Here is a 72089-nt window from a genome sequence, read left to right on the forward strand (position 1 = left end):
ATGACGAGCAGGTGGGTGCAATGGCTGGTTGGTGCCAGGTGAGGGCGCTAGAGCAGATCTGTGGTCCGTCTGTCCACACCGGTGACTGATTGCTGTGAGGATTCCCCTGGGCCAGGACTGGAGTGTGGTTTGGGCGTGAAAAGATGACGCTGCAGAGAGGGAGGGATGCGTGGGGGGGGGGCTTGTGGGAGGAGAAAGAGGGAGCAGAGAGAGTAGGAGGACATAAAGTGGGGGATTGGAGGAGAGAGAGAAAGACACCTAATTGAGATGCTGCATGCAAAATTCTGAAAAAAACAATGCATGCAGAGCAGAACTAGGACTATACTCGCTAGCTATCAAAATCCAGAAAAGAGCTGTTCAATTCTACCACCACAGAAAAAAGGAAGCAATGTCCACACATACCACCACAAAGTCCTCACCTACAGAGAGATGAACCTACAGAAGTGGGTTCGAGCAACGAAGTTCAATTCGAGCAACGACCTGGGAAATAGTCAAAGGGGAGAGAGGAGGAGGAGTGAATGAGCCATTTGGAAGCTGGGGATGATTAGGTGGCCATGATGGTATGAGGGACAAAGTGGGAATTGAGCCAGGAGACCGGGGCTAACACCCATATGATAAGTGCCATGGAATCTTTGGTGACCACAGAGAGTCAGGACACCCGTTTATTGACCCATCCAAAATGACGGCACCTTACACAGGGCAGTTTCTTTTTTACCAAAGGAAAGAGTTCCTTCTCCTGAGTCCAATGTGTTCTGGTCATTTCTATGAGTTTTTTTTTATGTTGTTCAATGAATTTCTTCTCACTTTTGTTTATTGTTTATTTCACTTGCTTTGGCAATGTAAACATATGCCAATAAAGCTTATTTGAATTGAATTGAGAGAGTGTGTGAGTCAGTCCACTCTAACCAGTCAGTCCACTCTATGTCACTGTTGCCACTCATCAAGTGCGATTCATGAGGTTCTCTCTCCCTCTTCAAGAAGAGAACACCTCTAGGTTCAGTAATGGGTTGAGAAGACAATATCAGACCAAACACTAAGCTACAGAGAGTGATGCTTTTGCGAAAAGATATACATCACGGTCCATGATGCGTAAGTCGATACATTGCATTCAATGCAGACCAGACCAAACTGCCCTCTTAGTCCTGAGCTCTCTCTATCTCTCCATAAGGACACTGACAAGTACTGTAAACTGTGCGGATCACTAAGCACTTCGCAGAGCTACACCAACGATTTCAACAGCATTGATTCCACTGGGGCCCAACGCTTTAGGCTCCATACACAGAGATTCAGGAGACAATCCAGATCCTTTTCCTACCAAAAACAATTATAGGGGAAATCCAACTGTATTTAATAATGTTGGAGTCCTCCACCTCGCTGAAGTAAGATAAGTCAACTTAAATGTCAAACAGAGGGGAGAAGAGCAAGAGAAGTGAGACGCAGGCTGCGTTTGGACAGGGGCCATTTCAATATGTCACTCTGAGTATTGCACAATGTAACATGCTGCTGACTCCTGGGAGCTTGCTAACAGCACAGACAGACAGACAGACAGACAGACAGACAGACAGACAGACAGACAGACAGACAGACAGACAGACAGACAGACAGACAGACAGACAGACAGACAGACAGACAGACAGACAGACAGACAGACAGACAGACAGACAGACAGACAGACAGACAGACAGACAGACAGACAGACAGACAGACAGACAGACAGACACCTCGGAACGACCTTAACCACTCAATTGGAATGATCATTAAAAAACGCTAAGCATACAGTATATTGCATATGCCCCAAGGACAGCAGAATCCTTCCAAATATCACATTATGATCTTACATGCAATACTATCAAAATCAACAGCCATATTGTAGGTCAAGCTTTGCTACACAACAAGCCGTTTCAGGCAACATTGTTTTGGCTGGTTAGTTTATCAGAGGTGATTTCGTCCTAGAATGTCAAGTGGATGTCTGAAATGCGTAATATGTTTGTAGCAGTAGATTACATTGATTTCCACATTAGACTGTCCTGTTGATTTAATGCCAAACTTACAGAGGCACTGGACTAGACTGTAAATGGACTGTAACTGTTTTGCTTTAGAAGAATAATAGACTATTAATAGACTATTAGCTTAGTCGGGAGGAGGAAGAAGCTGATTTTGAAAAACTAAATGAATTGTTGATGACCCTCTTGAGTCAATCATCTGTCGTTACCCCCACCCCCACCCCCACACACACACACAAACCAACAAACATCTCCTTTTCAGCCTACCCACCCTCCCCACCACCCCTCTACCAAGATAAAAGCACACCCTGTTGCCATAGCGACGCTCGCTGCCAGACAACTTGGGTCAGTTAAACAAGGTACTTACAGGTCTAACAGGGGAGGGGGAAATTGAGGGCTCCGCTCACACAGGAAGTGGTGAGAACAATAATAATAATGGGGCTAGTCAGAAGCATTCTCTGGCCTCCGCAGGGAGAGAGAGAAGAAGAAGAACAGGAAACCAACCACTGTTAACATTCAGGTAAGCAGATAGAGGGCTGCACTTGGTTTAGCAAATGTTTTAAATGACCACCGTTCAAATCAACTGTGCAGATGAATCATTGAACAGAAACTCGGGCGGTCCATGTAAGAGCCATTATTACGTGGCTGTATGGAGAAAAAGACACCTGAGAAACTACATTAAATCCCTTCACAAAGACCAAGGGAGGAGAGAGAACTTTACACTTATTATTCACAATGAATCATGTGACAGAGGAAAAAATAATCCACTCGGCTCTCTGACTAAAGCTCCAGTTCGCACTTGATAAACTTCCTCATCACCAATGCAAATTGCGAGGGCTGGGATTGGTCACGGGCTGCTCCGTAGTGTATCGGTGCGACGACGTTCAGATTGATAAAGAGTGTTTTTCAAAAGGCTTTAGGAGTTCAAAGATCCGTGCTGCTGTCACCTTCCTATCAGCCCTTTTCATTTCTTTGTCTGTCGCTCGCTCCCCCTCTTTCTCTTTCTTTGTCTGTCTCTCTCTCCCTCGCTCTGTCTCTCTCTCTCTCCCTTTCTCTGTCTCTCTCTCTCTCTCTCCCTCGCTCTGTCTCTCTCTCTCTCCCTCTCTCTGTCTCTCTCTCTCTCTCCCTCGCTCTGTCTCTCTCTCTCTCTCTCTCTCTCTCTGTCTCTCTTTATCCATCCCTCTCTCTCTCTCTCTCCCTCGCTCTGTCTCTCGCTCTGTCTCTCTTTATCTATCCCTCTCTCTCTCTCTCTCTCTCTCTCTCTGCTCCGGTGGAGCTCTCAGATAATACTTTCTCCTTCTCTTGATGACACTGTACTTTAATGGTGTGAAAGTTATAAAGACTATAATTTACAGTCCCACCGACTACGGATTGTGACCTTATAGCAGCACCACTCCATCTCCCCCCTAACACACTGACAGTTGCTGGCCTGCCCTAAGGAGCAGCAAACAGTCCCCTACTGGGATTCAACTTCACTAGAAGGGAAACGGCCACTTCATGCATTATGATACATTACCACATTGACAGGCGTGCACATGCACATATGCCTTCACAGACAGACAGAGAGAGACAGACTTCGACTCTCAAAGGCTCACTCACACTTGAGGATTCTTAAACTATTATCCATTTCAAAAGCAGTTCAAAGACTTCCAGTCCTCCTTGAAGAATTTGGGCATAGTTCTTCCAGTACCAATCCCCAGGAGTCAGTGAGTAGTGTCCTGCTCGAGCAAACCCACAGCCTGTAACTGTGTATCTGTGATGGCACTGAACTGTAGCCCCTGAATGCAGCCCCAAGTGGCCGTTTGTCTAAAGCCCTTCGCCTCTCAACCTGGCAACGCACCTTCCCTTTCTACTTCTAATCCATTGTCATTCATTAGTGTGGGGCTCTGGTGGCACTTGGATCTGGTGTCATGTTTTGTCATTGATTATCATGTCTTGTCCCTGTGCTTCCCCTTCTATTCGTTTCCCTCTGCTGGTCTTATTAGGTTCTTTCCCTCTTTCTATCCCTCTCTCTCCCCCTCCCTCTCTCCCTCTCTCTCTCTCTCTATCGTTCCGTTCCTGCTCCCAGCTGTTCCTCATTCTCCTAACTACCTCATTTACTCTTTCACACCTGTCCCCTATTTTGCCCTCTGATTAGAGTCCCTATTTCTCCCTCTGTTTTCCGCTTCTGTCCTTGTCGGATCCTTGTTTGATGTTTGCTGTTCTGTGTCCTTGTTCCGCCCTGTCGTGTTTTTGCCTTCTTCAGATGCTACGTGTGAGCAGGTATCTATATCAGCTACGGCCTGCGCCTTCTCGAAGCGACCTGCAGTCTGTGGTCGCGTCTCCAGTCGTTCCTCTCTACTGACGAGAGGATTTCAGTTTTCCTGTTTTGACTTTACCTGAGATAATATCCAGGAGTATCGTTTTTGTTAAAGACTGGAATAAAGACTATGTTTCTGTTAAGTCGCTTTTGGGTCCTCATTCACCAGCATAACAGAAGGATCCGACCAAGAATGGACCCAGCGACTACGGATTCTCTCTACTCTGCTGTCGAGTTCCAGGGAGCGATGCTAGGAAGACACGAACAGGAATTGTCTGCTGCTCGACATGCCGTTGAGACCCTGGCCGCCCAAGTCTCCGGCCTCTCGGAGGAGATTCACAATCTCCGCCTCCATCCACCGGTTACCTCCTGGGCTTCCGGGTCTCCGGAGCCCAGAATTAATAACCCACCGTGCTACTCTGGGGAGCCTACTGAATGTCGCTCGTTCCTTACCCAGTGTGATATAGTGTTCTCTCTCCAGCCCCACACGTACTCCAGGGGTATTGCTCGGATCGCCTACGTCATATCACTCCTTACTGGACGGGCTCGGGAGTGGGGCACAGCTATCTGGGAGGCAAGGGCTGAGTGTACTAACGAGTATCAGAACTTTAAAGAGGAGATGATACGGGTTTTTGATCGTTCTGTTTTTGGGAAAGAAGCTTCCTGGTCCATGTCTTCCCTATGTCAAGGTAATCGATCCATAACGGATTATTCTATATTGTTTCGCACTCTTACTGCCTCCAGTAACTGGAACGAGCAGGCGTTGCTCGCTCGTTTTCTGGAGGGACTCCACGCTAAAGTTAAGAATGAGATTCTCTCCCGGGAGGTTCCATCCAGCGTGGATTCTTTGATTGAACTCGCTATTCGCATTGAACGACGGGTAGATCTTCGTCACCGAGCTCATGGAAGAGAGCTCGCGTTAACTGTGTCCCCCCTCTCCCCGACACTACCATCTTTCCCCACTGACTCAGGTGTTGAGCCCATGCAGCTGGGGGGTATTCACATCTCGACTAAGGAGAGGGAACGGAGAATCACCAACCGCCTCTGTCTCTATTGCGGTTCCGCTGGTCATTTTGTCATTTCATGTCCAGTAAAAGGCCAGAGCTCATCAGTAAGCGGAGGGCGACTGATAAGCGCTACTACTCTGTCCTCTCCGTCAAGTACCTGTACTACCTTGCCGGTCCATCTACGCTGGACCGGATCGGCAGCTTCCTGCAGTGCATTAATAGACTCTGGGGCGGAGGGCTGTTTTATGGACGAAGCCTGGGCTCGGGAACATGACATTCCTCTCAGACAGTTAGGGGAGCCCACGGTCATGTTCGCCTTGGATGGTACTCCTCTCCCCAGTATATTATGTGAAACACTACCTTTAACCCTCACAGTATCTGTTAACCATAGTGAGACCATTTCTTTTTAGATTTTTTGTTCACCTTTTACACCTGTTGTTTTGGGTCATCCCTGGCTAGTGTGTCATAATCCTTCTTTTGATTGGTCTAGTAATTCTATCCTTTCCTGGAACGTTTCTTGTCATGTGAAATGTTTAATGTCTGCTATTCCTCCTGTTTCTTCTGCTCCCTCTTCACAGGAGGAACCTGGTGATTTGACAGGAGGGCCGGAGGAATATCATGATCTGCGCACGGTCTTCAGTCGGTCTAGAGCCACCTCCCTTCCTCCTCACCGGTCGTATGATTGTTGTACTGATCTCCTCAAGAAGCTTTTTGCATCCGCTCCTATCCTTGTTGCACCTGACGTCACTAAACAGTTCATTGTCGAGGTAGACGCGTCGGGGGTGGGCGTGGGAGCCATTCTGTCCCAGCGCTCCCATACTGACGATGGGGTCCACCCTTGCGCGTATTTTTCTCATCACCTGTCGCCGTCGGAACGTAACTATGATGTGGCTAACCGCGAACTGCTCGCCATCCGTTTAGCCCTAGGCGAATGGCGACAGTGGTTGGAGGGGGCGACCGTTCCTTTTGTCGTTTGGACTGACCAAAAGAACCTTGAGTACATCCGTTCTGCCAAACGACTCAATGCGCGTCAAGCTCGTTGGGCGTTGTTTTTCGCTCATTTCGAGTTCGTGATTTCTTATCGCCCGGGTACTAAGAACACCAAGCCTGATGCTTTATCCCGTCTCTTCAGTTCTTCTGTAGCGTCTACCGACCCCGAGGGGATTCTCCCTGAGGGGCGTGTTGTCGGGTTGAATGTCTGGGGAATTGAGAGACAGGTCAAGCAAGCACTCACTCACACTCCGTCGCCGTGCGCTTGTCCTAGTAACCTTCTTTTCGTTCCTGTCTCTACTCGTCTGGCTGTTCTTCAGTGGGCTCACTCTGCCAAGTTAGCTGGCCACCCCGGCGTTCGGGGTACGCTTGCTTCTATTCGCCAGCGGTTTTGGTGGCCTACTCAGGAGCGTGACACGCGCCGTTTCGTGGCTGCTTGTTCGGACTGCGCGCAGAATAAGTCCGGTAACTTTTTTTCTGCTTCTGCTCCTGGCCTTGCTGTGTCTCAGTCTGTCCCCTGCCACCGCATCTCTCCTGGTCCTGCTCCTGCACTTGCTGTGTCTCAGTCTGTCCACAGCCACCGCCTCTCTCCTGTTCCTGGTCTTAGCCTTGCTGTGTCTCAGTCTGTCCCTAGTTGTTACTCTCCTGGCCTGTTTGGTCCTGATTGCTCTAACGCTTACAGTTCTCTACCCGTGTCTCATTTTTATAAGCGTAATAGCCTTAGATTCCCTCTTCATCGTCTCCCGTTACGGTCCTGAGGAGAGGAGTTGGGTTCTTTCTCGGGACGTGCTGGACCGTTCGTTGATTGATGATTTCCTCCGTTGCCGCCAGGGTTCCTCCTCGAGTGCGCCAGGAGGCGCTCGGTGAGTGGGGGGGTACTGTCATGTTTTGTCATTGATTATCATGTCTTGTCCCTGTGCTTCCCCTTCTATTCGTTTCCCTCTGCTGGTCTTATTAGGTTCTTTCCCTCTTTCTATCCCTCTCTCTCCCCCTCCCGCTCTCCCTCTCTCGCTCTCTCTATCGTTCCGTTCCTGCTCCCAGCTGTTCCTCATTCTCCTAACTACCTCATTTACTCTTTCACACATGTCCCCTATTTTGCCCTCTGATTAGAGTCCCTATTTCTCCCTCTGTTTTCCGCTTCTGTCCTTGTCGGATCCTTGTTTGATGTTTGCTGTTCTGTGTCCTTGTTCCGCCCTGTCGTGTTTTTGCCTTCTTCAGATGCTGCGTGTGAGCAGGTATCTATATCAGCTACGGCCTGCGCCTTCCCGAAGCGACCTGCAGTCTGTGGTCGCGTCTCCAGTCGTTCCTCTCTACTGACGAGAGGATTTCAGTTTTCCTGTTTTGACTTTACCTGAGATAATATCCAGGAGTATCGTTTTTGTTAAAGACTGGAATAAAGACTCTGTTTCTGTTAAGTCACTTTTGGGTCCTCATTCACCAGCATAACATCTGGCTTAACCCTGGGTGCACACACACACGTACACACACACATGCAGAGAGAAAGACAAACACACATACTGGCCTACTCTCACACACCGTGGCCATTGAGTCGCGACACTCAAACAGCTCCCCCTGACCACTCCAGTCCAATGTACAGGATGTTGCCCCCTTCCCTGATAAGGACGTGTCCTATTGATCACTGTGAACCCCCCCCCCCCCCCTCCAGAGACAAATTGTCTCTCCTGCTTCACTGTCCACACGCCACCACATACACACACGGACGGCAGGCTCACACACACACACCTTTGCAAGCACACACACACACAGCATGGGCATATGCCCACACACACACATATTGCACACACATATGCATGTTCGCACTGAAGCGCAAACCACATCAGTCTGAGACCTAAGACACTGGATCCATGCAGAACAGGGGAAGCAGCGAGCTGTTGGAAGAGGGAGGATTCCACTGTAGACCTGTATTTGACATTGAGACCCAGAACATTCAGGGCAGGTTTGATGTGTCCCTAGGGCCAAGCCTCATCCAATAATTTATACTGGACTCAATTTCCCTGACTGTGATCTCTGAACCTGGATCAGGAGGATCACACCCTCACACACAGACACACAAGCATGGACACACTCAAACGCACAGATACACATACTCAGCCGTGGACGCACACGCACGCACGCGCACGCACACACACACACAGACGCATGCACAAATATAAGGTAAGCACAGCCACACCCTGTTCCCCAAAACTCTCGGAAGGTGAAAGGCAGTTATATCAACAGCTTTCAGGCCTGCAGTCCCAGAGAGCAGAACAGAACTGAGACAGCATGGCTCGGCGACCGACAGTTTAAGTCTTTGTACTTTCCTCTGGTGGCATCACCCCATAATGAAAGGATCTGCCTGCCAGGCCGCATTATCCCTCTCAGCTTGCTGGGTTCTTGCATCATCACTCTCAGGGTCAGCCTGCCCTGTGCCTTCCTGGGAGTTCTGCTCTCATACACACACAAACCTTCGTGCATACACACACATGCATAAATAAATGCATATACACATTACACACTTGCACAGGCACACAGACACTCACACACACCCTCTGGCTTGCCACTGTAGCCACTCAGAAAGCATGGCCTGAAATGCACCGTCTAGCACTTCTCTGCATGTCAATCACAGCAGGCCCATCTTAAAAACAAACACACATCTTGCCTTAAGATACTAGCTGCCAAGTTCACACTAGGATTGTGATGGAATGGTTGAGAAGCTATATGAAATATTATGCTAATTTGAGCATATTCTAAATTATCTTTCAAGTGTGTTGAAGACAAAATTGCCTTGTCTATTTACTAGATGGTTGTGTCAACTACGACATGGCTCAAGTGAAGTGTTACAACATTCATCAGTGCAGATTATATGCAACATTAAATGTATAGTACTCTGCCCACCTATGTGTGAGTCCCAAATGGCACCACATTCTCTATGGGCCCTGGTCAATAGTAGTGCACTATGTAGGCAATTTAGCTTCATTTCCTCAAAGTCTTCCTCCCCTTTACTCCCTCCTGTTCTAGGCCACAGCCCCCTTCTGTCTCTATGGGTACTACAGATGGTGAAGAGATAGACAGTTGCTTGTGAAAGTAAACAAAGATCCTATTTGAAAGTGAAATTTGTCACTTGGCCTGGATGAATAGGCCTCTCTCTAGTTGAAAAGGACCTCTGCACACCTACTCATCTCACGTGATCTCTGTCTCTTTCTCTCTCTCTCTCTCTCTCTCTCTCTCTCTCTCTCTCTCTCTCTCTCTCTCTCTCTCTCTCTCTCTCTCTCTCTCTCTCTCTCTCTCTCTCTCTCTCTCTCTCTCTCTCTGTCTCCCTCTCTCTAAAATATAATACTGATGTAATAATATAATATATGCCATTTAGCATACGCTTTTATCCAAAGCGACTTACAGTCATGTGTTCTCTCTCTGTCTCTCTCTACTCATAGAAGCTAGAGGAGGAAGACATTTGGTAAGACAGATGGGATCTCCTGCCCTGTAGCCTGTACCCATGCAGATAAACTTTAATTCACCATCACACACACAATGGTAACACAATCACACACACACACACACACACACACACACACACACACACACACACACACACACACACACACACACACACACACACACACACACACACACACACACACACACACACACACACACACACACACACACACACACACACACACACACACACACACACACACCTGGACTTGGCTGATAGCACCCACGTTGGCCTTCATGGCCCATTGGGCTGTCCATCGCTACAATAAGGTCATGTGTTCAGTCTCAGAGCAACTTGGGCTATACTAATCCCCCCTAAAAACTAGACCTGGGCAGAAAATGTTGTAGTTTGTAGTTTATGCGCAAGGTTGTTGAATATAGTTTATAAATCAAGTCCTATACATGTGTTGTAACGTTCTGATTATTACAACAGCAAACTATCTAGTGTTGAAGGTCGTGAACATTCAAAATCATGTTTTTCATGCAATTGGATGATACTTGAAGGAAAGCACATCAAAGTATGAAAAATGACTGTTGCTTGGTATATATAGCGTGGCGTGGTATATATATCTAGATGGCTACTCTACCGGTGGCACAGTTTGACTGCAGGGTGTCAGCAAATATAATTCAAAGTTTACCCTATTAATTTATGGCAAAGATACTTTCATCTGTGTCATCTGTGTCCTTCATCTGTGTCCTGTGACCGTATTACTGCCACACCGGCGGTCACAAGTCATGAAGGCAGTCGAATTCCACGTTGTAATGAATACGATGGGAGACCGAGTGCTGGCTTCAAGCGCAGAGTGCAGCAGGTGTTTATTAGCAAAGGACCACAGGAGGAGGCAGGTAGCTGGGTCCAGGGGCAGGCAGCAGGTCATAAACAGGCGCTCCAAATAGGTCACAGGACAGGCAGGGAAAAGGCTAATAACGTAGTCCGGGAGAGCAGGCAAGAGGTTGATGACAGGAAATCTGATAGGAAAAAGTACAGGCAGGGATTAGGCAAAATGGCGTCGTTAATGAGGATGGCCAAAAACTAAGCTACACGGGAGGACTAATAAACAGAGCTCTGAAAAGAATGTATAACAAAACAAACAATGCCTCACAATGATGAGGTGCAAAGAACTGAACTAAATAGTGTGTGTGAATGACATATAGGTGTGTGAACAGGTGATCAGAATTCTGGTGATTGGGATCTGGAGAGGGAGCTGCGTTCAGGGGGTCTAGGTGTTTGAGAGTGTGATTTGGAAGCAGACATTACACACGCTACCTCTTAGTCAGAGTAATTAGGCTACTCCAATCTCTGATGCTGCTGATGGTCATTAGTAGCCTACCAAATGTGCTAACTGCCTGGTACTCAGTACTCTATTGTCCCTCTAATCACTCTGACATCAATGCAATTGTTTTAGAAAATCTAATCAGACACTTAATTAGAGCCCATGAGCTTATGGTGCACAACATTTCTATAGGCTAACTATAGGAAAAGTGCAAATTAACAACTGCAAAGGACCTCATGAAGATGCTGGAGGAAACAGGTACAAAAGTATCTATATCCACAGTGAAATCAGTCCTATATTGACATATCCTGAAAGGTCGCTCAGACTACGGTTTGCAACTATATGTGGGGACAAAGATTGTACTCTGGTCTGATGAAAAAAAAATCGACCTGTTTAGCCATAATGACCATCGTTATATTTGGAGGAAAAAGGGGAGGCTTGCAAGCCGAAGAACCCCATCCCACATGTGAAGTACGGGGGCAGCAGCATCATTTTGTGAGGGTGCTTTGCTGCAGGAGGGACTGGTGCACTTCACAAAATAGATGGCATCATGAGGTTGGAAATTATGTGGATATATTGAAGCAGCATCTCAAGACATCAGTCAGGAAGTTAAAGCTTGGTTGCAAATGGGTCTTCCAAATAGACAATGACCCCAAGCATACTTCCAAAGTAGTGGCAGAATGGCTTAAGGACAACAAAGTCAAGGTATTGGATTGGCCCCGACCTAAATCCTATAGAAAATTTATGGGTGTCACACCTGACCTTAAAGATCCTTTTAATTCTCTATTTGGTTAGGTCAGGGTGTGACTAGGTTGGGCAATCTATGTTTTCTATTTCTTTGTTGGCCTGGTATGGTTCCCAATCAGAGGCAGCTGTCTGTCGTTGTCTCTGATTGGGGATCATATTTAGGCAGCCTTTTCCCACCTGTTGTTTGTGGGATCTTGTTTTTGTGTAGCAAACTGTGAGCAGCCCTGGACATCACATTTTGTGTTGTTTTGTATTGTTTTTGGTGAGTTGCATATTTATTAAACATGTGGAACTCTACGTACGCTGCGCCTTGGTCCATTCATTCAGATGATCGTGACAGTGGGCAGAACTGAAAAAGCATGTGCAAGCCAGTAAGCCTACAAACCTGACTCAGTTACACCAGCTCTGTCAGGAGGAATTGGCCAAAATTCACTCAACTTATTGTGGGAAGCTTGTTGAAGCCTACCCTCCCTTTTGACCCACGTTGAACAATTTAAAGGCAATGCTACCAAATATTAATTGAGTGTATGTAAACTTCTGACCCACTGGGAACGTGATGAAAGAAATAAAAGCTGAAATAAATCACTCTCTACTATTATTCTGACATTTCACATTCTTAAAATAAAGTGATGATCCTTACTGACCTAAGACAAGGAATTTTAAATAGGATTAAATGTCAGGACTTGTGAAAAACTGAGTTTAATTGTTGTTGGCTAAGATATATGTAAACTTCCAAACTTTAACTGTGTTATGTAGTATATGTAAAGACAAGATTAAATCAAGAATAGTCTGATGGGTAACAATATTTTCCCATCACTAGTAAATTATATTTGATCAGATGGGAATGATGCCCAGCATAAGAAAACACATTTGAAAACACAGGGCTACCACTGTTGTTTCATCTGCAAACTTAATGATGGTGTTGGATGCCCGTCCAGGATCCAGTTGCAGAGGGAGGCGTTTAGTCCTAGTGTCATTAGCTTAGTGAGGTGCTTTGAGGGCACTATGGTGTTGAACCTGAGCTGTAGTCAATGAATAGCATTATATGTAGGTGTTCCTTTTGGCCAGGTGGGAAAGGGCAGTGTGGAGTGCAAAGAGATTGCATCATCTGTGGATCTGTTTCAGTGTTATACAAATTGGAGTGGGTATAAGGTTGATGTGAGCCATGTCCAGCCTTTCAAAGCACTCCATGGCTACCGACTTGAGTGCTATAGATAGGTAGTCATTTTGGCAGGTTACCTTAGTGCTCTTGGGTACAGGGACTATGGTTGTCTGCTTGAAACATGTTGGTATTACAGACTCTGTCAGGGACAGGTTGAACATTTCAGTGAAGGCATGCTCGGAATACACGTCCTGATAATCCACCTGGCCCTGCGGTCTTGTGAATGTTGACCTGTTGAAAGATATTAATCACATCGGCTACGGAGAGTGTGATCATACAGTCGTCCGGAATAGCTGATGCTCTAATGCATTCTTCAGTGTTGCTTGCCTCAAAGCGAGCACAGAAGTAATTTAGCTCATCTGGTAGGCCCGTGTCACTGGGTAGCTCTAGGCAGTGCTTCCCTTTGCAATCTGTACAATTTTGCAATCCCGAAGAGCGTCGGAGCCAGTGTAGTACGATTCAATCTTAGTCCTGTATTGACACTTTGCCTGTTTGATGGTTCGTCGGGGAGCATAACGGGATTTCTCATAAGCTTCCGGTTTAGAGCCCCGCTCCTTGAAAGGGGCAGCTCTACCCTTTAGCTCAGTGCGGATGTTGCCTGTAATCCATGGCTTCTGGTTGGGGTATGTGTGTACGGTCACTGTGGGGACAACGTCATTGATGCACTTATTAGTGAAGCCTGTGACTGATGTGGTGTACTCCTCAATACCATCGGGAAGAATCCCAGAACATATTCCAGTCTGTGCTAGCAAAACAGTCCTGTAGCTTAGCATCGGAGTCATCTGACCACTTCTATATTGAGCGAGTCACTGGTGCTTCCAGCTTTAGTTTTTGCTTGTAAGCAGGAATGAGGAGGATATAATTATGGTCAGGTTTACCAAATGGAGGGCGAGGGATAGGTTTGTACATGTGTCTGTGTGTGGAGTAAAGGTGGTCCAGAGTTTTTTTCCTCCGGTTGCAAATTGAACATGCTGGTAGAAATGAGGTAAAACTGATTTAAGTTTCCCTGTATTAAAGTCCCCAGCCATTAGTAGCGCCACCTCTGGATAAGCGTTTTCCTGTTTGCTTATGGCCTTACTTAGCTCATTGAGTGTGGTCTTAGTGCAGCATCAGTTTGTGGTGGTAAATAGACAGCTACGAAAAATATAGATGACATCTCTTTTGGTAAATAGTGTGGTCTTCAGCTTATCATGAGATACTCTACCTCAGGAGAGCTAAACCTCAAGACATCCAAAATATTAGATTGTGTACCAGCTGTTGTTTACAAATATACACAGACCGACACACTTTGTCTTGCCAATGCTGCGAAAACCCCGCCAGCTGTATGTCATCCATGTCGTCATTCAGCCACAACTCGGTGAAACATAAGATATTACAGCTTTAATGTCCTGTTGGTAGGATATTCTTGATCGTTGCTCATCCATTTTGTTATCCAATGATTGTACGTTGGTTAATAGGACTGATGGTAGAGGCAGATTACCCACTTGCCGTCGGATCCTTACAAGGCACTCCGACCTACGTCCCCGATATCTCCATCTCTTCTTCATTTCGAATGAAAGGGATTTGGGCCTTGTCGGGAGTCTGAAGAAAACCCTTTTCGTCCGACTCGTTAAAAAAAATCTTTGTCCAGTACGAAGTGAGTAATCGCTGTCTTGATATCCAGAAGCTCTTTATGATCATAAGAGACGGTGGCATTGTGTACAAAATAAGTTACAAATAAAGCAAAAAAACACACACATTTACATTACATTTACATTTAAGTCATTTAGCAGACGCTCTTATCCAGAGCGACTTACAAATTGGACACACAATGGCACAATTGGTTATGAGCCAGTAAAATGGCAGCCATCTCCTCCGGCACCATTCTGTTTTTTAGGAGGCACACGGTGGAGAGTGGAGACAAGCACAAGACAGGTGAAATCAGATCAGGGTGTGACATAAGGAATGTACTTTATCTACTGGATATTGTAAAGGAAATTGTGAGTTCATTTTATCTCAGTACATGTCATCTTTTGTAACTCTTACAGATATTATCCTATTCTATTCTATTTCGCAACAAAGCCTCCTTCACTCACTCCGCCAAACTTACCCTCGTAAAACTGACTATCCTACTGATCATCGACTTCGGCAATGTCATCTACAAAATAGCTTCCAATACTCTACTCAGCAAATTGGATGCAGTCTAACACAGTGCCATCCGTTTTGTTACCAAAGCGCCGTATACCACCCACCACTGTGACCTTTACGCTCTAGTCGGCTGGCCCTCGCTACATATTCGTCACCAGACCCACTGGCTCCAGGTCATCTACAAGTCTATGCTAGGTAAAGCTACGCCTTATCTCAGCTCACTGGTCACGATAACAACACCCACTCATAGCACGTGCTCCAGCAGGTATATCGCACTGGTCATCCCCAAAGCCAACACCTCTTTTGGCCGCATTTCCTTCCAGTTCTCTGCTGCCAGTGACTGGAACAAATTGCAAAAATCGCTGAAGCTGGAGACTTACATTTCCCTCACTAACTTTAAACATCAGCTATCTGAGTAGCTAACCGATCGCTTCAGCTGTACATAGTCCATCTGTAAATAGCCCACCCAATCTACCTACCTCATCCCCATATTGTTTTTATTTACTTTGCTGCTCTTTTGCCCACCAGTATCATTACTTACGCAACATCATCTGCTCATCATCATCTGCTAATCTATCACTCCAGTGTTAATCTGCTAAATTGTAATTACTTTGCTACTATGGCCTATTTATTGCCATACCTCCTCATGCCATTTGCACACACTGTATATAGACTTTCTTTTTTTCTATTGTGTTATCGACTGTACGCCTGTTTATTCCATGTAACTCTGTGTTGTTGTTTCTGTCGCACTGCTTTGCTTTATCTTGGCCAGGTCGCAGTTGTAAATGAGAACTTGTTCTCAACTGGCCTACCTGCTTAAATAAAGGTGAAATAAAAAGTACATTTTTAAAAAACAGAACAAAGGGAAGAACAGCACCACTCCTTTCTGGATCAGCCTGTTGTATGATGACTTTTGCGTGGGCTGATGGTGGGAGATCTGCCAACAGAAACTGGCCCTCTATAACCGATATAAGACACTTGTATGTTCCTAAATGTTTAATATCCATCATTTTTATGATTATTTATTTGAATTGCGCGCCCTCCAGTTCCACCGGAAGTTGTGCCGCAAGCGGGACCCCTATCTCGGGGTTACGATACCAACTGTCACATTTACACGGTGATGGAATGGATAAGAAGCTAAAGAAAATATGACGAGTCGGTTCTAAACTCTATTTCAAGTGTGTTGACGACAAAATGCCGTTGTCTGTTTACTACATGGTTGTGTCAACTACAACATGGCTCAAGTGTTACAGCGTTCATGATTGTAGATTATATGCAACATTAAATGTACAGTGCTCTGCCCGCCCATGGGTACGTCCCAAATGGATCCGCATGCCCTATGGGCCTTGGTCATCAGTAGTGCATTATATAGTGGATAGGGTGCCATTTAGTACCCATCCCATACTACATTTCCTCAAAGTCGGTCTCTGTGGGTGCTACAGACAGTGAACAGATAGACAGCTGCATGTGAAAGTAAACAAAGATCCTATTTGAAAGTCAAGTTTGTCACTTGGTTTGTATGAATAGGGGTCTCTCTAATTAGGACCTCTGCACACCTACACACACCTCATCTGACCTGAAACAACTGATCTCTGTCTCTCTCAAATGTAATAATATGTAACAACATAATAACAATGAATGCCATTTAGTAGACGCTTTTATCCAAATCCAAATGTGTGCAGACATTTTATATACTGTATCCTATTTCTCTCTCTCTCTCTTTCTCTCTAGAGATACTCAGAGAAGCTGGAGGAGGAAGACATTTGGTAAGACATCTTGATCTCCCATTGGAAAACACATACAGCACAGTACACAACCGTATGTAATGTACAGTGCTAGGATAGCTTCACTGTTTATTAAACAAACACCAAGCCTTAGTAAGATAGAAGGGCATATGCAAAGATGGTGTGTCAGTGTTATCAGTCTACAGCCTTGACTCAGTGTATTCCTATTTGAATATATGCAGCTATTCATGGTTAATCATTTAAATGCCTGGATACAGTAATGTTTGTTTCATTTGAAGACCAATAGCCCTTCATCAACACACAGAGGCTACATCCCAAATGGCACCCTATTCACCATATAGTGCACTACTTTTGTAAAATAGTGCCCTAAATAAGGACAAGGATGCTGTTTGGGATGCACTCAGCATTTCTGTGTCTGGCTACTGCTAAGGCCATGACACAACTGGAAGTCTGGCCTAAAGGCCTCTGATCCACATCAGGGTTATGTTCAGTTGGCACAAAACAGGAGAAAACGTTTTCAACATGACAGATACTCAAGGCAAGCAGATATTCGTTGGGTTGTGAAGTAGTTACTATATATTAAGCTCATAATTATCTTAGTGGGAAATGAATGCACAAATGAAAATGAAAATGAACCCTGACCCCCAATACAACAACTCTATATTATCCTCTGCTGCTTTTTGCACCATGTATCCTCAGCTGTCTCTGAGGACCAAGAGAGTGCCAAACTGTAATACAACATACACGATATACAATATTTACACATCTACAATAAGGCATCTTCATGAATGTGCCGACTTTGGATGAACAAACTCTCCTGGGGGAATAAAGCTCCAAATCAACAATAAAGTGTATCATATGCCGTTGTATGGTGAATCCCTAGGCCTCTGTGTCGAGGCCCCTCTGTGTCCACTCTGTTGTAGATAAACAGATGGGATCTCCTGCCCTGTAGCCTGTAACCATGCTAATATACTTTAATTCACCATCACACACACACACGCGCGCACGCACGCACGCACGCACGCACGCACGCACGCACGCACACACACACACACACACACACACACACACACACACACACACACACACACACACACACACACACACACACACACACACACACACACACACACACACACACACACGGCTAGTCTTGGCTGGTAGCAACCATGTTTGCCGTCAATGCCCATTGGGCTGTCCATCGCTACAATAACATCATGTGTTCAGTCTCAGAGCAACTGGGGCTATACTAATCCCCCCTAAACACTAGACCTGGGCAGAAAATGTTGTAGTTTATTTGAAAATACCAACTTTTCAAATACTCGAGGTGGTTGAGTATACTGTGGTTTATACATCAAGTCCTATACGTGTGTTGTAATTGTGTGATTATTACAACAGCAAATTCTTAAGCGTTGAAGGTCATGAAGAGTCAAAATCATGTTTTTCATGAAATTGGATGATACTTGAAGGAAACCAGATCAAAATATGAAAAATGACTGTTGCTTCTACATGGATAAAGTTGGAACATAAAGTTACTGGTCCCCTCCCCCATGTCAAACACTTGGACTCATTAATAAGGGGACAAGGTGACATCACCTTCTCTCATTTTAATACACTTGCTGTGTATGTAACAACAATTTTGCTATTGTAATAATCAAAGTTACAACACGTGTGTAGTACTTGATGTACAGGATGTCAAGCGCTAATGTATTATGTCTCACTCGTTATGTAAATGTATGTTTTAGTCATTTTGAAGCTGCAAAAGTGGTCTGCTCTATAATGTTGTGTTGAGGTGATTCCATGTCCCTTATGTATTTGATACTAGCTATAGGCTATATTAAGATTCATATTGAAGAGCTCTCCAAATCATATGCTTATGGTAATATGTTTCAACTAAATGCTGTAGTTTTGATTCTTCATAAAATATTTGTCAGCCATCAAAAATGTATATATTTTTTGAATAACTTGCAAAATATTATTTGGTTTTCTGGGTCGTATTCCAAAATAATTTCAAATATGATTTGTTTTTCTGAAACATGTATTTGAATATCAAAGAAAATAGTGAAATTTTAGTTGAACCTCTATATAAACTATATCCAACTACCTTGAGTATTTGAAAAACGTCTATTTTTTTGCCCAGGTCTGAAACACACAGAGAACTGGACTCTGACTGTCATGCAGGTGAAAGAGGACCCAAAAGCGACTTGGCGAAAACAGAGTCTTTAATCCAGTAAAGTAAATACAAACAAAAAACACAACTTTCACTCGAAATGACGAGGACAAACTGGAGACTCGATCTTGAACAGCAGGTGAACAGCAGGTTGCCTCGGGAAGGCACTTGAACCAGACAGACTCAGACACCTGCTCACCACGCAGCATCTGAGGAAAACACGACACGACAGGGCGATACACAAACACAGCACGGTGAATTCTAGACAAGGAACCGACAGGACAGGAACGGAACACAAAGGAAGAAATAGGGACTCTAATCAGGGGAAAGGATCGGGAACAGGTGTGGGAAGACTAAATGATTGATTAGGGGAATAGGAACAGCTGGGAGCAGGAACGGAACGATAGAGAGAAGAGAGAGCGAGAGAGTGAGAGAGGGAGGGGGAGAGAGAGGGATAGAAAGAGGGAAAGAACCTAATAAGACCAGCAGAGGGAAACGAATAGAATGGGAAGCACAGGGACAAGACAAGATAATAAATGACAAAACATGACAGTACCCCCACTCACCGAGCGCCTCCTGGCGCACTCGAGGAGGAATCCTGGCGGCAACGGAGGAAATCATCAATGAGTGAACGGTCCAGCACGTCCCGAGACGGAACCCAACTCCTCTCCTCAGGACCGTAACCCTCCCAATCCACTAAGTATTGGTGACCCCGTCCCCGAGAACGCATGTCCATGATCTTATGTACCTTGTAAATAGGTGCGCTCTCGACAAGGACGGGAGGGGGAGGGAAGACGAACGGGGGTGCGAAGAAAGGGCTTGACACAGGAGACATGGAAGACAGGATGGACGCGACGAAGATGTCGCGGAAGAAGCAGTCGCACAGCGACAGGATTGACGACCTGGGAGACACGGAACGGACCAATGAACCGCGGAGTCAACTTACGAGAAGCTGTCGTAAGAGGAAGGTTGCGAGTGGAAAGCCACACTCTCTGGCCGCAACAATACCTTGGACTCTTAATCCTGCGTTTATTGGCGGCTCTCACAGTCTGTGCCCTGTAACGGCAAAGTGCAGACCTCACCCTCCTCCAGGTGCGCTCACAACGTTGGACAAACGCTTGAGCGGAGGGAACGCTGGACTCGGCAAGCTGGGATGAGAACAGAGGAGGCTGGTAACCCAGACTACTCTGAAACGGAGATAACCCGGTAGCAGACGAAGGAAGTGAATTGTGAGCGTATTCTGCCCAGGGGAGCTGTTCTGCCCAAGACGCAGGGTTTCTGAAAGAAAGGCTGCGTAGTATGCGACCAATCGTCTGATTGGCCCTCTCTGCTTGACCGTTAGACTGGGGATGAAACCCGGAAGAGAGACTGACGGACGCACCAATCAAACGACAGAACTCCCTCCAAAACTGTGACGTGAATTGCGGGCCTCTGTCTGAAACGGCGTCTAACGGGAGGCCATGAATTCTGAATACATTCTCGATAATGATTTGTGCCGTCTCCTTAGCGGAAGGAAGTTTAGCGAGGGGAATGAAATGTGCCGCCTTAGAGAACCTATCGACAACCGTAAGAATCACAGTCTTCCCCGCAGACAAAGGCAGACCGGTAATGAAGTCTAGGGCGATGTGAGACCATGGTCGAGAAGGAATGGGGAGCGGTCTGAGACGACCGGCAGGAGGAGAGTTACCCGACTTAGTCTGCGCGCAGTCCGAACAAGCAGCCACGAAACGGCGCGTGTCACGCTCCTGAGTCGGCCACCAAAAGCGCTGGCGAATAGACGCAAGAGTGCCTCGAACACCGGGATGACCAGCTAACTTGGCAGAGTGAGCCCACTGAAGAACAGCCAGACGAGTGGAAACAGGAACGAAAAGGAGGTTACTAGGACAAGCGCGCGGCGACGCAGTGTGCGTGAGTGCTTGCTTAACCTGTCTTTCAATTCCCCAGACTGTTAACCCGACAACACGCCCATAAGGAAGAATCCCCTCGGGATCAGTAGAAGCCACAGAAGAACTAAACAGACGGGATAAGGCATCAGGCTTGGTGTTCTTGCTACCCGGACGGTAAGAAATCACAAACTCGAAACGAGCGAAAAACAACGCCCAACGAGCTTGACGGGCATTAAGTCGTTTGGCAGAACGGATGTACTCAAGGTTCTTATGGTCTGTCCAAACGACAAAAGGGACGGTCGCCCCCTCCAACCACTGTCGCCATTCGCCTAGGGCTAAGCGGATGGCGAGCAGTTCACGGTTACCCACATCATAGTTGCGCTCAGATGGCGACAGGCGATGAGAAAAATAAGCGCAAGGATGAACCTTATCGTCAGACTGGAAGCGCTGGGATAGAATGGCTCCCACGCCTACCTCTGAAGCGTCAACCTCGACAATGAATTGTCTAGTGACGTCAGGAGTAACGAGGATAGGAGCGGACGTAAAACGTTCTTTTAGAAGATCAAAAGCTCCCTGGGCGGAACCGGACCACTTAAAACACGTCTTGACAGAAGTAAGAGCTGTGAGAGGGGCAGCAACTTGACCGAAATTACGAATGAAACGCCGATAGAAATTAGCGAAACCTAAAAAGCGCTGCAACTCGACACGTGACCTTGGAACGGGCCAATCACTGACAGCTTGGACCTTAGCGGAATCCATCTGAATGCCTTCAGCGGAAATAACGGAACCGAGAAAAGTAACGGAGGAGACATGAAAAGAGCACTTCTCAGACTTTACGTAGAGACAATTCTCTAAAAGGCGCTGTAGAACACGTCGAACGTGCTGAACATGAATCTCGAGTGACGGAGAAAAAATCAGGATATCGTCAAGATAGACAAAAACAAAGATGTTCAGCATGTCTCTCAGAACATCATTAACTAATGCCTGAAAAACAGCTGGCGCATTGGCGAGACCAAACGGCAGAACCCGGTACTCAAAATGCCCTAACGGAGTGTTAAACGCCGTTTTCCACTCGTCCCCCCCCCTCTCTGATGCGCACGAGATGGTAAGCGTTACGAAGGTCCAACTTAGTAAAGCACCTGGCTCCCTGCAGAATCTCGAAGGCTGATGACATAAGGGGAAGCGGATAACGATTCTTAACCGTTATGTCATTCAGCCCTCGATAATCCACGCAGGGCGCAGAGTACCGTCCTTCTTCTTAACAAAAAGAACCCCGCCCCGGCCGGAGAGGAAGAAGGCACTATGGTACCGGCGTCAAGAGACACAGACAAATAATCCTCGAGAGCCTTACGTTCGGGAGCCGACAGAGAGTATAGTCTACCCCGAGGAGGAGTGGTCCCCGGAAGGAGATCAATACTACAATCATACGACCGGTGAGGAGGAAGGGAGTTGGCTCGGGACCGACTGAAGACCGTGCGCAGATCATGATATTCCTCCGGCACTCCTGTCAAATCGCCAGGTTCCTCCTGAGAAGTAGGGACAGAAGAAACGGGAGGGATGGCAGACATTAAACACTTCACATGACAAGAAACGTTCCAGGATAGGATAGAATTACTAGACCAATTAATAGAAGGATTATGACATACTAGCCAGGGATGACCCAAAACAACCGGTGTAAACGGTGAACGAAAAATCAAAAAAGAAATAGTCTCACTGTGGTTACCAGATACTGTGAGGGTTAAAGGTAGTGTCTCAAATCTGATACTGGGAAGATGACTACCATCTAAGGCGAACATGGGCGTAGGCTTCTCTAACTCTCTGAAAGGAATGTCATGTTTCCGAACCCATGCTTCGTCCATGAAACAACCCTCAGCCCCAGAGTCTATCAAGGCACTACATGTAGCACCCGAACCGGTCCAGCGTAGATGGACCGACAAAGTAGTACAGGATTTTGATGGAGAGACTTGAGTAGTTGCGCTCACCTGTAGCCCTCCGCTTACAGATGAGCTCTGGCTTTTACTGGACATGAATTAACAAAATGTCCAGCAACTCCGCAATAGAGGCACAGGCGGTTGGTGATCCTCCGTTCCCTCTCCTTAGTCGAGATGCGAATCCCTCCCAGCTGCATGGGCTCAGACTCTGAGCCAGAGGAGGGAGATGGTTGCGATGCGGAGCAGGGAAACACTGTTGATGCGAGCTCTCTTCCACGAGCCCGGTGACGAAGATCTACCTGTCGTTCTATGCGGATGGCGAGAGCAATCAAAGAGTCCACATCTGAAGGAACCTCCCGGGAGAGAATCTCATCCTTAACCACTGCGTGGAGTCCCTCCAGAAAACGAGCGAGCAGCGCCGGCTCGTTCCACTCACTAGAGGCAGCAAGAGTGCGAAACTCAATAGAATAATCCGTTATGGACCGTTCACCTTGGCATAAGGAAGCCAGGGCCCTAGAAGCCTCCCTACCAAAAACTGAACGGTCAAAAACCCGAATCATCTCCTCTTTAAAGTTCTGGAACTTGTTAGAGCAATCAGCCCTTGCCTCCCAGATAGCTGTGCCCCATTCTCGAGCCCGGCCAGTAAGGAGTGAAATGACGTAAGCAACCCGAGCTCTCTCTCTAGAGTATGTGTTGGGTTGGAGAGAGAACACAATCTCACACTGCGTGAGAAAGGAGCGGCACTCAGTGGGCTGCCCGGAGTAGCAAGGTGGGTTATTAACCCTAGGTTCTGGAGGCTCGGCAGGCCAGGAAGTAACAGGTGGCACGAGACGTAGACTCTGGAACTGTCCAGAGAGGTCGGAAACCTGAGCGGCCAGGTTCTCCACGGCATGGCGAGCAGCAGACAATTCCTGCTCGTGTCTGCCGAGCATGACTCCTTGGATCTCGACGGCAGTGTAACGAGCGTCTGAAGTCGCTGGGTCCATTCCTTGGTCGGTTCCTTCTGTCATGCAGGTGAAAGAGGACCCAAAAGCGACTTGGCGAAAACAGAGTCTTTAATCCAGTAAAGTAAATACAAACAAAAAACACAACTTTCACTCGAAATGACGAGGACAAACTGGAGACTCGATCTTGAACAGCAGGTGAACAGCAGGTTGCCTCGGGAAGGCACTTGAACCAGACAGACTCAGACACCTGCTCACCACGCAGCATCTGAGGAAAACACGACACGACAGGGCGATACACAAACACAGCACGGTGAATTCTAGACAAGGAACCGACAGGACAGGAACGGAACACAAAGGAAGAAATAGGGACTCTAATCAGGGGAAAGGATCGGGAACAGGTGTGGGAAGACTAAATGATTGATTAGGGGAATAGGAACAGCTGGGAGCAGGAACGGAACGATAGAGAGAAGAGAGAGCGAGAGAGTGAGAGAGGGAGGGGGAGAGAGAGGGATAGAAAGAGGGAAAGAACCTAATAAGACCAGCAGAGGGAAACGAATAGAATGGGAAGCACAGGGACAAGACAAGATAATAAATGACAAAACATGACACTGACAAACAATATTCACATTAAGATATTTTCTCTAAGATGATAGTGATTGATGTTAGGCAAAGTACCTAATATTGTATTCCAATATTTCCAATATGACCAAAATAAGTTCAAATGGGACATGATCAGCTGACCCAGGTCTTATCAAACACCTATTTTAATCCATGTTGTTCAGCAATGTGGTGTCCATTAGGTACCAGGAAAACAAGCTCACATAAATATCCTTTATGATTATAATTTTGGAGTGTTTGTCTTTTGCAAAGCGTTTTACTCAGTTAATGTTTCTATTGCATCTCTCTGTCTAAATGCTACATTTATAGTCTCTTCTGCTGCATAACACACAATCATCAATGTATGAAGTCACTACAGTAACTGAAGGTTATTACTGGAATCTATTTGCATGTGAGGCGGTCATTCAAATGTGTGCTCCAGGAAGACTGGAGGTGTTTCTATGATGGTGAAAACAAACAGTTCATGGCCTCTGCATGGTGAATAGACAACGCTCTATAGTGCCAAATACTGCTCTATACTAAGCATTTACTATATACTGTACAAATAATAACACATAACCACTCTGATAATTTTAATGTTTTTGACTCCAAATAAATCAACTCTTTGCTCAGTGCAACAAAGTAGGTGCAAAGTTAGGATACCAGAAATGCATACCATAGAAAACATGTATGTGAAAACTTGTTTTGGAGGTAACTTGTTTGATTGTTTGGCTAACCAGAGAGGACAGAAAGGCGATACAGCCCTGTCACACTGTTGATATCCCTCTCTGGCTGTGTCTCAGTCTCTGTTGCCCAACCCATCGAGAGAGCAGACAGACCCCAGGCCTGACTCACACTACACTATGAGGAAATAAGTCCTCAGGTTACCTTGATACACATTTCCTCCAACCCAGAGAGAGATTTCCCCTGATATGGATACAAACACAGCTCAATACTTCTCGCAACACCTACAGAAATGTTATCTTTCACACCAACATGTCCAGAGTATCAAATATCCTGGAACAAAGTTCCAGTAATGGGATAATTTTCAATATAAACATCACCCTCACTGTATTAGGTCTATTACTCTTTTAGAGATGAGTTGGGGCGAGGGGTGCTGGTGAAGTGGGGTTCATGTGTTCAAGTCTTAAGAAACATTTGTGAATCTCATTGACAGTACTTTATAAAGGTTATGTGTTGTGTGTGTGCCACCCAGGACATTTTATTGTAGTGTAATAACTTCATTATGTGCTTTATTACACTGGTCGGCCTTGTGTTTTGAATATACACATAGTTAGGCAGAGCATAGCTTAGGATGCACTGTTTCTAAACAGATCACACCTCGTCATATTCGATTCATAGCAGACCCATTTATTCTCTACAAAATCTACAGCAGGTAAGACTGACTTTTGATATATTTCAATGTTTATCAATTTTACCATGTTATTTGTGTAGTAACTAATCACATGCATTTTAATAAAAAGTTACAGTAACCTAAGGCCCACTTTTAATGTGGATTCATATTAAACATTTCATTTTTTTTAAACAGCCTTCTTGTTGAAACTAATAAGGAAAATATTGTAATGATAATATACATTAAATGTTAGTCTATTGATCTCTAAATGTGCATATTCAATTAATTAAAGTTTGTTTTATCAGAAAATAATATCAGACGTTGTTTACAGTACTGACTTTTTTTAATGATCAATCATGCAGCTCAGCTCTTGTAATGATGCAGGGGCCTGTAGTACTAGTACCTGATTCAATTAAACAACTCAAAGCCAAAGTGTGATAACCGTCAAATCCTAAATATGACACCTCTTTCTTCTCACGCAGGACACCATCCCATCACCTCTCCTCTGTCACTCCTGACCCTGCTGTCCCCATGGAGATGACCTCTCTCCTATTCCTACTCTGTGCAGGTATAGAATTCACTTGACCGAACCACAAAACAGTATGCAGTACGCACAATACGACAAACCACACTAACTTCTCCTCTTTCATTTGTTTTCTGTATCCATGTTTACATTTCACATAATTAAATAGTCTCTGTCCTCAGGTGTCTGCTGCACAGCCGCACTCAGCCGCCTCAAACAGTTCCATCTCATTGAAAGGAGTTTAAACTGGACAGAAGCACAAGACATCTGCCGGGAGAACTATACCGACCTCGTCACTTTGTACAATCGGGAGGAATCTGAGCAGCTGAAACAGTTAATGGCATCTCAATGCAGCTATAAAGCCTGGATAGGTCTCCATCGCACAGAGCACAGTCTGAAATGGTCCAATGGAGACACTGTTAATGACACTGCATGGTCACCACTTCCAAGCCCGTGCACAGAGCCAACGTGTGCAGCCATACTCAAAGATAATACAACATGGAAGAATTGTAAAGAGCAGAAATACTTCATGTGTTACAGAAAAGGTAAAACATTCCATATTACAAAACACATCAGATTTCGTGTTTCCTTGTACCTCAACAACATCCAATTCAAATGATTATAATTCTTCAACAATATCGAGATATAATTATTTTATATCAAACTACGTTGAGCAGAGTAAAATGTTAGTCCATTCTGTGTGCGCAGGGTCTGGTGATTCCTTCCTGATTGAACAGAACATGACCTGGTATGAGGCTCAGAGTTACTGCAGGGAGAACTACACTGACCTGGTCAGCATCAGGAACGAGGGACAGAAGGAGGAAGTGAAGAACAAAGGGATGAACAGCACCTCTTCTTACTGGATCGGCCTCCTGTATGATGACTGGGAGTGGTCTGATGGAGGGAGATCTGCCTACAGAGACTGGATGACCTATTCAAAAATAGAAGGCAATGCGGCTGTTTTTTTGGGAAAAACTATAACCGCTGCGCCAAAAGAAAATGATGAAGACTATACACTCTGCTCTAAAGGTAAGTTGTCAAAGAGGAACATAGTCAAACTGCTTCTAATTTGTATGAAAGGTTGTTACTCTATATTGATAGTAGCCTGGTCAAGGGGACTGAACGCTGCACTCCCTTTCTATTTCCTTCACTTGTCAAGTCAAACACAATGCAGGGCTATCATGCTATCATGCTGGTTCCACCAGACTATAATCATATATAACTATTACTGAAATTATTATGTGCCGGCTTATCTTTCCCCTAAAATCTGAGAGTTAAAATGGATGCTAAAACAAGTTAAAATGAACATGCTAAATATCTGGAATACCACATATCTTTCCGGATCAGTTCGCATCCACAATATTGGAGAAAGAAAGTCTTGGGAACAGGCTCTGGACTACTGCAAGAAGAACTACCATGGACTGCTGCGTATTGAGACCGAAGAAGACCTGGAGGTGATCAAGCAGAAGTTTAATGGGACTGATTTTACTGGTCCTGTGTGGGTGGGTCTGAGACAGAGCCGTCTCTTTGGGTTCTGGGTCTGGTCCAATGGGCTGCCAGTGGGGTGGAGTAACTGGGAGGGAGACAGACAGCCTGAACAGCCTCTGTCCAACCACTGTGGTGCCATGGCAATGGAGGAGGGATACAAGTGGAGTGATCAGGATTGTCTGTCCAATCGCTTTTTTATTTGTGAAGAAGAGTTGTAATACATTGCCCTCTTGTTAATTTAATTAACTGTCTTTACCATTTCTCACACTTTTGATTGAAATGTGTTTTTTTAGGTTATTGCTGATTGAGATCATCTTTGACAAAGATTTTTTTATGTTTAAGATTCCAGCATGCAATGAAATGTACAATATACCTTGTTATTGATATAACGTGTTATCAAAAATCTTTGAGTAAAATTGTGTGATATCTCAGATATTGTAAAAATGTAAATAAAAAAATATAGATCATTATGTCATGTTATTCAAATATTTTATTGACTTGTCATAATTCATTTGCCATTAAGCAAACTAGATTTACCCATGTCATCATTATTGTAACTATGGGTTACTGTAATTAAAACTCTAGATAGTCTAAACACAATTGTATTTAATTATTAGTATCATGCATGTTAACGATGACTAAGCAAATAAAAAGGATAATAAAGTAATATATTTGATATAATGGACATTGTAAACATACTCTCTTCTCCCAATTTCTGTTCTTACTTTACAAAAATAAACAAAACATAAGAGTTTTTTTGTCTTCTTTTAAACACACACAAACACAGTAGATGTTGCAACAAGATGTCAGTATGAGTAACTACCGGACATAACAGAGATGAGTGGATGCCGCCATCTTGTCTATTTCAAGTTCTCTCTCACTGATTAAGACAGGTGGGTGTCCATCCCCAAGTGTCCCATGTCAGGATGACAGACACCTGCCTCGATCAATGAGAGAAGACTTGAAATACAGTAGACACAGATGGCAGCGTACACATTGTTGGATTACTTCATGGAGCAAAAAAAATACATTTATTTTAATAATGGAGCTTTTTGTAAATTCAAACAGACCTCCTACAAGTGGACACAGACATTTTATGAGACTGCAGAATCAAATAACCTTCCAAACAGGGATCAACAGGCCCTTAGTAGGAAAGGGCATTTATACTGAATAACTAATATGGAACAATTTCAAAGATTTTACTGAGTTACAGTTCATATAAGGAAATCAGTCAATTTAAATAAATTCATTTGGCCCTAATCTATGGATTTCACATGACTGGGTAGGGGCACAGCCATAGCTGGGCCTTGGAGGACATAGGCCCTCCACTTGGCAGCCAGGCCAATCCACAAAGGAGCCAGACCCAGCCAATCAGAATGAATATTTTATTACAAACAGAAATACTCCTCAGCCCCCACCCTAAGACGCAGGTGAAGTTGGTGAAGAAGCTGCATGGAGGGGCTGACGTAGCTACACAAGGTCTGCGCTTGTGAGGCTGGTTGGACGTGCTGCCAAATTCTCTAAAATGACATTGGAAGCAGCTTATGGTAGAGAATTTAACATGCAAATCTCTGGCAACAACTCTGGTTGACATTCCTGTAGTCAGGATGTACAACCTGAGTGTGTACATGGCATAACTCATTTTCTATATAGATGGGTTGGCTGACAACATCAAGAATAAGATGCGTGTGCATTGATGAGCCAGAAGGCCATGTGGTGTTATGATTCTGAATGGTCAGATAGCTAGCAACAAAGCAAGAAGCTGCCTTGTGGCTCATTTCAGCTCATTGTATCTTATTGATACCATGTCTTGTTTTGAGGTGTTGACTCAGGTCATGTCTATTCTCCAGTGGCTACAATTTGATAGCTAGCTGAGCAACAACTGTAATGATGTATTTGAGAGACAAGTGCTCATTGCGCAAACTTCAATAAACATTTGGGGATGAAATATAGATGACCTGTTGTCAACAATCTAAACCAATCTTGTCTGTTTTGCAACATAGTTTTTTTTTTGCTAAACAACCAACCTGTCTATTAGATACAATAACTTTAAAGACATGCTCCGGTACTTTGATGGCTTTTTAATGCATTTTATAAACTTCCAGCTTTGGGCTGGATGTGTCTATGTGTAGTTTCATACATGCGTATTGAGCAGAATTATTTTCAATTTGCCACGAAATCTCTAGTTTGAAACACTTTTGTCTCATGAGTGCTAATTTCAGAACTACTGGCTAAAATTTATACAAAAGTCTCCAGAGCATCTCTTTAAGTCGCTTGGATAAAAGCCTCTGCCAAATTACTAACATGTAAAATGTATCTTCTAGGCAGAAGTGGAATGTTCTGTGAAATTAGCTGCGTGTCTTTAAATGAATTTAAAGCATTGATTAAGGATACTCTTAAGGGGAATGTGTTCGTTTCTGGTTGAGTGCTTGTTGTTGTAATATATTTGCCTGTGTTGGAGTACTAGCATATTTTTGCTGTGTTTTCTCTTTTAACAATGTGAACGGGGCACACTTATAAAAGAGAACCTGTTCTCAATGTGTTTTACACTGAATAAATAAAGGTAAAATTAAAATACATTTGAGAGGTGAGGTGAAGTCTAGAAAATTAAGGAAATCTATAGTTAATGGTCCTGTTAAGCCACTGTAAAGTAAGCATGATATATATGCATTATCAACACAGTATGTTGATATGTAGCAGACCAAGTTTTAGAATAATATTTCAACTACAGGATATACACACTAGACCCCTTCAGACTGGAGGATCAGATCCCAGAACAGATCCAGTCATTCTCTACACAGCCCATGGCATGTAAAATAGATATTGTACCAATTAATCTGAGAAACTGATAACACTGGACCAGTTTGTGAGGTTATTAAAGGCATGTAACCAGAACACAAAAGCTAGATTGGTAATTTCATTGACCCATCGTAGTATTGCTATGATATCATGTTTATGATGATAAAGTGAAGGAATTGCATTGAGTTAGAATTTTGGAATTGGAACTTTCAAAATGTAGGGTTGATTTTGATTTCTGAAATAATAACGGTCAATGTGTTGGATGTAAACTCCTGCATCTCACACCTCTATCCTCACTCAGGAAATCATCCAATCACCACTCCTCCCCTCCATCTCTCCTGACCCTGCTCTCACCATGGTGATGCCCCATCTCTTACTCCTACTCTGTACCTGTTAGGACTCAAACATCTGTATTTAACCACAACATACAGTAACCGTATGAACAACATATCAAACCATAAATAAACCTATCATGCTTCATTTGTTGGTCATATGCAAAGTTAACGTTTGTGTGATAAAATACATTCTATATTCAGGTGTCTGCTGCAGAGACACTCAGCCGCCTCAGACAGTTACAACTAATGTAAGGGTCAATCACCTAGACAGAAGCTGGGGACTACTGCCAAAGGCACTATCTGAGCAGCAATGGACAAATGAACTAAAAAGCTGATTAGAAGTGTCAATGTTATCGAAGCTAACTTTAACTTAAAAAGAGAATCCATACTTTGTATACAGACTAGATCAATGTGAGAAAATCTGGTGCTTCCCAGAATTAAAGGGGATTAAGGTGAAGATCTAGAGAAGTATGGTGAAAGATTATGGTTTAAGTGTGGCAATTAAACGTGTACATTGTGGGATCTCACATTTTGCAATGAAAAAAGCATGTGATCAAACAAAGCTTCTGACATCATTGATTACATTGTCATGTTTTGTCTTATATTGTCTTGTCATTATGCTTTCCCTTCTGTTCGTTTCCCCCTGCTGGTCTTATTAGATTCGTTCCCTTTTTCTATCCCTCTCTCTCCCCCTCCCTCTCTCTCCTCTCTCTATCGTTCCGTTCCTGCTCCATGCTGTTCCTCATTCTCCTAACTCACTCATTTAGTCTTTTCACACCTGTCCCCTATTTTGTCGTCTGATTAGAGTCCCTATTTCTCCCCTTGTTTTCCGCTTCTGTCCTTGTCGGATCCTTGTATGATGTTCGCTGTGCTGTGTCATTGTCTCGCCCTGTCGTGTCTTGTCTCCTTCAGATGCTGCGTGTGAGCAGGTGTCTGAGTCTGCTACGGTCGGTGCCTTCCCTAGGCAACCTGCAGTCAATGGTCGAGTCTCCAGTCTGTCCTCGTCACTACGAGTGGATTTAAGTTTTTTCATGTTTTGTTTTCTGCTTTGATTATCTAGGAGTATTGCTTTTATCCTTTACTGGAATAAAGACTCTGTTTTCGCCAAGTCGCTTTTGGGTGCTCATTCACCTGCATAACAGAAGGATCCGACCAAGAATGGACCCAGCGACTACGGATTCTCGTAACACTGCCGTCGAGATCCAGGGAGCTATGCTCGGCAGACACGAGCAGGAATTGTCTGCTGCTCGTCATGCCGTTGAGACCCTGGCCGCTCAGGTTTCCGACCTCTCTGGACAGTTCCAGAGTCTTCGTCTCGTGCCACCAGCTACTTCCTGGTCTGCCGAGTCTCCGGAACCTAGGGTTAATAACCCACCTTGTTACTCCGGGCAGCCCACTGAGTGCCGCTCCTTTCTCACCCAGTGTGATATTGTGTTCTCTCTCCAACCCAACACATACTCAAGAGAGAGAGAGCTCGGGTTGCTTACATCATATCACTCCTTACTGGCCGGGCTCGAGAGTGGGGCACAGCTATCTGGGAGGCAAGGGCTGATTGTTCTAACAATTACCTGAACTTTAAAGAGGAGATGATACGGGTTTTTGATCGTTCAGTTTTTGGTAGGGAGGCTTCTAGGGCCCTGGCTTCCCTATGTCAAGGTGATCGATCCATAACGGATTACTCTATAGAGTTTCGCACTCTTGCTGCCTCTAGTGACTGGAACGAGCCGGCGCTGCTCGCTCGTTTTCTGGAGGGACTCCACGCAGAGGTTAAGGATGAGATTCTCTCCCGGGAGGTTCCTTCCAGTGTGGACTCTTTGATTGCACTCGCCATCCGCATAGAACGACGGGTAGATCTTCGTCACCGAGCTCGTGGAAGAGAGCTCGCGTTAACGGTGTTTCCCCTCTCCGTATCGCAACCATCTGCTTCCTCCGGCTCAGAGACTGAGCCCATGCAGCTGGGAGGTATTCGCATCTCGACTAAGGAGAGGGAACGGAGGATCACCAAACGCCTGTCGCCATCGGAACGCAACTATGATGTGGGTAACCGAGAACTGCTCGCCATCCGCTTAGCCGTAGGCGAATGGCGACAGTGGTTTTGTCGTTTGGACTGACCATAAGAACCTTGAGTACATCTGTTCTGCCAAACGACTTAATGCACGTCAAGCTCGTTGGGCGTTGTTTTTCGCTCGTTTCGAGTTTGTGATTTCTTATCGCCCGGGTAATAAGAACACCAAGCCTGATGCCTTATCCCGTCTCTTTAGTTCTTCCGTGGCTTCTACTGATCCCGAGGGGATTTTTCCTTATGGGCGTGTTGTCGGGTTGACAGTCTGGGGAATTGAGAGACAGGTTAAGCAAGCACTCACTCACACTGCGTCGCCGAGCGCTTGTCCTAGTAACCTTCTTTTCGTTCCTGTTTCTACTCGTCTGGCTGTTCTTCAGTGGGCTCACTCTGCCAAGTTAGCTGGCCATCCCGGCGTTCGAGGTACTCTTGCTTCTATTCGCCAGCGCTTTTGGTGGCCTACTCAGGAGCGTGACACGCGGCGTTTCGTGGCTGCTTGTTCGGACTGCGCGCAGACTAAGTCAGGTAACTCTCCTCCTGCCGGTCGTCTCAGACCGCTTCCCATTCCTTCTCGACCATGGTCTCACATCGCCTTAGACTTCATTACTGGTCTGCCTTCGTCTGCGGGGAAGACTGTGATTCTTATGGTTGTCGATAGGTTCTCTAAGGCGGCACATTTCATTCCCCTCGCTAAGCTTCCTTCCGCTAAGGAGACGGCACAAATCATCATCGAGAATGTGTTCAGAATTCATGGCCTCCCGTTAGACGCCGTTTCAGACAGAGGTCCGCAATTCACGTCACAGTTTTGGAGGGAGTTCTGTCGTTTGATTGGTGCTTCCGTCAGTCTCTCTTCCGGTTTTCATCCCCAGTCTAACGGTCAAGCAGAAAGGGCCAATCAGATGATTGGTCGCATACTACGCAGCCTTTCTTTTAGAAACCCTGCGTCTTGGGCAGAACAGCTCCCCTGGGCAGAATACGCTCACAACTCGCTTCCTTCGTCTGCTACCGGGCTATCTCCGTTTCAGAGTAGTCTGGGTTACCAGCCTCCTCTGTTCTCGTCCCAGCTCGCCGAGTCCAGCGTTCCCTCCGCTCAGGCGTTTGTCCAACGTTGTGAGCGCACCTGGAGGAGGGTGAGGTCTGCACTTTGCCGTTACAGGGCGCAGACTGTGAGAGCCGCCAATAAACGTAGGATTAAGAGTCCTAGGTATTGTCGCGGCCAGAGAGTGTGGCTTTCCACTCGTAACCTTCCCCTTACGACAGCTTCTCGTAAGTTGACTCCGCGGTTCGTTGGTCCGTTCCGTGTCTCCCAGGTCGTCAATCCTGTCGCTGTGCGACTGCTTCTTCCGCGACATCTTCGTCGCGTCCATCCTGTCTTCCATGTCTCCTGTGTCAAGCCCTTTCTTCGCACCCCGTTCGTCTCCCCCCGTCCTTGTCGAGGGCGCACCTATTTACAAGGTACGTAGGATCATGGACATGCGTTCTCGGGGACGTGGTCATCAGTACCTAGTGGATTGAGAGGGGTACGGTCCTGAGGAAAGGAGTTGGGTTCCATCTTTGGACGTGCTGGACCGTTCGCTGATCGATGATTTCCTCCGTTGCCGCCAGGTTTCCTCCTCGAGTGCGCCAGGAGGCACTCGGTGAGTGGGGGGGGTACTGTCATGTATTGTCTTATATTGTCTTGTCATTATGCTTTCCCTTCTGTTCGTTTCCCCCTGCTGGTCTTATTAGGTTCGTTCCCTTTTTCTATCCCTCTCTCTCCCCCTCCCTCTCTCTCCTCTCTCTATCGTTCCGTTCCTGCTCCCAGCTGTTCCTCATTATCCTAACTCACTCATTTAGTCTTTTCACACCTGTCCCCTATTTTGTCGTCTGATTAGAGTCCCTATTTCTCCCCTTGTTTTCCGCTTCTGTCCTTGTCGGATCCTTGTATGATGTTCGCTGTGCTGTGTCATTGTCTCGCCCTGTCGTGTCTTGTCTCCTTCAGATGCTGCGTGTGACCAGGTGTCTGAGTCTGCTACGGTCGGTGCCTTCCCTAGGCAACCTGCAGTCAATGGTCGAGTCTCCAGTCTGTCCTCGTCACTACGAGTGGATTTAAGTTTTTTCATGTTTTGTTTTCTGCTTTGATTGTCTAGGAGTATTGCTTTTATCCTTTACTGGAATAAAGACTCTGTTTTCGCCAAGTCGCTTTTGGGTCCTCATTCACCTGCATAACATACATAGACACTTGAGGAGCTCATACTCTTGTGTAAGTCTCACAAAAGCTACAAAAGTGTCCGTGCTAAACTTGAGTATGTGATGACAATATAACACGAACCAGAACTAAATTTACTCTCAAGGGTGGCCTAAGATCTAATTGAAAGCCAAGCCCCCACTAAGCAACACCTCCAGTCTTCTGATCTGACCCGGTGGGTCATAGCTCAATAACCCAGCATTAATACCCCAACAACCCAAATAGAGACCCAACTAGCAGGGTCAAAATAACCCAATGTGTGTTCTATCCAATATTTACCCTAATTGCGTTGTTTTAAACCCGGCAGATCTTATAGTCTGGTATGAGGCTCAGAGTTACTGCAGCGAGGAGTAGACTGACCTGGCCAGCATCAGGAACGATGGACAGAAGGAGGTGGTGAAGAAGAGAGGGATGACAATCTCCACTCCTGTCCGCTTGCTGTATGAGGACTGGGAGTGGTCTGATGGATGGAGATATGCCTATAGAAACTGGTTACTGAAACCAAGTGATGACAAACCCTGTGTAAAATGAATTACTAATAGCTATTGAGGGTGCAAACCAAGGAGATTCATTATGCTATGAGGGTGAGTGAAAGTCCAAATAGAAAAGTCCAACAATGAGTACGATACAGGATAACTTTACGGTAGTCATAATAAGTGTTATGCAGGTGAGTGAGGACCCAAAAGCGACTTAACAGAAACTGAGTTTATTAAAGTCCAAACAGGGAAAACATAATCCTCAATCTTAACAGGAGATGTCCAAACAGGGAAAACATAAATCCTCTAGTTGTTGAGGAGAATTGCAGGACAAGCGGCAACAGACTGCAGGTCCCTTGGGGTAGGCGCGGGCCGTAGCAGACAGAGACACCTGCTCACACGCAGCATTTGATGAAAAGGCAAAACACGACAGGACGGAACAAGGGCAAAGCAAACAAGAATCCGACAAGGACAGAGGCAGAAACCGAGAGAGAAATAGAGACCTAATCAGAGGGCAAAATAGGGGACAGGTGTGAGAGAGTAAACGAGGTCGTTAGGAGAATGAGGAACAGCTGGGAGCAGGAACGGAACGATAGAGAGAGAGAGATAGAGAGAGAGAAAGAAACCTAATACGACCAGCAGGGGGAAACGAAGAGAAGAGAAAGCAAAGGGACAAGACATGACAATACAATACATGACAATAAGTGTAAAATTGCTTTACGAAAGGTTTTTAATTATTTCAGCCAATATTTCAACACAGTTCGGTAAAGACAGAGAGATTAAGATGGTTCATAATGCATCGTTGACATGTATCAGTGCAAGGGTTATAAAACTTAAGATATTTAAAAAAAAGAACCCTTTATTTTTCTCTTATGAATTGAACTCCTTCAGACTACTTTGAGGAGGTCCAAGTTTGTGGAGCAGAAGCTGAGGGCAGCTTGTCTCCGTGGTCCCGCATCGCTGGGTCTGAGACGGAGATGTCCATTTGGATTCTGGGTCTGGACCGATGGACAGACACTGGGATGGAGATGATCAGGACTGTCTTTCCATGCGTTATTTTATCTGTGAGGAGTGATACATTTCCCCCCTTTTCATTCCCTTCTGTCAATCACTACCATTCTACACATTTTGATCAACATGTTGTATTTAGGCAATTGCTGATGGTGAAAAATATTTCCAATGTTTTTTCAAATTTTTCCAGCTTTTTCTTTTTTTTACCTCAGTAGGATACATGATGTCAATTGTTTCTCTTTACTCCATTTCTGTTCTTACATCACATAAATAAACAAAACAGTCTTTTTAAGATACACAAACACTGTAATAATGGCAACAAGGCGTCTGTACGAGTAACTCCAGGAGATTACTGGAAACCAATTAATCTTCATATTCTCAGATATCAATGATTTCAGGTATTACGAGATTTTCCCCTGACATGGCAGCAAAACACAACATCAATCACAACACCTAAAGAAAAGTTTCCATTAACATAAGTGCAGTACCTTCAGAAAGTATTTATACCCCTTGACTTATTCTACATTTTGTTGTGTTACAGCCTGAATTCAACATGGATTCAATTGTTTCTTCTCTCACCCATCTACACGCAATACCCCATAATGACAAAGTGAAAATATGTTTTCACACCCCTGAGTCAATACATTTTTGAATACCCTTTGGCAGCGGTTACAGCTGTGAGACTTTCTGGGTATGTCTGACAGCTTTGCACACTTGGATTGGACAATATTTGCACATTATTTATTTTTTAATTCTTAAAGGCTAGGGGGCAGTATTCGGAAGTTCAGATGACTGACGTGCCCAAAGAAAACTGCCTGTTAATCAGGCCCAGAAGCTAGGATATACAAATAATTAGCATTGGATAGAACACATTCTGAAGTTTCATAAAACTGTTAAAATAATGTCTGTCAGTATAACAGAACTTATATGGCAGGCGAAAACCAGAGTAGAATCCATCCTGAATTTTTTTTGAGGCCACCACCCATTTGTCAGGATTTGGCCAGGGTTGTTCCGGTTTTTGGTCACTAGATGCCCCCATTGTGCTTTTTGACCTTTTGTTTTCCCTTGATCCCCATTATTATTTGCACCTGTGCCTCATTTCCCCTGATTGTATTTAAACCCTTAGTTTTCCTCAGTTCTTTGCTCTGTGTTTGTATGTTAGCACCCAGCCCTAGTATTCTGTGAACTATTGTTGATCCCGGTAGACTCTCTTGTGGAATTCTGTTTTTTGTTCTTGTTTATTTATTTTTGAGTATCTTTTGAGGCTTTTTATGCTTTACCTTCCACCTTGTTGATTTACCTTTTTGTCTTGGAGGATTTCTTGTGGAATTCCTTTTGAGGTTGTGGAGTTACATGTTTTCCTGAAGAACTTCACTTTTTACTTCATTAAATACTGCTGTGTCTGCCTCATCTTCTGGGTTCTGCCGACTATTCGTGGCTCAGTTGGTTAAGTGACTGTTTCTCACTCCGGAGACCCGGGTTCGTAACCGGGTCCTGACAGAAACACAGAGCCAAAAATGAACCCAGAGGCAGCCAGTTCCCAGGACCTTGTTGCCATGCTGTCCCACCACCAGGAGACTGTCCAACACCACGAAGCCGCCCTGGTTCAGCAAGAGGCCTTAATGGCTAGACATTCTCATCTTCTGTCGGAGATGCTGACTTCCATAAAGCAGATATCTGATCGACTTACCCCGGCAACAGTTCCCGTCCCAGTACCTCAGATTCACGTACCCATGGCAGTTAACCCTCTGGCTGAACCTCGTCTTCCACCTCCCCAACGGTTGCTTGCCTACGGAGCTGTGAGGGGAACGGCACCTCAGTACCTCCAGGCTCTGATCAGGCCCTACACCCAAATAAGGGCACTGCGTTCATCCACCTCTGGCCTGCTCGCCTCCCTACCACTGAGGAAGTACAGTTCCCGCTCAGCCCAGTCAAAACTGTTCGCTGCTCTGGCTCCCCAATGGTGGAACAAACTCCCTCACGACGCCAGGACAGCGGAGTCAATCACCACCTTCCGGAGACACCTGAAACCCCACCTCTTTAAGGAATACTTAGGATAGGATAAAGTAATCCTTCTCACCCCCCCCCCTTAAAATATTTAGATGCACTATTGTAAAGTGGCTGTTCCACTGGATGTCATAAGGTGAATGCACCAATTTGTAAGTCGCTCTGGATAAGAGCGTCTGCTAAATGACTTAAATGTAAATGTAAATGTTCTCAGGTGATCCAAGTGCTTGTAAAGGGTTTCTCACCCAATGTTCTCTCTCCTTCGAGCTGCAACCCTCGTCGTTCCCCACCGACCAGTCTAAGATCGCATATATCATCACCCTGCTGTCAGAAAAAGCCCTGGCCTGGGCTACTGCCGTGTGGGATGCCCATAGTTCCTGCTGTGCCAGCTAATCTGCCTTTGCTGAGGAATTCAAACGAGTGTTTCAAGGCCCAAGCAGTGGTTCTGACTCAGCCAAACAGCTCCTGACTCTCCACCAAGGTCGGCGCAGCGTGACGGACTATGCCATCCAGTTCCGCACGGTGGCAGCAGCGAGTGGCTGAAACAACGAGGCGCTCACGGTGTGCTTTCTGAAAGGCCTTTCCGACACTATCCAAGATGAACTGGCCACTCGGGAACCACCGGACAATCTCGAGTCCCTGATCAAGTTGGCCTCACGCATTGACCAGCGTCTGAGAGAGAGAGAACTCAACCGTAGACGTCTAGCCCCTATCAGCTCCGAGTCCCCACCTTTATCCTCGCTGGCTCCACCGGAACCCATGCAGATTGGACGCATCTCCCAGGCTGAGAGAGACCGCCGGATGAGGGAGCGACGCTGTCTATATTGCGGCAAACCGGGCCATTTCCGTTCCAAGTGTCCAGGGAAACGCTCTGTCCCGTACAGACCGGGGGGAACTGTAACGGGAAACATAACCTCCTCCCATCCGTCCAACTCCCGTCTGCTCATTCCAGTCACCCTTTCCTGGGACAACCACAAGCTTCACCTTCAAGCCTTGGTAGACTCTGGAGCCGCAGGTAACTTCATGGATGGTGTCTGGGCGAAGGAGAATGGCGTTCCCTCTGAACCTCTAAGTGACCCCATGAGGGTTACTACATTGGATGGAAGCCCTTTGGGATCTGGACTTGTCACTCATGTCACTACCTCCTTGCGACTTTCAGTTTCACAACACCAGGAATTGATGAACTTTCATTTGATCTCCTGTTCCGAGTTCCCTCTCGTCCTTGGATACCCCTGGCTTCACAGCCATAACCCTCACATCGACTGGTCTGTGGGCACTATCAAGCAGTGGGGTCCTACGTGCCAAGCTACTTGTATTTTCCCGAATTCCCCGAATTCTACTCCCGAGTCTTTAGAATCCATCGACCTGACCCGAGTTCCTGAGTGTTACCATGACCTCAAACTGGTATTTAGCAAACAGAGGGCCACCATGCTACCACCCCATAGACCTTATGATTGCCCCATCGAACTGTTTCCGGGCACTTGCCCCCCCCAGGGGTCGGATCTTTTCCCTATCTCCACCCGAACGAGCTGCTATGGATACCTACATCAAGGACGCTCTGGAAGCAGGCCTCATGCGTCCATCCACCTCCCCGGCGGGAGCAGGGTTTTTCTTTGTGGCCAAGAAAGACGGTGGATTACGTCCTTGCATCGACTACCGGGGACTCAATGCCATAACCGTCCGTAACCATTACCCGCTACCCCTTATGGCCACAGCCTTCGAGCTGCTCCAGGAAGCAGTTGTTTTCACTAAGCTTGACCTGCGGAACGCATACCATCTTGTGCGGATCAGACCTGGTGACGAGTGGAAGACCGCTTTCAACACGCCTACTGGTCACTATGAATACTTGGTGATGCCCTTCGGCCTGACCAACGCCCCAGCGGTGTTCCAAGCGCTCATAAACGATGTGCTTAGGGATATGTTTAACATATTTGTGTTCGTTTACTTGGATGACATCCTCATCTTTTCGAGCTCTCTTCAAGAACACACAAAGCATGTCAGACAAGTAATCAAACGCCTCCTAGACAGCCATCTGTACGTTAAGCCGGAAAAATGTGAATTCCATTCATCCCGAGTACAATTCCTGGGATTTGTAGTGGAACCCGGTCAAGTCCAAATGGACCCCAGGAAGGTAGGGGCGGTAGAGGATTGGCCCACCTCCAAATCCGTTAAGGAAGTTCAGCGTTTCCTGGGCTTCACTAACTTTTACCGCAAGTTCATCAAGAACTTCAGCTTGGTGGCAGCCCCTCTCTCAGCTTTAACCGAGGGTGGCAATGCAAGGTTTTTGTGGGGAAGAGAAGCTTAGACGGCCTTCCAAGGACTCAAGCAGCGCGTCCTCTGCTCCCATCCTGATACTACCGACTACGGATGAACCGTTTGTGGTGGAGGTAGACGCCTCAGAGGTTGGTGTTGGAGCTGTCCTGTCTCAGAGGGGTGAAGACAAGAAGCTTCATCCGTGCGCTTTCTTCTCACACCGGCTTACCCCGGCTGAGAGGAACTACGATGTGGGGGATCGTGAACTCCTAGCGGTTAAGATGGCATTGAAGGAATGGAGACACTGGCTCGAGGGGGCTTCTCACCCGTTTCAAGTGCTTACAGACCACAAAAACCTGGAGTATATCCAGCAGGCGAAGCGGTTGAACTCTAGACAAGCTAGATGGTCTCTTTTCTTCAATCGATTCCAGTTCATCCTCACCTATCGGCCCGTGGTCGAAGAATCTCAAACCGGATGCCCTGTCCCGAGTCTACGCTCCTACCATTCGAGATGACACGGACATGCCTGTCCTTCCTGCTGCTAAGATCGTGGCTCCGATCTCGTGGCAAGTTGAGGATACCGTGAGACGAGCTCAAGCTATTGAACCGGACCCGAAAGGAGGTCCTGCCAATCGGTTGTTTGTTCCCAAGGCAGTGAGGACTCAGGTCCTTCTGTGGGGGCACTCCTCTCGCCTCACCTGTCACCCGGGCGTAGGTCGCACCTTGGAGTTCATCCAGCGTAAGTTCTGGTGGCCTACCATAAGAGAAGACATTGCCACTTTCGTCAATGCCTGCCCCGTGTGCTGCCAGGGCAAATCTTCTCACCTCCACCCGCAAGGACTCCTTCACCCTTTACCTGTTCCCCACAGACCCTGGTCCCATATCTCGTTGGACTTTATTACTGGCCTTCCTCCATCCCATGGCAATACTATTATCCTAGTCATAATCGACAGGTTTTCAAAGGCGGCCAGGTTCGTCCCTCTGACTAAGTTACCTTCTGCCAAGTAAACGGCTGAGTTGGTAATTAATCATGTGTTCCGAGTCTTCGGCATTCCTCAAGATATGGTTTCTGACAGAGGTCCCCAGTTCGCCTCTAGGTTTTGGAAGGTCTTCTGCCAACTCATGGGGGCTTCTGCCAGTCTATCTTCAGGGTACCATCCGGAGTCCAACGGCCAAACAGAGAGGATGAATCAAGAGCTGGAAACCACCCTCCGATGTATGACTCGTAACAACCCTTCCACATGGTCGTCCTTCATTGTTTGGGCCGAATACGCGCACAACACCTTGCGCTCCTCCTCCACTGGTATGTTCCCGCACGAGTGTCAGTTTGGCTATGCCCCTCCATTGTTCCCGGACCAGGAGGCAGCAGTCAGAGTGCCTTCAGCCTTGAAGTTCGTCAGACGCTGTCGGCTTATGTGGAGGAAGACCCGTCTTAATCTTATGCGTTCCTCACAGAGGTACCAACAACAAGCCAACAGACGTCGCCGTCCCGGGCTTACCCTGCGCCCCGGCCAGAGAGTCTGGCTCTCCACTAGAGACTTACCACAACGGGTGGAGTCTCGCAAGCTGTCCCAAAAATACATCGGTCCCTTTAAGGTTGCCAGAGTTAACCCAGTTTCTTATCGCCTACACTTACCCAGATCCCTTAAGATTAATCCCACGTTTCACATTTCCTTATTAAAACCTGTTGTTTTTTCTCCCCTTGTCCCGGCAGACAGACCTCCCCCTCCGCCTCGTGTCATTGGAGGCCAGCCGGCTTATACTGTCCATCGGATACTGGATTCCCGCCGGGTGCAGCGGTCCTGGCAGTATCTGGTGGACTGGGAAGGCTACGGTCCCGAGGAGCGCTCCTGGGTTCCTGCCAAAGACATACTGGACCCTGACCTCATTCGTCAGTTCAGGGCCCTCCACCCTGAGAGAGCTGGCAGGAACGTCAGGAGCCGTTCCTAGGGGGGGGATTCTGTCAGGATTTGGCCAGGGTTGTTCCGGTTTTTGGTCATTAGATGCCCCCATTGTGCTTTTTGACCTTTTGTTTTCCCTTGATCCCCATTTATTATTTGCACCTGTGCCTCGTTTCCCCTGATTGTATTTAAACCCTTAGTTTTCCTCAGTTCTTTGCTCTGTGTTTGTATGTTAGCACCCAGCCCTAGTATTCTGTGAACTATTGTTGATCCCGGTAGACTCTCTTGTGGAATTCTGTTTTTTGTTCTTGTTTATTTATTTTTGAGTATCTTTTGAGGCTTTTTATGCTTTACCTTCCACCTTGTGGATTTACCTTTTTGTCTTGGAGAATTACCTTTGTTCTTGTGGAATTCCTTTTGAGGTTGTGGAGTTACATGTTTTCCTGAAGAACTTCACTTTTTACTTCATTAAATACACCGTCTCAAGTACTGCTGTGTCTGCCTCATCTTCTGGGTTCTGCCGACTATTCGTGGCTCAGTTGGTTAAGTGACTGTTTCTCACTCCGGAGACCCGGGTTTGTAACCGGGTCCTGACACCATTTAAATGCTTGTCTATGGGATATTCAAAGGAAATCCTCCCAGATTGCAGTTCATATGGCTTCCACTAGATGTCAACAGTCTTTAGAAAGGGTTTCAGGCTTGTTATTTGAAAAATGAGTTTGTTATTGTAGTTTTTCAATGTGGCTTTCATTTTGGACTGTAGTCTTGTGGCGCTTGGATGAGGGCGCGCACTTCGTTATTTATCCCCGGTATTGAACATACTACATTCCGTCTTAAATTGTATCATTTATTTACATATTAGGGTACCAGAGGGTTGAATAGAAACGTTGTTTGACTTGTTTGGACGAAGTTTATTGATAACTTTTGGGATTCCTTTGTACACATGTTGAATGAGTGGAACGGGTGGATTACTGAAATAAACGCGCCAACTAAACTGCCTTTTGGGGGATATAAAGAAGGACTTTATTGAACAAAATGACAATTTCTTGTGTAGCTGGGACCCTTGGGACTGCAAACAGAGAAAGATATTCAAAGTTAAGTGATTGATTTTATTTCTGACTTTTGTGATGCCTCTGCTGGTTTGGAAAATGTTTTTAATGCTTTTAAATGCGGGGCGCTGTCCCCAGACAATCGCATTGTATGCTTTCGCCATAAAGCCTTTTTGAAAACTGACAACGCGGTTGGATTAAAGCTATGTCAAGTTGGTTGTTGATCATTACTAGACAGCCATTTTCAAGTCTTGTCATATATTTTCTAACCCATTTTAAGTCAAAATTGTAACTTGACCACTCAGGAACATTTAACGTTGTCTTGGTAAGCAACTTGAGTGTATATTTGGACTTGTGTTTTAGGTTATTGTCCTGCTGAAAGGTCAATTTGTCTCCCAGTGTCTGTTTGAAAGCAAACTGAACCAGGTTTTCCTCGAGGATTTTGCCTGTGCTTAGCTCTTTTTATCCTAAAACACTCCCTGGTCCTTGCCGATGATGAGCATATCCATAACATGATACACTCACCAACATGCTTGAAAATCTGAAGAGTGGAACTCAATGATGTGTTGTGTTGGACTTTCTCCAAACATAATGCTTTGTATTCAGGACACAAAGTGAATTTATTTGCCATATTTGAAGCAGTTTTACTTTAGTGCCTTATTGCAAACAGGATGCATGTTCTGGAATATTTGTATTCTTTACAGGCTTCCTCCTTTTCACTCTATTATATAGGCTAGTATTGTGGAGTAACTACAATGTTGTTGATCCATCCTCCAATCACAGCCATTCATTAAACTCTGTAACTGTTTAAAGTCCCCGTTGGCCTCAAGGTGAAATCCCTGAGAGGTGTCCTTCCTTTCCGGCAACTGAGTTAGAAAGGACGGCTGTATCTTTGCAGTGACTGGGTGTATTGATACACCATCCAAAGTGTAATTAATAACTTCACCATGAATCTTTGCAAGGCATTGATTAACCTCCATGGTCTTTGTGGCTGAATCTGTGTTTGAAATTCACTGCTTACTTGAGGGACCTTACAGATAATTGAATGTGTGGGGTACAGAGTTGGGGTAGTCATATAAAAATCATGTTAGAGACTATGATTGCACACAGAGTCTCAATGCAAATGATTGTGACTTGTTAAATTAATGTTTACTCCTGAACATAATTAGGCTTGCCTTAACAAAGGGCTTGAATACTTATTGACTCAAGACATTTCAGCTTTTCATTTGTAATTAATTTGTAAAAATATAATTCCACTTTGACATTATGGGTTATAATGTGTAAGCCAGTGACACAAAATCTCAATGTAATGCATTTAAAATTTTGTCCGTAATACAAGAAAATCTGGAAAAAGTCTGTGTGCGAATACCTTCTGAAGGCACTGTATGTCCATAATATAAAATGGCCTTCTAAAGTGTGATCAGCAGAAATGGCATTAATAAGATTGTGTATGTTAGCATTAGCTTCCCAGGAACACTTTTGAAAAACATCTAAGATGGTGCCTCGCTTCGAGTCTTTAGGAAACTATGCAGTATTTTGTTTTTTAATGTATTATTTCTTACATTGTTAGCCCAGAAAATCTTAAGTGTTAATACATTCACCCGGGAAGAACTATTTGATAGAAGAGCGACGTCAATTTACCGACATTACGACCAGGAATACGACTTTCCCGAAGCGGATCCTTTGTTCGGACCACCACCCAACACAATGGATCTAATTCCAGAAGCTGACCCAAAACAACGTCGACGGCAGAAGAGGCAGACAGAGTGGCCTCCTGGTCAGATTCCGTAGGCGTGCACACCACCCACCGCTTCCGAGTATACTACTCGCCAATGTCCAGTCTCTTGACAACAAAGCTGCCCGCTTTCAATGAGCGGGAGACTAATCTGGATGCTTAAAAGAAAGTCCTCTATGCTCTCAGATGAACCATCAAACAAGAAAAGCGTCAATACGGGATTAAATTGAATCCAACTACACCAGCTCTGATGCTCGTCGGATGTGGCAGGGCTTGAAAACTATTATGGATTACAAAGGGAAACCCAGATGTGAGCTGCCCAGTGATGGGAGCCTCCCACGAGCTAAATGCCTTACATGCTCACTTCGAGGCAAGCAACACTGAAGCATTTACGAGAGCACCAGATACTCTGGATGACTGTGTGATAACTCGGTAGCCGATGTGAACAAAACCTTTCAACAGGTCAACATTCACAAAGCCGCTGGGCCAGACGGATTACCAGGACGTATACCTAAAGCATGCGGGACCAACTGTCAAGTGTCTTCACTAATATTTTCAACCTCTCCCTGACAGAGCCTGTAATACCTACATGTTTCAAGCAGACCACCATAGTCCCTGTGCCCAAGGAAGCGAAGGTAACTTACGATAGCCTAAACGATATCCGCCCCATGGCACTCACGTCAGTAGCCTTGAAGTGCTTTGAAAGATCGGTCATGGCTCACATCAACAGCATCCTCCCAGACACCCTAGACCAACTCCAACTCGCATACCATCCCAACAGGTCCACAGACGATGAAATCGCCATCACACTCCACGCCGCCCTATCCCCATCTGGGCAAGAGGAATACATATATAAGAATGCTGTTCATTGACCAAAGCTCTGCATTCAACAACATAGTACCCGCGAAGCTCATCGTTAAGCTGGAGACCCTGGGTCTCAACCCCGCCCTGTGCAATTGGGCCCTGGACTTTCTGACAGGCCGCCCCCAGGTGGTGAAGGTAGGAATCAACATCTCCACGTCGCTGACCCTCAACTCTGGGGACCCACAAGGGTGCATGCTCAGCACCTCCTGTACTCCCTGTTCACCCATTACCGCAAGGCCATGCAGGCCTCCAACTCAATCATCAAGTTTACAGACAACACAACAGTACAGTAGTGGGCTTGATTACCAACAACGATGAGACAGCCTACAGGGAAGAGGTGAGGGCACTCAGAGTGTGGTGTCAGGAGGACAACCTCGCACTCATTTACATTACATTTAAGTCATTTAGCAGACGCTCTTATCCAGAGCGACTTACAAATTGGTGCATTCACCTTATGACATCCAGTGGAACAGCCACTTTACAATAGTGCATCTAAATCTTTTAAGGGGGGGGGGGGGGGGGGTAGAAGGATTACTTTATCCTATTCTAGGTATTCCTTAAAGAGGTGGGGTTTCAGGTGTCTCCGGAAGGTGGTGATTGACCCCGCTGTCCTGGCGTCGTGAGGGAGTTTGTTCCACCATTGGGGGGGCCAGAGCAGCGAACAGTTTTGACTGGGCTGAGCGGGAACTGTACTTCCTCAGTGGTAGGGAGGCGAGCAGGCCAGAGGTGGATGAACGCAGTGCCCTTGTTTGGGTGTAGGGCTTGATCAGAGCCTGGAGGTACTGAGGTGCCGTTCCCCTCACAGCGCCGTAGGCAAGCACCATGGTCTTATAGCGGATGCGAGCTTCAACTGGAAGCCAGTGGAGAGAGCGGAGGAGCGGGGTGACGTGAGAGAACTTGGGAAGGTTGAACACCAGACGGGCTGCGGCGTTCTGGATGAGTTGTAGGGGTTTAATGGCACAGGCAGGGAGCCCAGCCAACAGCGAGTTGCAGTAATCCAGACGGGAGATGACAAGAGCCTGGATTAGGACCTGCGCCGCTTCCTGTGTGAGGCAGGGTCGTACTCTGCGGATGTTGTAGAGCATGAACCTACAGGAACGGGCCACCGCCTTGATGTTAGTTGAGAACGACAGGGTGTTGTCCAGGATCACGCCAAGGTTCTTAGCGCTCTGGGAGGAGGACACAATGGAGTTGTCAACCGTGATGGCGAGATCATGGAACGGGCAGTCCTTCCCCGGGAGGAAGAGCAGCTCCGTCTTGCAGAGTTTCAGCTTGAGGTGGTGATCCGTCATCCACACTGATATGTCTGCCAGACATGCAGAGATGCGATTCGCCACCTCGTCATCAGAAGGGGGAAAGGAGAAGATTAATTGTATGTCGTCTGCATAGCAATGATAGGAGAGACCATGTGAGGTTATGACAGAGCCAAGTGACTTGGTGTATAGCGAGAATAGGAGAGGGCCTAGAACAGAGCCCTGGGGGACACCAGTGGTGAGAGCGCGTGGTGAGGAGACAGATTCTCGCCACGCCACCTGGTAGGAGCGACCTGTCAGGTAGGACGCAATCCAAGCGTGGGCCGCGCCGGAGATGCCCAACTCGGAGAGGGTGGAGAGGAGGATCTGATGGTTCACAGTATCGAAGGCAGCCGATAGGTCTAGAAGGATGAGAGCAGAGGAGAGAGAGTTAGCTTTAGCAGTGCGGAGCGCCTCCGTGATACAGAGAAGAGCAGTCTCAGTTGAATGACTAGTCTTGAAACCTGACTGATTTGGATCAAGAAGGTCATTCTGAGAGAGATAGCGGGAGAGCTGGCCAAGGACGGCACGTTCAAGAGTTTTGGAGAGAAAAGAAAGAAGGGATACTGGTCTGTAGTTGGTCTGTAGTTGTTGACATCGGAGGGATCGAGTGTAGGTTTTATCAGAAGGGGGTGCAACTCTCGCTCTCTTGAAGACGGAAGGGACGTAGCCAGCGGTCAGGGATGAGTTGATGAGCGAGGTGAGGTAAGGGAGAAGGTCTCCGGAAATGGTCTGGAGAAGAGAGGAGGGGATAGGGTCAAGCGGGCAGGTTGTTGGGCGGCCGGCCGTCACAAGACGCGAGATTTCATCTGGAGAGAGAGGGGAGAAAGAGGTCAGAGCACAGGGTAGGGCAGTGTGAGCAGAACCAGCGGTGTCGTTTGACTTAGCAAACGAGGATCGGATGTCGTCGACCTCCTTTTCAAAATGGTTGACGAAGTCATCTGCAGAGAGGGAGGGGGGGGAGGGGGAGGAGGATTCAGGAGGGAGGAGAAGGTGGCAAAGAGCTTCCTAGGGTTAGAGGCAGATGCTTGGAATTTAGAGTGGTAGAAAGTGACAGAGGAGGAAAATGTAGAGAGGAGGGAGTGAAAGGATGCCAGGTCCGCAGGGAGGCGAGTTTTCCTCCATTTCCGCTCGGCTGCCCGGAGCCCTGTTCTGAGAGCTCGCAATGAGTCGTCGAGCCACGGAGCGGGAGGGGAGGACCGAGCCGGCCTGGAGGATAGGGGACATAGAGAGTCAAATGATGCAGAAAGGGAGGAGAGGAGGGTTGAGGAGGCAGAATCAGGAGATAGGTTGGAGAAGGTTTGAGCAGAGGGAAGAGATGATAGGATGGAAGAGGAGAGAGTAGCGAGGGAGAGAGAGCGAAGGTTGGGACGGCGCGATACCATCCGAGTAGGGGCAGTGTGGGAAGTGTTGGATGAGAGCGAGAGGGAAAAGGATACAAGGTAGTGGTCGGAGACTTGGAGGGGAGTTGCAATGAGGTTAGTGGAAGAACTGCATCTAGTAAAGATGAGGTCGAGCGTATTGCCTGCCTTGTGAGTAGGGGGGGGAAGGTGAGAGGGTGAGGTCAAAAGAGGAGAGGAGTGGAAAGAAGGAGGCAGAGAGGAATGAGTCAAAGGTAGACGTGGGGAGGTTAAAGTCGCCCAGAACTGTGAGAGGTGAGCCGTCCTCAGGAAAGGAGCTTATCAAGGCATCAAGCTCATTGATGAACTCTCCGAGGGAACCTGGAGGGCGATAAATGATAAGGATGTTAAGCTTGAAAGGGCTGGTAACTGTGACAGCATGGAATTCAAAGGAGGCGATAGACAGATGGGTAAGGGGAGAAAGAGAGAATGACCACTTGGGAGAGATGAGGATCCCGGTGCCACCACCCCGCTGACCAGAAGCTCTCGGGGTGTGCGAGAGCACGTGGGCGGACGAAGAGAGTGCAGTAGGAGTAGCAGTGTTGTCTATTATTATTATATTATATTATATTATTATTATTGTCATGCAGGTGAAAGAGGACCCAAAAGCGACTTAACAGAAACAGAGTTTATTCAAGTCCAAACAGAAAACGACAAATCCTGAATCCTTAACAGGAAATGTCCAAACAGGGAATAACAGAAATCCTCTAGTCTGTAGAGGGGAATAACAGGAGAAGCGGCCACAGACTGCAGGTCGCTTCGGGTAGGCGCAGGCCGTAGCTGACAGAGACACCTGCTCACACGCAGCATCTGATGAAGGCAAAAACACGACAGGACAGGGCGATACACAATCACAGCACGGTGAATTCTAAACAAGGAACCGACAGGACAGGAACGGAACACAAAGGAAGAAATAGGGACTCTAATCAGGGGAAAGGATCGGGAACAGGTGTGGAAGACTAAATGATGATTAGGGAATAGGAACAGCTGGGAGCAGGAACGGAACGATAGAGAGAAGAGAGAGCGAGAGAGTGAGAGAGGGAGGGGGAGAGAGAGGGATAGAAAGAGGGAAAGAACCTAATAAGACCAGCAGAGGGAAACGAATAGAATGGGGAGCACAGGGACAAGACATGATAATAAATGACAAACATGACAGTACCCCCCACTCACCGAGCGCCTCCTGGCGCACTCGAGGAGGAATCCTGGCGGCAACGGAGGAAATCATCGATGAGTGAACGGTCCAGCACGTCCCGAGACGGAACCCAACTCCTCTCCTCAGGACCGTAACCCTCCCAATCCACTAAGTATTGGTGACCCCGTCCCCGAGAACGCATGTCCATGATCTTATGTACCTTGTAAATAGGTGCGCTCGACAAGGACGGGAGGGGGAGGGAAGACGAACGGGGGTGCGAAGAAAGGGCTTAACACAGGAGACATGGAAGACAGGATGGACGCGACGAAGATGTCGCGGAAGAAGCAGTCGCACAGCGACAGGATTGACGACCTGGGAGACACGGAACGGACCAATGAACCGCGGAGTCAACTTACGAGAAGCTGTCGTAAGAGGAAGGTTGCGAGTGGAAAGCCACACTCTCTGGCCGCAACAATACCTTGGACTCTTAATCCTGCGTTTATTGGCGGCTCTCACCGTCTGTGCCCTGTAACGGCAAAGTGCAGACCTCACCCTCCTCCAGGTGCTCTCACAACGTTGGACAAACGCTTGAGCGGAGGGAACGCTGGACTCGGCAAGCTGGGATGAGAACAGAGGAGGCTGGTAACCCAGACTACTCTGAAACGGAGATAACCCGGTAGCAGACGAAGGAAGCGAATTGTGAGCGTATTCTGCCCAGGGGAGCTGTTCTGCCCAAGACGCAGGGTTTCTGAAAGAAAGGCTGCGTAGTATGCGACCAATCGTCTGATTGGCCCTCTCTGCTTGACCGTTAGACTGGGGATGAAACCCGGAAGAGAGACTGACGGACGCACCAATCAAACGACAGAACTCCCTCCAAAACTGTGACGTGAATTGCGGGCCTCTGTCTGAAACGGCGTCTAACGGGAGGCCATGAATTCTGAATACATTCTCAATAATGATTTGTGCCGTCTCCTTAGCGGAAGGAAGTTTAGCGAGGGGAATGAAATGTGCCGCCTTAGAGAACCTATCGACAACCGTAAGAATCACAGTCTTCCCCGCAGACAAAGGCAGACCGGTAATGAAGTCTAAGGCGATGTGAGACCATGGTCGAGAAGGAATGGGAGCGGTCTGAGACGACCGGCAGGAGGAGAGTTACCCGACTTAGTCTGCGCGCAGTCCGAACAAGCAGCCACGAAACGGCGCGTGTCACGCTCCTGAGTCGGCCACCAAAAGCGCTGGCGAATAGACGCAAGAGTGCCTCGAACACCGGGATGACCAGCTAACTTGGCAGAGTGAGCCCACTGAAGAACAGCCAGACGAGTGGAAACAGGAACGAAAAGGAGGTTACTAGGACAAGCGCGCGGCGACGCAGTGTGCGTGAGTGCTTGCTTAACCTGTCTTTCAATTCCCCAGACTGTTAACCCGACAACACGCCCATAAGGAAGAATCCCTCGGGATCAGTAGAAGCCACAGAAGAACTAAACAGACGGGATAAGGCATCAGGCTTGGTGTTCTTGCTACCCGGACGGTAAGAAATCACAAACTCGAAACGAGCGAAAAACAACGCCCAACGAGCTTGACGGGCATTAAGTCGTTTGGCAGAACGGATGTACTCAAGGTTCTTATGGTCTGTCCAAACGACAAAAGGAACGGTCGCCCCCTCCAACCACTGTCGCCATTCGCCTAGGGCTAAGCGGATGGCGAGCAGTTCACGGTTACCCACATCATAGTTGCGCTCAGATGGCGACAGGCGATGAGAAAAATAAGCGCAAGGATGAACCTTATCGTCAGACTGGAAGCGCTGGGATAGAATGGCTCCCACGCCTACCTCTGAAGCGTCAACCTCGACAATGAATTGTCTAGTGACGTCAGGAGTAACGAGGATAGGAGCGGACGTAAAACGTTCTTTTAGAAGATCAAAAGCTCCCTGGGCGGAACCGGACCACTTAAAACACGTCTTGACAGAAGTAAGAGCTGTGAGAGGGGCAGCAACTTGACCGAAATTACGAATGAAACGCCGATAGAAATTAGCGAAACCTAAAAAGCGCTGCAACTCGACACGTGACCTTGGAACGGGCCAATCACTGACAGCTTGGACCTTAGCGGAATCCATCTGAATGCCTTCAGCGGAAATAACGGAACCGAGAAAAGTAACGGAGGAGACATGAAAAGAGCACTTCTCAGCCTTTACGTAGAGACAATTCTCTAAAAGGCGCTGTAGAACACGTCGAACGTGCTGAACATGAATCTCGAGTGACGGAGAAAAAATCAGGATATCGTCAAGATAGACAAAAACAAAGATGTTCAGCATGTCTCTCAGAACATCATTAACTAATGCCTGAAAAACAGCTGGCGCATTGGCGAGACCGAACGGCAGAACCCGGTACTCAAAATGCCCTAACGGAGTGTTAAACGCCGTTTTCCACTCGTCCCCCTCTCTGATGCGCACGAGATGGTAAGCGTTACGAAGGTCCAACTTAGTAAAGCACCTGGCTCCCTGCAGAATCTCGAAGGCTGATGACATAAGGGGAAGCGGATAACGATTCTTAACCGTTATGTCATTCAGCCCTCGATAATCCACGCAGGGGCGCAGAGTACCGTCCTTCTTCTTAACAAAAAGAACCCCGCCCGGCCGGAGAGGAAGAAGGCACTATGGTACCGGCGTCAAGAGACACAGACAAATAATCCTCGAGAGCCTTACGTTCGGGAGCCGACAGAGAGTATAGTCTACCTCGAGGAGAAGTGGTCCCCGGAAGGAGATCAATACTACAATCATACGACCGGTGAGGAGGAAGGGAGTTGGCTCGGGACCGACTGAAGACCGTGCGCAGATCATGATATTCCTCCGGCACTCCTGTCAAATCGCCAGGTTCCTCCTGAGAAGTAGGGACAGAAGAAACGGGAGGGATGGCAGACATTAAACACTTCACATGACAAGAAACGTTCCAGGATAGGATAGAATTACTAGACCAATTAATAGAAGGATTATGACATACTAGCCAGGGATGACCCAAAACAACAGGTGTAAACGGTGAACGGAAAATCAAAAAAGAAATAGTCTCACTGTGGTTACCAGATACTGTGAGGGTTAAAGGTAGTGTCTCAAATCTGATACTGGGAAGATGACTACCATCTAAGGCGAACATGGGCGTAGGCTTCTCTAACTCTCTGAAAGGAATGTCATGTTTCCGAACCCATGCTTCGTCCATGAAACAACCCTCAGCCCCAGAGTCTATCAAGGCACTACATGTAGCACCCGAACCGGTCCAGCGTAGATGGACCGACAAAGTAGTACAGGATTTTGATGGAGAGACTTGAGTAGTTGCGCTCACCTGTAGCCCTCCGCTTACAGATGAGCTCTGGCTTTTACTGGACATGAATTAACAAAATGTCCAGCAACTCCGCAATAGAGGCACAGGCGGTTGGTGATCCTCCGTTCCCTCTCCTTAGTCGAGATGCGAATCCCTCCCAGCTGCATGGGCTCAGTCTCAAAGCCAGAGGAGGGAGATGGTTGCGATGCGGAGCAGGGAAACACCGTTGATGCGAGCTCTCTTCCACGAGCCCGGTGACGAAGATCTACCCGTCGTTCTATGCGGATGGCGAGAGCAATCAAAGAGTCCACATCTGAAGGAACCTCCCGGGAGAGAATCTCATCCTTAACCACTGCGTGGAGTCCCTCCAGAAAACGAGCGAGCAGCGCCGGCTCGTTCCACTCACTAGAGGCAGCAAGAGTGCGAAACTCAATAGAATAATCCGTTATGGACCGTTCACCTTGGCATAAGGAAGCCAGGGCCCTAGAAGCCTCCCCACCAAAAACTGAACGGTCAAAAACCCGAATCATCTCCTCTTTAAAGTTCTGGAACTTGTTAGAGCAATCAGCCCTTGCCTCCCAGATAGCTGTGCCCCATTCTCGAGCCCGGCCAGTAAGGAGTGAAATGACGTAAGCAACCCGAGCTCTCTCTCTAGAGTATGTGTTGGGTTGGAGAGAGAACACAATCTCACACTGCGTGAGAAAGGAGCGGCACTCAGTGGGCTGCCCGGAGTAGCAAGGTGGGTTATTAACCCTAGGTTCTGGAGGCTCGGCAGGCCAGGAAGTAACAGGTGGCACGAGACGTAGACTCTGGAACTGTCCAGAGAGGTCGGAAACCTGAGCGGCCAGGTTCTCCACGGCATGGCGAGCAGCAGACAATTCCTGCTCGTGTCTGCCGAGCATGGCTCCTTGGATCTCGACGGCAGTGTAACGAGCGTCTGAAGTCGCTGGGTCCATTCCTTGGTCGGTTCCTTCTGTCATGCAGGTGAAAGAGGACCCAAAAGCGACTTAACAGAAACAGAGTTTATTCAAGTCCAAACAGAAAACGACAAATCCTGAATCCTTAACAGGAAATGTCCAAACAGGGAATAACAGAAATCCTCTAGTCTGTAGAGGGGAATAACAGGAGAAGCGGCCACAGACTGCAGGTCGCTTCGGGTAGGCGCAGGCCGTAGCTGACAGAGACACCTGCTCACACGCAGCATCTGATGAAGGCAAAAACACGACAGGACAGGGCGATACACAATCACAGCACGGTGAATTCTAAACAAGGAACCGACAGGACAGGAACGGAACACAAAGGAAGAAATAGGGACTCTAATCAGGGGAAAGGATCGGGAACAGGTGTGGGAAGACTAAATGATGATTAGGGGAATAGGAACAGCTGGGAGCAGGAACGGAACGATAGAGAGAAGAGAGAGCGAGAGAGTGAGAGAGGGAGGGGGAGAGAGAGGGATAGAAAGAGGGAAAGAACCTAATAAGACCAGCAGAGGGAAACGAATAGAATGGGGAGCACAGGGACAAGACATGATAATAAATGACAAACATGACAATTATTATTATATTATTATTATTATTATTATATTATCCATGTTTCCGTCAGTGCCAAGAAGTCGAGGGACTGGAGGGAGGCATAGGCTGAGATGAACTCTGCCTTGTTGGCCGCAGATCGGCAGTTCCAGAGGCTACCGGAGACCTGGAACTCCACGTGGGTCGTGCGCGCTGGGACCACCAGATTAGGGTGACCGCGGCCACGCGGTGTGGAGCGTTTGTATGGTCTGTGCAGAGAGGAGAGAACAGGGATAGACAGACACATAGTTGACAGGCTACAGAAGAGGCTACGCTAATGCAAAGGAGATTGGAATGACAAGTGGACTACACGTCTCGAATGTTCAGAAAGTTAAGCTTATGTAGCAAGAATCTTATTGACTAAAATGATTAAAATGATACAGTACTGCTGAAGTAGGCTAGCTGGCAGTGGCTGCGTTGTTGACTTTGTAGGCTAGCTGGCAGTGGCTGCGTTGTTGACACTACACTAATCAAGTCGTTGCGTTGAGTGTAATAGTTTCTACAGTGCTGCTATTCGGGGGCTAGCTGGCTAGCTAGCAGTGTTGATTACGTTACGTTGCGTTAAAAGAACGACAATAGCTGGCTAGCTAACCTAGAAAGTCGCTCTAGACTACACAATTATCTTTGATACAAAGACGGCTATGTAGCTAGCTATGTAGCTAGCTACGATCAAACAAATCAAACCGTTGTACTGTAATGAAATGAAGTGAAAATGTGATACTACCTGTGGAGCGAAGCGGAATGCGACCGGGTTGTTGAGTGTTGTTGAGTGCGTAAGTTCTATTCGGAAGACGTTGGCTAGTTGTTGGCTAGCTAGCAGTGTCTCCTACGTTAAGGACGACAAATAGCTGGCTAGCTAACCTCGGTAAATTAAGATAATCACTCTAAGACTACACACTCTAAACTACACAATTATCTTGGATACGAAGACAGCAAAGACAGCTATGTAGCTAGCTAACACTACACTAATCAAGTCGTTCAGTTGAGTGTAATAGTTTCTACAGTGCTGCTAATCGGTGGACGTTTGCTAGCTGGCTAGCTGCTGGGCAGAGCAGTGAAGACTACGTTAGGACGACGAAATACGATAATTACGCAATTATCTTTGATACAAAGACGGCTATGTAGCTAGCTAAGAAGAAATTGCTAAGATTAGACAAATCAAACCGTTGTACTATAATGAAATGTAATGAATTGTAATGAAAAAGTTATACTACCTGCGGAGCGAAATGCGGATGCGACCGCTCGCTCCAACCCGGAAGTATATGTGCACTCAACGTCAACAAAACAAAAGAGATGTTTGTGGACTTCAGGAAACAACAGAGGGAGCACTCCCCTATCCACATCAAAGGGACAGTAGTGGTGAAGGTTGAACATTTTAACTTCCTCTGCGTACACATCACAGACAGACTGAAATGGTCCAACCACACAGACAGTGTGGTGAAGAAGACACAACAGCACTTGTTCAACCTCAGGAGGCTGAAGAAATTTGGCTTGTCAACTAAAACCCTGACGTACCTTTACAGATGCACAATTGAAAGCATCCTGTCTGGTTACCGCACCGCCTGGTACTGTCACGATCTTCTATAGAATAAATGGACCAAGACGCAGCGTGCACAGAGTTCCACATGTTTAATAAAGGAAACTCACCAAAACAATACAGAACAAATTAAATGTGAAGTCAATGCAGTGTTCACAGGCACTACACAAAAACAAGATCCCACAAAAACCAAGTGGGAAAAGGCTGCCTCTAATTGGGAACAATACCAGGCCAACATAGAAATGAAAAACAACTAGACTACCCACCCTAGTCACACCCTGACCTAACCAAAATAGAGAATAAAAAGGATCTCTAAGGTCAGGGCATGACTGGTACAGCAACTGCACCGCCCTCAACTGCTATGCTCTCCAGAGGGTGGTGCGGTCTGCACAATGCATCACCGGGGGAAAAATAGCTGCCCTCCAGGACACATACAGCACCCGATGTCACAGGAAGGCCAAAAAGTTCATCAAGGACAACAACCACCCGAGACACTGTCTGTTCACCCCGCTACCATCCAGAAGACAAGGTCAGTACAGGTGCATCAAAGCTGGGACTGAGAGACTGAAAATTAGCTTCTATCTCAAGGCCATCAGACTGCTAAACCTCAATCATCAACTCAGAGAGGCTGCTGCCTACGTCGAGACTCATGTCACTGATCACTTTAAGCAATGCCACTTTAACAATGTTAACATATCGTGCATTACTCATCTCATATCTATATACTATACCTTAAACCATCCATCACACCTTGCCTATGCCGCTCGGCCATCGATAATCTATATATTTATATGTACATATTCTTATTCCATCCCTTTAGAAATGTGTGTGTTAGGTAGTTGTTGGGGAATTGTTAGATTACTTGTTAGATTTTACTGCACTGTCGGAATGAGAAGCACAAGCATTTCACTACACTCACATTAACATCTGCTAACCATGTGTACGTGACCAATATAATTTTATTTACATATTGTTGTGTGGATTTGAAAATGAATCCACACAACAATATATTCAATATACAGTTGAAGTTGGTAGTTTACATACACATAGGTTGGAATCATTAAAACTCATTTTTCAACCACTCCACAAATTTCTCGTTAACAAACTATAGTTTTGGCAAGTCGGTTAGGACATCTACTTTGTGCATGACACAAGTCATTTTTTCAACAATTGTTTACAGACAGATTATTTCACTTATAATTCACTGTATCACAATTCCAGTGGGTCAGAAAATTACATAGAATAAGTTGACTGTGCCTTTAAACAGCTTGTAAAACTCCCAAAAAGTCTGTCATGGCTTTAGAAGCTTCTGATAGGCTTATTGACATCATTTGAGTCAATTGGAGGTAAACCTGTGGATTTAATTCAAGGCCTGCCTTCAAACTCAGTGCCTCTTTGCTTAACATCATGGGAAAATCTAAATAAATCAGCCAAGACCTCCACATGTCTGGTTCATCCTTGGGAGCAATATCCAAATGCCTGAAGGTACCATGTTCATCTGTACAAACAATAGTACACAAGTGTAAACACCATGGGGACCACACAGCCGTCATACCGCTCAGGAAGGAGACACATTCTGTCTCCTAGAGATTAATGTACTTTGGTCTGAAAAGTGCAATCAATCCCAGAACAACAGCAAAGGACCATGTGAAGATGCTGGAGGAAACAGGTACTAAAGTATCTATATCAACAGTAAAGCAGGTCCTATATCAACATAACCTGAAAGGCTGCTCAGCAAGGAAGAAGCCACCACTCCAAAACTGCCATAAAAAAGCCAGACTACGGTTTGCAAGATGAAACTTTTTAGAGAAATGTCCTCTGGCCTGATGAAACAAAAATAGAACTGTTTGACCATAATGGCCATCATTATGTTTGGAGGAAAAAGTGGGCGGCTTGCAAGCCGAAGAACACCATCCCAACTGTGAAGCATGGGGGTGGTAGCTTCATGTTGTAGGGGTGCTTTGCTGCAGGAGGGACTGGTGCACTTCACAAAATAGATGGCATCGTGAGGTAGGAAAATTTGTTGGATATATTGAAACTTCAAGACATCAGTCAGGAAGTTAAAGCTAGGTAACAAATGGCTCTTCCAAATGGACAATGACCCCAAGCATACTTCCAAAGTCATGGCAAAATGGCTTAAGGAAAACAAAGTCAAGGTATTGGAGTGGCCATCAAAAAGCCCTGACCTCAATCCTATAGAATATTTGTGGGCAGAACTGAGGCCTACAAACCTGACTCATTTACACCAGCTCTGTCAGGAGGAATGGGCCAAAATTCACCCAACTTATTGTGGGAAGCTTGTGGAAGGCTACCCAAAATGTTTTTACCCAAGTTAAACAATTTAAAGGCAATGCTACCAAATACTAATTGAGAGTATGTAAACTTCTGACCTTCTGGGAATGTGATTCAAGAAATAGAAGCTGAAATAAATAATTTTCTCTGCTATTATTCTGACATTTCACATTCTTAAAATAAAGTGGTGATCCTAACTGACCTAAGACAGGGGATTTTTACTAGGATTAAATGTCAGAAATTGTGAAAAACTGAGTTTAAATGTAGTTGTCTAAGGTATATGTAAACGTCCGACTTCAAATGTACTTAGTTAGTAGATAGTTTATTCAAAATAGTTGTTTGGTACCCATCTCTGACCCCATACACACTCAGTTTGTACAACTGATGCACAAGACATTTGCCAAAACTGTTTTGATCCAACAGATTGTCTGCACAAAAAAATGTAGACAACAGTCGCAGAGACATCGCACAATTGTTGTGTAAAAATTTTTGTGCAGACAAACTCTGTTGTATCGCAACCATATCCCTTGTATCAACACCATTTTGTAAAATGTGTTGTACATCCGTTGTATGACCTGAGTGTATATGAGGCCAAACTAATTTTCTATATTACAGATATAGGGTCTTAATTTGACCCAACCTGTTGTAGGATAACTTCCCTTCAATGCAGGAAAGGTTCAACTTGATGTAATTCACATTTCCTGTTGCAGCAGGATTATTTTAAACTGACTCAAATTAAAATTCTACATCTGTAGATACATTACTGACCTTCTGTCTCATTGAGAGGTGAGGGGGTGAGAAATTAAGGAAATAGGCTGTGTGCCATCTGTGGTTACCAACTGTTTTGCCTTCCATGGTCCTAATGTTTTGCCGATGTAAAGCATGTCATCATTATCTCCAGGATTTGTATTTTTAATATGTTTATAGGTAGGCAAAACAAGAATACTATTTCAACTGTATAAATACCTGAGTTTCCACTAGACTCCTTCATTCTACACAGGTCAGAGACCATCATACTTTACACTGCCAAGACCGTATCATTCTCTACAACAGCCCACAGCAGGTGAGACATAACAATTTATCTGAGATAATGATACCACTGTAACAGTTTGTGAGGTTACTAAATGCATGTAACTCAAAAGGACAACACTATGGTCAGTTTACAAGATACAGCTAGATTTGGAATTTGTTTGACCCATTGTAGTATTGCTATAATATAATTGTTATGTTGATAAAGTGGAGAAGGAATATTTGGGGAATTGGAATTTGGAATTGTCAATGTGTTACAGTGTTCTGATCTTGATTTATTGATTAAAAATACTAATGGTCAATGTGTTCAAACTCATAAACTCGTACATGTTACACATATCCTCATACATGACAGCATCCTATCACTTCTCCACTGTCTCTCCTGACCCTGCTGTCACCATAGACATGACACTTCTCCCCTGTCTCTCCTGACCCTGCTGTCACCATAGACATGACACTTCTCCACTGTCTCTCCTGACCCTGCTGCCACCATAGACATGACACTTCTCCCCTGTCTCTCCTGACCCTGCTGTCACCATAGACATGACACTTCTCCCCTGTCTCTCCTGACCCTGCTGCCACCATAGACATGACACTTCTCCCCTGTCTCTCCTGACCCTGCTGCCACCATAGACATGACACTTCTCCCCTGTCTCTCCTGACCCTGCTGCCACCATAGACATGACACTTCTCCCCTGTCTCTCCTGACCCTGCTGCCACCATAGACATGACACTTCTCCCCTGTCTCTCCTGACCCTGCTGCCACCATAGACATGACACTTCTCCCCTGTCTCTCCTGACCCTGCTGCCACCATAGACATGACACTTCTCCCCTGTCTCTCCTGACACTGCTGTCACTATAGACATGACACTTCTCCCCTGTCTCTCCTGACCCTGCTGCCACCATAGACATGACACTTCTCCCCTGTCTCTCCTGACCCTGCTGCCACCATAGACATGACACTTCTCCCCTGTCTCTCCTGACACTGCTGTCACTATAGACATGACACTTCTCCCCTGTCTCTCCTGACCCTGCTGCCACCATAGACATGACACTTCTCCACTGTCTCTCCTGACCCTGCTGCCACCATAGACATGACACTTCTCCCCTGTCTCTCCTGACCCTGCTGCCACCATAGACATGACACTTCTCCCCTGTCTCTCCTGACCCTGCTGTCACCATAGACATGACACTTCTCCCCTGTCTCTCCTGACACTGCTGTCACTATAGACATGACACTTCTCCCCTGTCTCTCCTGACACTGCTGTCACTATAGACATGACACTTCTCCCCTGTCTCTCCTGACCCTGCTGTCACCATAGACATGACACTTCTCCCCTGTCTATCCTGACCCTGCTGCCACCATAGACATGACACTTCTCCCCTGTCTCTCCTGACCCTGCTGCCACCATAGACATGACACTTCTCCCCTGTCTCTCCTGACCCTGCTGTCACCATAGACATGACACTTCTCCCCTGTCTCTCCTGACCCTGCTGCCACCATAGACATGACACGTCTCCCCTGTCTCTCCTGACCCTGCTGTCACCATAGACATGACACTTCTCCCCTGTCTCTCCTGACCCTGCTGTCACCATAGACATGACACTTCTCCCCTGTCTCTCCTGACCCTGCTGTCACCATAGACATGACACTTCTCCCCTGTCTCTCCTGACCCTGCTTTCACCATAGACATGACACTTCTCCCCTGTCTCTCCTGACCCTGCTGCCACCATAGACATGACACTTCTCCCCTGTCTCTCCTGACCCTGCTGCCACCATAGACATGACACTTCTCCTGCTCCTACTCTCAGCCGGTAAGTATTCAGTCAACCTACTTTACACTGTTACCGAAAAGTCAAATTCATGGTAATTTTAGGCATTTCAAGAAAGTTAAAAAAACGATGAAATGCTTTTCTGCAGCATACTGTAAATTATGGTGCATTATGTGAAATTACTGTATTTTGAGAGGTACACTGTTTTCACTGTAACTGACAGGCAGCCTATTAACTGTAAAGTACTGTAAAAAAAGTACAGTATGTTTCTGTAAATTCCAAAGAAACTTTGTTTGAACAGTACATTACTGTAAAGTTTACTGTAAAGTGCAGCCAACCCGCTTGCACCAATCCCTTTTAATAGCGGCCTAGGAACAGTGGGTTAACTGCCTGTTCAGGGGCAGAACGACAGATTACAGTGCTTACACTGTAAGCTTGTCAGCTCGGGGGTTTGAACTTGCAACTTCCCGGTTACTAGTCCAAATCTAACCACTAGGCTACCCTGCCGCCCCTATATACTAAGCAGTGTCAGAGGAAAGCCCAACATTTTTTCAAAGACTCCAGTCACCCAATTTCTAGACTGTTCTTTCTGCTACCGCACAGCAAGCGGTGACGGAGTACCAAGTCTAGGTCCAAAAGGCTCCTTAAACAGCTTCTAACCCCAAGCTATACGACCACTGAACAGTTAATCAAATGGCCACTTGGATTGTTTACATTGAACCCCCACCACCCCTTTGTTTTTACACTGCTGCTACTCTCTGTTTATATCTATGCATAGTCACTTTACAAATGAATCTGTACCCCCACACATTGACTCGGTACCGGTACCCCCCTGTGTATAGCCTCGATATTGTTATGCACATTTATTGTGTTATGGAACATTTCTGGTATTTTTTTATTTCAGCTCATGAAACATGGGACCAACACTTTACATTGCGTTGCATTTACACTTTTGTAAATACAGAATTTTACTTGCCACCGGGCTGCCTCTAAATTCATGTTAACCACTTTACAGTGTATCTAACACAGGAATGAGCAATTCCTCTTGTGCCTGATTGTCTGCAGGTCTTCTTTTTTGGCTGGTACATTGTTGTAACCCTGATTGTTCACAGTGAACATACCTGCTTTTTGAGATATAAACCAGATAACGATTTGACAGAAAGAACAAATCTAGTTAACCCCATCAACAACAACATAATCTATAGCTACATGTAAGACATCACAAACCATGAAACCAACCTCGGCAACACTTCATTTTAAGCAGTCCTTATTACAGTGTAATTACATGTGTAATTATACTCTAACAAGTATTGCAGTTAACTGTAACAAGTGATAGTTACACTGTAATAACAACATGTAAATGGTAGTAAGTGTTGTGATATATAATTACAAAGGCTTCAATTACAAAACAATGAATGCTTGTTTTCATGCTTGTTACAAATGGGCAGGTTTCCACTAAATTCACAATGGTAGTGTTTTCTATCATCTTTTAAACCATAGTACATGTAACGTTTGCCTAAGCACAATGAAATTACGAGGTGTTACACAGGATTTAGCTAGTTCAAATGAAGTGTATTTTGAGGGGTAATTGTAATCTGTGTGTACATATATAATACATTACCCATCCCGACAACCTGACCCTCGTTTTAAAGTTTCTAGAAGTTTCACTGATTTCTGTACCTTATTGTGAAATTACCCAGATGGTACCGTCACGCCTTGGTCATTGTATTTTGTGTTTTTGTTATATGTTTGGGTAGGCCAGTGTGTGACATGGGTTTATATGTTGTGTTTCGTATTGGGGTTTTATTAGCATTGGGATTGTGTATGATTAGGGGTGTGTCTAGTTAGGCTTGGCTGCCTGAGGCGGTTCTCAATTGGAGTCAGGTGCTTCTCGTTGTCTCGGATTGGGAACCGTATTTAGGCAGCCTGAGTTCTTTTTTCTATTTTGTGGGTGTTTGTTCCTGTCTTTGTGTAGTAGTCACCAGATAGGCTGTAATAGGTTTCACGTTCCGTTCTGTTGTTTTTGTATTTAGATTCAGTTATTTCATGTACCGCGTTTTCATTCATTAAAGGCATGAATAACCTAAACGCTGCATTTCGGTCTGACTCTCTTCATTCAACAGACAAAAGTCGTTACAGGTACACTTTATCTTGGGGGCAAGTGCTAGCAACAACATGGAGTGGAGATATAGTTTGAGCATAGGATATAATCTCTCAGACACCCAGCTCATCCACGAGGGATCAAAACCTTTGTGTCAGTTCTTACTGTATGCATATGAGAAGAAATGAAACACTAAGTAGGTTAATTTAGTGAAAACCTGCCCATTTGTAACAAGCATGGTAACAAGCATTCATTGTTACACCTCTGAAATTACGTACTGCAATTACTACCAGTTACATGTTGTTATTACACTTTAAGTATGATTCATTCATTGTTACACCTTTGTAAATACATATCACAATTACATGTTATTACACTGTAACTATGAGTTAATACAGTTAACTACAATAGTTGTGAGTGTAATTACACCACAATAAGGACCCCTTAATTAAGTGTTACAAAAACCTCATTTTGTTATCATGTGCATGCTAAGGTTGAACTCAATCAAATTGTTTTTATTCTCAGGTGTATGCTGCACAGCCGCACTCAGCCGCCTCAAACAGTTCCATCTCATTGAAAGGAGTTTAAACTGGACAGAAGCACAAGACATCTGCCGGGAGAACTATACCGACCTCGTCACTTTGTACAATCGGGAGGAATCTGAGCAGCTGAAACAGTTAATGGCATCTCAATGCAGCTATAAAGCCTGGATAGGTCTCCATCGCACAGAGCACAGTCTGAAATGGTCCAATGGAGACACTGTTAATGACACTGCATGGTCACCACTTCCAAGCCCGTGCACAGAGCCAACGTGTGCAGCCATACTCAAAGATAATACAACATGGAAGAATTGTAAAGAGCAGAAATACTTCATGTGTTACAGAGAAGGTAAAACATTCCATATTACAAAACACATCAGATTTCGTGTTTCCTTGTACCTCAACAACATCCAATTCAAATGATTATAATTCTTCAACAATATTTAGATATCATTATTTTATATCAAACTAAGTTGAGCAGAGTAAAATGTTAGTCCATTCTGTGTGCGCAGGGTCTGGTGATTCCTTCCTGATTGAACAGAACATGACCTGGTATGAGGCTCAGAGTTACTGCAGGGAGAACTACACTGACCTGGTCAGCATCAGGAACGAGGGACAGAAGGAGGAAGTGAAGAACAAAGGGATGAACAACATCTCTTCTTACTGGATCGGCCTCCTGTATGATGACTGGGAGTGGTCTGATGGAGGGAGATCTGCCTACAGAGACTGGTCCACAGTGTATGTTCCAAATGTATACTATCCTATAGCAGGACTGAATCACACTGTTCTTTACCAGACTTTAAAAGGTATACTCACAGTGGGAAATGGAGGTTATGAAGGATGTACACTCTGCTCTGAAGGTAAGTTGTCAAAGAGGAACATAGTCAAACTGCTTCTAATTTGTATGAAAGGTTGTTACTCTATATTGATAGTAGCCTGGTCAAGGGGACTGAATGATGCACTCCCTTTCTATTCCCTTCACTTGTCAAGTCAAACACAATGCAGGGCTATCATGATATCATGCTGGTTCCGCCAGACTATAATGATATATAACTATTACTGAAATTATTATGTGCCTGCTTATCTTTCCCCTAAAATCTGAGAGTTAAAATGGGTTAAATATCTGGAATATCACATATCTTTCCGGATCAGTTCGCATCCACAATATTGGAGAAAGAAAGTCTTGGGAACAGGCTCTGGACTACTGCAAGAAGAACTACCATGGACTGCTGCGTATTGAGACAGAAGAAGACCTGGAGGTGATCAAGCAGAAGTTTAATGGGACTGATTTTACTGGTCCTGTGTGGGTGGGTCTGAGACAGAGCCGTCTCTTTGGGTTCTGGGTCTGGTCCAATGGGCTGCCAGTGGGGTGGAGTAACTGGGAGGGAGACAGACAACCTGAACAGCCTCTGTCCAACCATTGTGGTGCCATGGCAATGGAGGAGGGATACAAGTGGAGTGATCAGGATTGTCTGTCCAAACTCTACTTTATTTGTGAAGAATAATTTACATACGTTTTCCCATTTAATTAACTGTCTTTACCATTCCTCACGTTTTGATTGATATGTGTTTTTTTAGGTAATTGCTGATTGAAATCACATTTGCAAATCTGTTTTTATGTTTTAACATTTCAGCATGCAATGCAATGTACAATACACCTTGTCATTGGTTTAACTTATCAAAAATCTTTGAGTAAAATTGTGTGATATTTCAGATATTTAAAAAATGTACACAATAAAATGTAGATAATTTTGTCATGTGATTAAAATATTATATTCTCTCGTCTTAACATGTTTGCCATTAAGCAAACTTGTTTATCCTAGGTTTACCCATAGTCATCCCTATTGTAACTATGGGTTACTGGAATTAATACTCTAGATAGCCTAAATACAATTATATTTAGTTAATAGTATCATGCATGTTAAAGATGACTAAGGAAATAAAAATGATAGTAAAGTAATATATTTTATATTATGGATATTGTAGGAATAATGGAAATACTGAGTTTGTTTTTCTATTGTATCTCTTCTCCCAATTTCTGTTCCCAACTTGACAAAAATAAACAAAACATAAAATATTTTTTAGTCTTCTTTTAAACATACATAAACACAGTAGATGTTGCAACAAGATGTCCGTTTGAGTAACTCCAGGACATTACAGAGAAGCGTGTATGTTGCAATCTTGTCTAGTTCAACATTTTTCTCATTGATCGAGACATGTGGGTGTCCATCCCCAAGTGTCGCATGTCAGGATGACAGACACCTGCCTCGATCAATGAGAGAAGACTTGAAATACAGTAGACACAGATGGCAGCGTTGTTGGATTACTTCATGGAGAAAAAATATATATTTATTTTAATAATGGAGCTTTTTCTAAATTCAAGCGGACCCCGACAAGTGGACGCAGACATTTGATGAGACTGCTGTATCAAATAACCTTCCAAACAGGGATCAACAGGCCCTTAGTAGGAAAGGGCATTTATACTGAACAACGAATATGGAACAATTTAAAAGATTTTACTGAGTTACAGTTCATATAAGGAAATCCGTCAATTGAAACAAATTAATTTGGCCCTAATCTATGAATTTCACATGACTGGGTAGGGGTGCAGCTATAGGTGGGCCTTGGAGGGCATAGGCCCTACACTTGGCAGCCAGGCCAATCCACTAAGGAGCCAGACCCAGCCAATCAGAATGAGTTTTTCCCCACAGAAGTGCTTAGTTACAGAAATAAATACTTCTCAGTACCCACCCTAAGACGATCCCTTAGGTGAAGAAGCCGCATATCCCGTATATATATATATTTACAACTTTTTTCGCATACCTTTTTATATATATTTTTTTATTTTCCATAAACTCATCTTCAAAACAGTCTCCTGCAACCCGCCTCACCAATTTATATTTATAAAAATATATATATATTATTTACCTCAAATCTGTAATCCTCCATAGAAGCTAACCAGAAGCTAGCCAGAAGCTAGCCAGAAGCTAATCCAGAGAAGCTAGCCTGAAGCTAATCAGAAGCTAGTTAGCTTCTTTACTGGCTAATCGTTAGTATTCAGCTAACCACGGTTTGTGGCCATCGGCTATCCTTTAGCCCAAAAATCTATCGCCAGTTTTGTACGGCGCGGTTCGGACCGGAACATACCGGACCTATTTTTCTCTAGCTAGCTGCTATCCGTGTGACTATCGGCTTTCATCGATTCCAGAGCAAATATCAATTATCCCGGAGCTAGCCAACTGAAGAGTTCCATCAATCACTCCTGGGCTACAATCACCTATCCGGACCCGTTTTACTGCCAACACGGAGCCCCACCGGGCCTTCACATCTGGACTACCGACGTTATCTACCCGAGGGAGTTATCCGGCTGGCTCCTCCGTCGCGACGTTACCTGAACGCCCATCTGAGGTCCGCTAACCGTTAGCTGTCTTCTCGGCTGCTATTTGAATAGACCTATCAGACATTTTTTCTTTTTCTTTTTTTTCTTGGGCCTCTATAACTATATCTATTGTTTTTTTTTGTTTTTTTTGTGTGAATTGGATTCATCCCCTCTACCACATGGAACCCCACTAATCCTACCGACGGAAATGCACGAGGTGGCTAATAACAGACCTCCATCCTATGCTAGCTTGCTACCAATGGCCGGGCTAGCTGTCTCAATCGCCGTGACCCCAACCAACCAATCACTGGACCCTTTTGATCACTCGACTAAGCATGCCTCTCCTTAATGTCAATATACCTTGTCCATTGCTGTTCTGGTTAGTGTTTATTGGCTTATTTCACTGTAGAGCCTCTAGTCCTGCTTACTATACCTTATCCAACTTATTAGTTCCACACATGCGATGATCTCCTGGTTTCAATGATGTTTCTAGAGACAATATCTCTCTCATCATCACTCTATACATAGGTTTACCTCCACTGTATTCACATCCTACCATACCTTTGTCTGTACATTATACCTTGAAGCTATTTTTCGCCCCCAGAAACCTCCTTTTACTTTCTGGTCCAGACGTTTTAGACGACCAATTCTTATTGCTTTTAGCCGTCCCCTTATCCTACTCCTCCTCTGTTCCTCTGGCAATGTAGAGGTGAATCGAGGCCCTGGAGTGCCTAGCTCCACTCCTATTCCCCAGGCGCTCTCTTTTGATGTAATCATAGCCTCAAACGCATTAGCATAATGCAATTTTTCCTATTCATGAAAATCGCAAATTAAATGAAATAAATATATTCAAACACAAGGTTAGCCTTTTGTTAACAACACTGTCATCTCAGATTTTCAAAATATGCGTTACAGCCAACGCTAGACAATCATTTGTGTAAGTTTATCATGGCATAATGCTATGCTAGGCTCTGCTGGCAGCAGGCAACATTTTCACAAAAATAAGAAAAGCAACCAAATTAAATAATTTACCTTTGAAGAACTTCAGATGCTTTCACCCAGGAGACTCCCAGTTAGATAGCAAATGTTCCTTTTTTTCCAAAAATATTATTTTTGTAGGAAAAATAGCTCCCATTTCTTCATCATGCATGGCTGAGAAATCGACTGACTATAATCGAAAACTATAACAGCAAACTTTTATCAAAATTTGCTCCATAATATCGACAGAAACACGGCAAACGTTTTTTAGGATCCATCCTCAAGGTGTTTTTAACATATATATTCGATAATATATCCGTCGAGGCAATTGGTTTCTCATAAGAAGCGATTGAAAAATGGCTACCTCAATATTTTACGCAAGGTTTTCTGCGGGAGACATTATGTGACGACATGCTATATGGTCCCTTACAGCCATTACAGCCATTCTTCAATGGAAATTCCTAAAAAGATGTCACAAAGCTGTAGACACCTTGGGGAATACGTGGAAATTGTAAGCTCATTCGTAGCTCATTCACAGCCATATAAAGAGTCATTGGCATGAGGCGGTTTCAAAAAATGTGGCACTTCCTGGTTGGATTTTTATCTGGGTTTCACACTCACAGACAATATCTTTGCAGTTTTGGAAACGTCAGAGTGTCTTCTTTCCAAAGCTGTCAATTATATGCATAGTCGAGCATCTTTTCGTGACAAAATATCTTGTTTAAAACGGGAACGTTTTTCATCCAAAAATTAAAATAGCGCCCCCTAAATCCAAGAGGGACAGTCATGATGAAGTTGTTTCATTTGGTGACCTCATGAAAGACAGGAAACACATATTACTGTATCTCTGTTTGTGTACACTTTTCAATTATCAGATTTACATCTAGATGTTGTATTAAATGAATTAGTAAATATGAAACTATTTGTGAAAAGATGAAAATGAGAGTATGGATTTTCATATAAAGATTATCTAGTCAGCAGCCACACCCCCGTGAGCCAGACAGTACATCAGGCATCATGAAACCTTCCTTTTCTACTCCAGAGTATAAAACCACCCGCGACGAAATGTACATTTCATGCCAGAGACCCATGGTAAGACGGATAACTCAAATGGTTAAGAAGACTAGAAAACATGCAGCTGACGCTATGTGTGAAATGATTAACAACCACAGAGACCATGTAGCGCTGCCTACACGACTGGTTCAACTCTGAGACTAGACGTCGAATAACTTGTCTGCAGCTGGAAATTACGTAAGTCTAGTACAAGAATAGTGACAACCGCAGAAGCATCTATTCTATGCAACGACCATCCGTATGCCTGACGTACCCATTACAACAGACACTATCCAGAGCCGCTGAGAAAGCGACAACTACGAAAGACATTGTGACTTCTAGGGATGTTAAAGGCTCTCTGATGAACTGACTCTCCACAAGACGGACCGGTGATTCCAACAGAGAGACAACAATGACATATGGGCATAAATATATACATTGCAATTGTTTTCGAATGAGCGACCGTTCATGTGCAAAGGATTAGCATTTAATATAATTATCAACTGTGTGTAGTGAATCCATTTGTCTTTCTCACTCTTTTCCTGTCCCCACCCCTTTCCATTGACTACCAAACCGTCATACCGGTTTAGCCCACTAGGGACTTATCAATGTATCAATTGTCAACTCTAGATACACCCATCTCAAGTAAACCCCCCTTTCAACCGCACTCCTGGACAAGCTCACTGCGGGGAGTGAGCCTCTAGGTCATACACTATCCCAGGATAAGTGCAACATCAGAGAGGACATACAATAGTTCCAGACACTGCCATACACCTCCCCCCAAATGGAAAAGGAGGGAGTGACTTGTGCACAGACATTGTGGAGACAAGTATTTGGTTCCCCATTAATCACGCCATCCATTCACATGGTTTAAGAATAGGTAAAGGCACATTCACATAAGAAACCAATGTTCCAGCCTGACCTCTCCCCTTTCTGGGCCCCAAATGACTGAGCCCTAGCTGAGGGAAAAGTGCAACTACCAACACTAGAGTCCAAAGGGATACATTCTAAATAACAAGTATATCACATAAGCATATTATGCAGACAAAACATCTTAATTATCTATGTTACCCAACTAATTCTGAGTCATCCACCACAAGACCATCAAAAGTAAGAGATTAATTTTATTGGTATTTCTGACTTTGGTGACTCCTCTACCTGGCTGGGAAATGTCTGTATGGGTTACGCCCCTGAAAAAGGGGAGAAATAATCACGAGAGTGATACGGTATTGAGAACTTTTAGTGCAATCATTTTACAAAAGTAACACATTTTACAGAACAACAGATCTACAGGAAATAGATCGTTTTTACGGTACAAGGCTTATTCAAGTCACAACAGTATACACTGTAATTCACTGAAACAGATGCTAATTTCAACATAGCTGTCAAGCACAAAGCTTTAACTCAGTAAACCATAACTCAATTTATCAACAGGCAATATGTCATGTTCTGACCTTATTTCTTTTATTATGTCTTTGTTTTAGTATGGTCAGGGCGTGAGTTGGGTGGGTTGTCTATGTTAGTTTTTCTATGATTTGCTATTTCTGGTTTTGGCCTGGTATGGTTCTCAATCAGAGGCAGCTGTCAATCATTGTCCCTAATTGAGAACCATTATTAGGTAGCCTGTTTTCGATTGTGTTTCGTGGGTGATTATTTTCTGTTCTGTGTTTTATGTATGCACCGTACAGGACTGTTACGGTTTAATTTCGTTCCCTTTGTTGTTTTATTATTTAATGTTCTAAGTTATAAATACACATAATGAACACTTACCACACTGCGCATTGGTCCTCCGATCCTTCCTACTACTCCTCCTCGTTGTCAGAGGAGGAAGACGAAAACCGCTGCAGAATCACCCACCACCAAAGGACCAAGCAGCGTGGTAACGGGCAGCAGCAGCGTTCTCCAGACTCCGGGACATGGGAGGAGATCCTGGATGGCAAGGGACCCTGGGTACAGCCGGGAGAGTATCGCCGCCCCAAGGAAGAGCTGGAGGCAGCGAAAGCCGAGAGGCGGTGGTATGAGGAGGCAGCACGGCAGCGCGGTTGGAAGCCCGAGAGGCAGCCCCAAAAATGTCTTGGGGGGGTGGCACACGGGGAGTGTGGCTAAGTCAGGTAGGAGACCTGAGCCAAATCCCCATGCTTACCATAGAGAGAGGGGGACCAGGCAGGCACCGTGTTATGCCGTGAGGTGAACGGTGTCCCCGATGCGCAGGCATAGCCCGGTACGGTACATAGCAGCGCCTC

At 45.6% G+C, this 72089-nt stretch overlaps 2 protein-coding genes and 1 long non-coding RNA gene across 4 annotated transcripts; all 3 read left to right on the forward strand.

The window, feature by feature from the left end:
* The first annotated feature begins 25624 nt into the window (after window positions 1–25624).
* On the forward strand, window positions 25625–26792 carry LOC123995834. The gene is made up of 3 exons (XR_006831899.1): window positions 25625–25776; window positions 26217–26302; window positions 26440–26792. It is a non-coding gene; the product is annotated as an uncharacterized LOC123995834 (long non-coding RNA).
* Window positions 26793–26934: 142 nt separating this feature from the next.
* Window positions 26935–28496, forward strand: LOC123995833 (snaclec 7-like). The gene is made up of 2 exons (XM_046299516.1): window positions 26935–27286; window positions 27605–28496. Exons 1-2 carry the CDS (start codon window positions 26941–26943, stop codon window positions 27961–27963), a joined length of 705 nt encoding a protein of 234 aa, XP_046155472.1. The 5' UTR covers window positions 26935–26940; the 3' UTR covers window positions 27964–28496.
* A 31483-nt stretch (window positions 28497–59979) lies between these two features.
* On the forward strand, window positions 59980–66513 carry LOC123995806 (secretory phospholipase A2 receptor-like). 2 transcript variants are annotated; one of them, XM_046299485.1, is made up of 5 exons: window positions 59980–60056; window positions 61760–61838; window positions 64423–64785; window positions 64949–65296; window positions 65589–66513. In XM_046299485.1, exons 2-5 carry the CDS (start codon window positions 61808–61810, stop codon window positions 65939–65941), a joined length of 1095 nt encoding a protein of 364 aa, XP_046155441.1. In that variant the 5' UTR covers window positions 59980–60056; window positions 61760–61807; the 3' UTR covers window positions 65942–66513. The 2 variants fall into 2 exon arrangements, with proteins under 2 accessions (XP_046155441.1, XP_046155442.1); XM_046299486.1 differs by lacking the exon at window positions 59980–60056 and having other exon boundaries at window positions 61376–61838.
* Window positions 66514–72089: the final 5576 nt, after the last annotated feature.

Source organism: Oncorhynchus gorbuscha, linkage group LG14 (genome assembly GCF_021184085.1).
Source record: "Oncorhynchus gorbuscha isolate QuinsamMale2020 ecotype Even-year linkage group LG14, OgorEven_v1.0, whole genome shotgun sequence".
Lineage (NCBI taxonomy): Eukaryota > Metazoa > Chordata > Actinopteri > Salmoniformes > Salmonidae > Oncorhynchus > Oncorhynchus gorbuscha.

What these genes read in the sequence shown, in the direction of transcription:
- LOC123995833 (XM_046299516.1), top strand. Translation starts at nt 26,941, where the DNA reads ATGTTAGTCCATTCTGTGTGCGCAGGGTCTGGTGATTCCTTCCTGATT. An exon ending in CTATACACTCTGCTCTAAAG is followed by an intron (nt 27,287 to 27,604) that starts GTAAGTTGTCAA and finishes TTTCCGGATCAG; the next exon opens with TTCGCATCCACAATATTGGA.
- LOC123995806 (XM_046299485.1), top strand. Translation starts at nt 61,808, where the DNA reads ATGACACTTCTCCTGCTCCTACTCTCAGCCG. An exon ending in CTTCATGTGTTACAGAGAAG is followed by an intron (nt 64,786 to 64,948) that starts GTAAAACATTCC and finishes CTGTGTGCGCAG; the next exon opens with GGTCTGGTGATTCCTTCCTG. An exon ending in ATGTACACTCTGCTCTGAAG is followed by an intron (nt 65,297 to 65,588) that starts GTAAGTTGTCAA and finishes TTTCCGGATCAG; the next exon opens with TTCGCATCCACAATATTGGA.